The following is a 72,089-nucleotide window of genomic DNA, read 5'->3' on the forward strand; positions in this document are numbered from 1 at the left end:
AGAACTACCCAATTAGCATAGAAGAACATAAAAACATATGACAATTTTTGAGAAAAATCTAAGGTGAAAGGTATAATAAAGTTGACAGCCATTACTCATCTGTCTCCACCACAACACCTTTTGTCTTCTGGGGCACTGCTAGCCCTGCTGGCCTTTTCAGCTGAGTTAGACAGCTGGCCTGGCTTGTGCTGGGCCTCAGCCCTAGTGAGCATTCAGTGGTTCTCTCTGGCTGAGGAGGCCTCACCCCAGCTCTTGCTGTCGTGTAGCCATCTGTGGGTCTGTGCCTTATCTGAGGGAGTTTTCCCTGCAGCCTCTGCTGTGGGCCACCATTTTCTTCACCACAGTGGCTGAAATGGAAAGCCACTCACTCATAACTCAGTTAATTCAGAGTCTTTTCTGTGGCGAATGAATGAATGAACTGTCTTTCAAGGCCAAATGAGTTCCTAAAGGCTTCAGGAAATCTAAACTTAAGAAAGCTAACACCTGAGATATGTGAAGTTAGATTGGAAGGGTTAGGAAGGTGTCTACTGAGTCCAGGAGGAGCTCAGCTGAAGAGTGATAAGAATTAAAAATTTCAACTATTAATGGAGTGCATATTTGCTGTGCCAGCAAGGTTATTTCAGTGGGGTGTATCCTCGATGGGAGCAGGAAAATTAAAGGAGCCTTTGAGTCAAAGTCTCAATATTATTAATGGGTTTAAAAGTCCTTTGGCTTCAAGCACAATTCTTCAGGTATCTAACACCTGGCCTTCTCTGAGACATGTAAGTTTCACTCTATGCCTGTCCTGTCCTTTCTCACCTCCCCTACTTCCCACGGAAATTTCCCTGGGAAGAAAACTGTGAGGTTTTGTGTGTGTGTGTGAGGAAGATTCACCCTGAGCTAACACCTGTGCCAATCTTCCTCCACTTTGTATGTGGGATGCCTCCACAGCATGGCTGATGAGTGGAGTAGGTCCATACTCAGGTTCAAACTTGCGAACCCGGGCCACTGAAGCAGAGCGCACGGAACTTTAACCACTCGGCCACAGGGCTGGTCCCTGAAAACTGTGAGTTTTATGTCTCTTTCCTAGGCAACTAAGTCTTACTCTAACTGGTATCTTACTCTAACTGGTACCTTTACTCCAGCGTGGTGACAAAGATTTGATGGAACACAGGATGCAGAAGAGAAGAAGATCAGAAAACTAGAATCTAAAGTAGGAAGTATATATAACTTATTGCGTTTATTACTTACATTAATTATCAAATGTTCTTCTCCAATGAACTTAATTATTCTAAAAATATCATATTTTTAGGATGCTTTAGATACCCGTTTGTATATATTAAGAAAAGGCACTAAGATTTCTACTCTTGCTTCACAATTAGCGAACTATTAGATGTGAATTAAATACATTTAAAAGGTAAACAACAAACTGAGAAAACAATAGATGTGATGGGGGAAATTGTAACCTTTAATATGTAAAATGCAATTACAAATTAATAATAAAATATGAACCTCAGGAGAAAAAAGTGTTAATGGACATAAGAAAGTGTACTGTTCAGAGTTTGTACTTTAAAACAGAGTTCACTCTAGCTGAGATAAATGGAAATGCATTTATTAGTGTGTTAGTAAATGTACAGAATTTCTGGCTCCAATGCTATTTAACCAGAAGTGATGCAGCCAGCAGTAATGCCCAGCCACAGCAAGAGACTATTCCAATAGAAATAATGCTCTTGCTGCCACCTGCCACTGCCATCAGACACCCAGGAAGCCAGAGATCTGACACTACAACTCCCAAATACTGTTGCATTAGACGAAAACAAACAAGAAGTAAACAAACAAACAAAACCTAAGCACATGACTGTGTTTGACAGAGGACCCCCAATGGTCTGTTTGGGAAATAGATTTTAGTTTGTCAGGCTTTATCTTATGGAAGGCAGACTAAAAGAGAGAAATGAGATAATGTTGAGCGAGCTAATTTGCTGTCACAGTAGACAATTACAGAACAAATACAAATGGCCAAAATATATCAAACAAATTAAACTTGATCACTTATCAAGAAATGTATATGACAACAAAACGTCATTCTTCTTTATGAAATTATCAAAGTATCATCTTACAGAGTGTTTGCCAGAAGAGGTTAGAAGTATGTCCATATACTATTTCTGAAAATATAAATGCATAGGATATTTTTGAAAGAAAATTAATCACTTATGTCAAAATCTAGCCAAACAATTGTTCCTTTAACTAAATAATTTTACTTCTGAGAATCTATAGTAAGGGAATAATAAGAACATAAGAATGTGTCCATAAAGATTTTTCCGTAAATATACACCTTACTTCTGATTCTGTAACAGCATAGAGGTTATATCAAAGTAAATATCCATCTTTAGTGAACTGTTAAATCAAATCTTCTTCTGTATAATGGAATGACCTCCAGGCTAAAAAATACGTGATGCACACATGGGTTTGTTAACATGGAGAGATGTTTATGATACATCAAGTAAAAAAAAAATTCAATTTATATGAGTATGTATTGCGTGATTCTGTTTGTTATGCTAAATTTATGTAGATATGTATACCTATGTGTAATTAGAAAATACGTAAAAATGCTAATAAAGAGTACCTGATATTGAGTACTTCAGTCAACTGTTTTATTTCAGCTTATATTTATTTTCCTAATTTTTCTAAGTGAACAATAAGTACTAATTTTTAAGAGGAAAAAAGGAGGAAAGCACAAAGGACATAGAGTAACATAGCTACCACTGTCCCTTTCCTATACGTCTTTGTCGTGGCATTATCATTGCCCACTCCCCACCACTACTTCTCTTCTAACTAGGATTTCCAGATAAAATGCAAAATTTCCAGTAAAACTTGAATTTCAGGTAAACAATGATTGATATTTTCAGATAGGTACGTTCCAAATATTGCATGGCATCCTGCAATAATTTGCTAAATATAGCAACCCTGCTTCTAGCATTGCATACTTTGATATCTTCTAGAAGTTATGCAACAAGTGACATTTGCCAAAATGATAACAGAATTAAAAACATATATTTATAAAGCATGGAATTCATAAGACACTTTACATCAACTTTCATAGTCTTCTCAGTAACACTGAGCTACATAGAAGCAACAGGAGTTAGCGATTTTCAGTGATGTAGGACTCAATAAGAAGTGGAGCTAAGAGGCAAATCCAGGTTTTTAACCCAACTCTCGCCTGTTACATTAACATGGAGGTCTACAGAGGACTCCGGTTCCACTACTGTCATTTTTGCAATTTCATCACAATAATTCTATGAATTTTAAAATATTTGAATAGGAAAATTCCTGTACTTGTTGCTGCAGTGTTTTTCTTGTGGTAATCATTCAATTATGTACATGATATCTGCTTAAACAGAATATAAGCAGGCTTTTTAAAAAATTTCTAATATTTGAACACCGGTCCGTCTTACTCATTTGCACTCTGAGCCACTCACTCTCGCAGTTTCCTCTGCTTAAAATAAACCTGCCCCCGGCTGAAGCTCCTTTTTTTTTTGTTTTTTTTTTTTGTTTTTAAAGATTTTATTTTTTTCTTTTTCGCCCCAAAGCCCCCGGTACATAGTTGTATGTTCGTTCGTTGTGGGTCCTTCTAGTTGTGGCATGTGGGACGCTGCCTCAGTGTGGTTTGATGAGCAGTGCCATGTCTGCGCCCAGGATTCGAACCAACCAAACACTGGGCCACCTGCAGCGGAGCGTGCGAACTTAACCACTCGGCCACTGGGCCAGCCCCCTGAAGCTCCTTTTAACATTCATGTTAGATGTCACTTTCTCCCGGAACTCTTCTCAGGCATCCCAAGTTCCTTGCCTCTTTTACATACTCACAGATCCTCCTGTAATTGCATAGTACACTAGCTATCACCCTGTATTTTTGTGACCAGTTTGTTAATCTTTATTTTCTGCTAGCCTGTGAGAACTCTCTTCATGCAGGTTCTTGTTTATCTCCTAATTATTATATTCTTAACAACTTGAATGCATCAATAAATAAATTAGTCTACCAATCCATCCATCCATGCATTGATCACTCAATAAAGAAAGAAGTATGGGGTCAGCCCGGTGGCATAGTGGTAAGTTTGTACACTCCACCTCGGCAGCCCGGGATTTGCAGGTTTGGATCACAGGCATGGACCTAGAACCACTGGTCAAGCCACACTGTGGTGGCATCCCACATAAAATAGAGGAAGGCTGGCACAGATGTTAGCTCAGTGACAACATTCCTCAAGCAAAAAGAGGAAGATTTGGCAACAGATGTTAGCTCAGGAGCAATCTTCCTCACACACAGGCAAAAAAGAAGCAAGTATAGGGCTCATGTATAAAGCTCTCTGCTTCTCTAACTTAATCAAGAAATATCTTTTAGAGTGTCTAGTGTGACAACAGCTAATGGATTTCTTTCATACATCAAATCTAAGTGGTATTATCTAAGTGATTTCCTGTAATAAGAAGAATTTGCACAGGTTTACTAAAAAGAAAATGAAAAGGTCATTTAAGATACCAGTCAGCAAGGGAGAATGTTGGCAGAAAGCCATATATTTTAAAATTATTTTTATAATTATATTTCAACTTTTATATTTATGATATAAATATGATTTATAATATTTTTATTTTTGTCTGGTTCTATTGACATAATTGACATATAACATTATATAACAATGTTACATAAAAACATTGTATAAGTTTAAGGTGCACAACATAATGATTTGACATATGTATACAATGCAAAATAATTGCCAAAGTTTAGTTAACATCCATCACCTCACATAGTTAACAATTTTTGTTTTTCCTTGTGATAAGAACTTTTAAGATCCACTCTTAGCAACGTTCAAATATATAGCACAGTATTATTAACGATAGTCATCTTGCTGTACACCACAACCCCAGGACGCATTCACCTTATGACTGTAAGTTTGTACGTTTTGACCACCTTCACCTATTTCCTCCACCCCTCACCCCTGCCTCAGGCAATCACCAATCTGATCTTTCTATGAGTTTGTTTCTTTTTAGATTCCACATATAAGTGAGATCACATAGTATTTGTCTCTTTCTGACTTATTTCATTTAGCATAATGTCCTCAAGGTCCATCCATGTTGTCACAAATGGCAGAATTTCTGTTTTAGGCTGAATAGTATTATTTTCATATGTGTATATATATATAGACATGTATAACACAGACACATTTTCTTTATCCATTCTTTGTTGATGAACACAGATTGTTTCCATGTCTTGGCTATTGTAAATAATGCTGCAATGAACATGGGCTTGCAGATATCTCTTTGAGATAGTAATTTCGTTTCCTTTGGATTTATACCCAGAAGTAAGATTGCTGAATCATATGTAGTTCTATGTTTAATTTTGTGAGGAAATTCCATACTGTTTTCCATAGCTGTACCATTTACATTTCCACCAACAGTGCACAACAGTTTCCTTTTCTTCTCCTCCTGGCCAGCACAAGATGTCTTTTTGATGATAGCCGTTCTAGTTCTTACAGATGTGAGGTTATATCTCATTGTACTTTTGATTTGCATTCTCTAAGGATTAGTGATGTTGAGTATCTTTTCACATACCTGTTGGCCATTTGAATATCTTCTTTGGAAAAATGTCTATTTAGGTCCTTTGTCCATTTTTTAATTGGATTACTTGGTCTTTTGCTATTGAGTTGTGTGTGTTTCTTATATATTTTGGATATTAACCCCTTCTTTGACATGGGTCTTGGCGATAAGTTTTTGGATATGACACCTAAGACACAAGCAACAAAATCAAAAGTAAACAAGTGGGACCGCATCAAACTAAAAAACTTCTGCACAGCAAAAGAAACAATCAACAAAATGAAAAGGCAACCTATGGAATGGGAGGAAACACATTTTTAAATATTGATCTAGAGAAATAGAGCAACTGCAAATACTTGAAAAAATTCCTATCAGTTTGGATATTCATATAAAAATGACCTACAGTGAGTTTGAAGTTACACTTCCCTATAAGAACCAGCATTGCTGAAGTGTATAGTACTGGTTTATTATTGATATTCTGTGAGGGAAATTGATGAGAGTCTAAAGAGGACTTACCAAGTGCTGAGATCACCCTTCAAGTGACCTGCTGCAGAGAGCATAGTGGGCTGATGGCCTCCAGCTGTCACATGTTGTGCCAGGTCACACTTCCTCTGGGTTCCTCAAAGCCAATGACTGAGCATGGCAGAGTTTTTAGAGTCAGACCATTCCTGCTCAATGTGGGCCTCCTCTAACAGTAACTTTTTCTTGGAACTTCTTTTCAGCCTAGCTGAGTCTTTCTGGAAAGGCACCAAAATCTAAAGCTCTTCCTGCCTAATCCCCCTTCCTTCGGGCTTTCCTTTCACGGGGTCAGTCCTATACTGAGGTCTGCAGCCTTTCCCTGATTGCTGCTGCTCACTCTCCCTTCATTCCTTCATAAGGATTTAACCCCAAATAAATCTCCTGCATGTCTCATCCCATTTTGGGGTTTTCCTGAGAACCTGAGCTGACACATTTGTCAAGCTCTAAAGAGTGTTGGATATCTTCCTCTTTTATGTCTGTCTTTCTCCTTTTAGACTCCAAAGAATACTGTTGTTATTGAAAAGGAATGATAATGAGTATGGATGAATAATGCAATTTCATCACTACGTAAAAATACTGCAAAGATGTAATTATTGGGCCTGAATAGATATTTTTATATGGAGAAGTCCATTTTAACATTTAATTCTTGCACACTGCCTTACAATATGTATGGAAACACTGGAAATCTGAAACAGTTCTGGAAAGTTAAAGCAAGTTCAAAGTTTTTAGTGTAGGTAATCATAGTTTCCAAAGCTATGGTGATAGCAATTGACCAGTATACTTAGTCTAAAACTATACAAGATGAGTCCCAAGGACTGAAATTCTGATCTTAAACAGTTTATTTCTAATTTGGATGTTGGTTTCTCAAAAGCGGAAATGGACAATATTGATGATGTGTTTAAAAGGAAAGTACTGTTGAACTGGGCATACTGGTGCAAGGAGGCGTTTCAAGCCGTTGATTGACTCTACTCACATATGTAAGGAAGATAGTGATGGTGCCAAAGACTCTGAGTTGTCTCAAGGATGAATTTAAAAGCTGCAATGCTCAGGGTTTCCAGCTAGTTCTTTTCCAATAAGGGCAATTTAACATTTAAGAATGTGAACAAGAAACTGACAATTCAAAAAGCAACAGACTAAAAAGCACCAAGCTGTAGATAAAAAAGATCAAGGAAAAGAGGATGATGCTTTGAAGAAAGTATGCCATGACAGAAATGCAATGTATGCAACGTCCCAGGTATTTTCATGTTTAATTGATGTTTATGTAAACCAGACCATAATAATTAGCAGTTATTGCATGCTTACCATGTGATAAACAATTTCCTGAGGTTTTACATTCATTTTCCATTTAACTCTTATGGGAGCTCTATAGCAGAGATACTATTTACCCAAATTGCAGATAAGGAAACTGATTATTTAAGAGGTATTTTCCCAAAGGCATAACAACATTAATTAATTGGTGGACCGTGGATTTAAACTCAGGTTTGAATGACCCTACAGCCCAAGCCCTTAGCTACAATACTGTACTGACTTTCAAATGTTCTGAACATCTCTTTTGGATGTCTCAAAAAAAAAAAAATTCCATTATTGTCTTTCTCACCTTGGAAATTCTCTTTTGGAGATCACTATTCATTTAAAAAATATCTATCTATCAAGATATGTGTGTGTGTGTGTACCTCAAGCTGTCCATTGTATAAGAAATGATACTAGAAACAGCATGGAAACAATGAAACCTATTGTCTCAAGATGCTTCAAAGTGATGAGTTAAAACTGGTAACACATATGTATGTTACTAGCCTATTTAATCATTAGCCTTGAAGACAACTAAATTCAAGAAGAGGGGAATCAAGAATAAAGTTCTTGAAAAATAACAATATGCTTGTTTTATAAATATGCACACACACACATCCTAAATTCCCAAAATTATTGTATGAAATTAGTGGACTCTATGCCCTAATTCTACCAATTACCTCAACCATCTCCAGTAAATTTGTTGATCCTTCAGCATAGAGAGGCTTCTATCACCTCTATCCCCAGAGCAAATAATAAATATTTATTGATATAAATTTCAAAAAAATGCTTCTCTTTTATAGGATTCAAAGAAACATCAAGAATATATTTTCCTTAAGTAAAAATTACTCTTACTGCTTAGCTAATTATTTTCTTGCTATCAAGATAGCTCTGTCTTTCCTTAATTTGTAGCCATGGTATCCATTTCACCAATTTATAAATCAGCTTTAAATACCTAATGTGAGTTAACTAAATTTCACATATTCTATTCAGGTAGGTATAGAAGTCAACTATTACATTTGTTTTATATTCAATAATTCCAACATTCATTCCTTTTGATTTTATTTCAGTATTAAGATGGCTTTTTCCCATTCTTATTGTTCTTAAAACAGCTCCTTGATTTATTTTTGCTTTGTGTTCCTAAAAGTTGTTCAGTAGCCTAATTAGATATTCATTTTGACATTCCAGTCCCAGAAGAAATAACATTAACTCCATGCTTATCCATCTGGTTATCAGTTATAGCCTGTGAATTGCTGCTTATAATTTTCCGGGGACATGTGGGCGCCCTTCCACTTAGGCTATTAAAATCCCTTACACTCTAACAACATGCTAATTAATATCCTCTAACGTTTGTGTATGCATAGCAAAACCTCTGCCATGTAGAGGAAATTTCACTTCTTCAATACTCAAATGTAGAAATTTTAGATTAAAAGTTAAGCCAGAAATTCTTTATATAATTACATCTTTCTAAGGAACCAAAACCTTTTATCTTCAATTTTATGAAAATGTTTAATTCACACATCATCTTAAAATTTAATATCCATCATTCTAAAAACTCTGTACTGTGAAGAAGTATCTTTTCCCCCCACATTCAGAAAAGGGTGTATCCTAGCAACCCCATACAATCAGAACCAGTCCTTGGCTGAATTAGGACTCAAAGTGCTGCTAGAAGTAATCATTTGCATGAGAAAGAGACCAATGTCTGTTTTGATTAAGAACAACAGCTCTTTCCTAATATTGGTCAGCCGCAGTCCAAAAATCGGCAGCTGTTTAGAGATGTCTTTGTTTTCATGAAATTTTGCCTGAGGAAGGCAAACATCACATCCCCACAGACAGAGCACACAGGCCACTGAAACTTCAGAAAGGAATCCAAGTGAACACAACCAGGGATCTCACCCGCTATTGCATTAATATGTGTTACTTTATTTTGTTTAAATTTCTTAACTCATTTCGATTTCCTTTCACCTTATAATGTAAGTATTCACTGTTGTTTATTACAAGGACTAAACACTAGATGATGATCTTATAGAGAAGGGTTATCACTTTATCTAATTTGGATCCTTTAAATAAACACGTATTTGCACATTATTTTTTTCCTTATTAAGTGACTACTGTTGTCCTTGCACACAGATTTCACAACAGTCGGTTTCAAATTCCTCCTGTCTCAATCAACATTTTCACACATCACAGTACCAAGTCAAAAGGCTTTGATTATTGTTTTCCATTTTAGGAGAAATTGTTGCATCCTTTCAGAATAAGAAAATATACAAAACTTCAGTAGAATAACTTCCCACTTATTTAATAATCCTTCTTACTGTGGAAATCAGCTACTGGTTTTTTTTTTTCTTTTTTGTCCTTGTGCTTCCAGATCCACGTCACTAAGGAGAAAACAGACCTGCTGTCAAATGGATCCTATAAAGTACATTTGGGACTCTCTAAAAACATGAAAACTATCAGAATCAAGTGAACTGTGATTACTGCTACTATCGAAGCCTCAAAGACCACAGGCTAGCAGGGACAGCCTGACCACCTCTGCATCCCAAATTTAGAAATTGTGTATGTTCCTACGTCTAAGTTATAGCATTTACTGCAAACACCTTCTTTATAATAAATTTATCCCAGAAGATTACAAAGTAAGCAAGCAGACAATAAATACCAAAATAATTAGACTAGTCTGAGAATATTTCTTGGAATTTATGAGATAATAAGTTACCCAATACACAAGTGAAGGATACAGGGTACCAAAAAGGAATGAACAAGCTTGTAGGTTCTTGGGTTATTTATTAAAGCATAAACAGAGATCCTATTCTCAGATTGTATATAATTACTAGGACACACCAAAAAATATATACATCACATTAAAATATTTTTTAAAAGAATTTATTAAAGGAAGATTTTTTAAAAAAATTAGTAAAACTGACTAACAAATTTGTTGATCTTGAAATGTCTCAGAGGCCTTTCTTTTTGATTAATATAAGCCATATAATTAATATTTAATAAAGTTCTAAATCTCTAGAAATATGATTATCTATTTCACATGGTTTTAAGGAGAAATAATTAAAAACAAAATCTCCTCCCAACCCAGAAAACCTCTCCACAAAGGTGGAAGAGAAAGAAAATTTTATTATTCAATAAGCATTAAACCAGAATGTAACATGCCTCACAGGGAATCTGCCAAGATATTGAAAAGACAAAAGAAAAAATCTCACTCTTTTATATAGCCAAGCAAATACAACCCATTATATATATATTTTCATGAATAAACAATAACTAGTCCTCAAGTAAGAGGACATGAAGCACCATTTGTCACAAATAGTTCATCCTTAAATTCACTCAGCAGTGTAGATGCCCATCTGTGTTAGCCAACCTGCTGGATCTGTAATCAAATACACTGGGTTCCTCTCTTGGTGAGTGTGGAGCTGAAAAGCACAACCAAGGTGGAAGTAGGTGAACAGAGGTTTATTACTTGCAGAAACAATGCAGAACACTGAGGATAGCTCCCAAAGCAGTATCTTCCCAAACAAGGGTTTGAGGGGTCCTTTTATTGTCATATCAGAGCACAGTTCATGAATATTCAGTTAAGGAAAAGGTGGGAAATTGGCAGTTTATTGTCTAACAGCCATGTTCTTTTAAAGCACATGTGTAGCATATATACGTTACATGATCTAAAAAACGGCTGCCTTGCCCCTCCCACAGGAGGAGAATTTAAGATGTTAAGAGGACAGGTGACTATAGCAGAGTTAGAGCTGATATAGCTGAAACAGAGTACTTTATCTTGCAAGCAGTCTCTGTAGTTCAGTTCTTCCTGTTTCTCCAGAGCCTTATCAGAAAAACATCTCACAGCCTCCGTTATTGTTAACCAAATCCTCAGTAACCCTTTTTCTACCTATCTTCCTGGCTACCTGGTTACAAATCCAGATGAAAAATAAATTTCTCATATCTTTGTGACATGAGGTTGTTTTGTAAGGTGAGCAAGGCCACCACCTCAGTTCGCTCCTACCCTCCCATAGAAACTGGGAGATGGGGGCACTGCCTGTCGTGATGTTTACAGTTCAAAGAGATTCCAGGACATTGAGAAAGACATTCCTGGACCTTAAAGCTTCCAAGAGGTTTATTTACCTTTTAAAAAGGTTTACTACCTTTCCAAGAGACAGAGAAAAAATTTACAATTATAAGTATTCTCGAATAAATGTTAGAAGACAAGGCAAGGCAGAGGGTCTCCTCCCTTATTTTCAATGGGGAGAATTAAGCTTCTTAATTTTAATTTGTATTTGCCCTTACAATAAACATAATTCCACCCTAAACTAGCAAATCCTTAAAAAATTAGCAACTCTCAATTCACTTTAACATCTCTAGCTATGCACATTTCCAATTTTCTATCACTAACAATTTTACTAGCATTTTCTTTTTAATAATTTTAGTCCTTAACTCCCCAGGTGGTTTCTTACAGTGTGCTTTGAACAAACTGAGGGAACAAGAAATACAGGTAAGAACTAAAAACACAAAAAAAACAGAGCTAAGAATTCCACTCTGTGTTTAAGGAATGTAGACTAAATCTTGCTAGATAATATGGTTATACATCAAGAAGCTAATATCTAATATATCCATTAATAAGACTGCATTTTGACAATTTTGTTTTCCAATTTCTTCAATAAAATACCTTATTTTTCTGGTTATATAAACAATACATATTGTAAAATTGTGAATAGTATATATAAATATCAGGAAGAAAGTATGATTCATCTGATATCTCACATTTGCACTGAGCTATACCGTTATTATTTTGTGGCTCATATTTGATAAATTGCAATTGATTGCTCTGGATTTTTTTGTTTTAGGAAACAATGTGAAGCGCAATAAACACATGGCAAATACATATGTAATATTTAATGTTCCAAAAACGATTCAGTATGTAATTTCTATAGAATATAATTTCATCTTTTGGACTCTAAATCTTGACTGGACATGATAAATGGAGGTGCCTATGTTGTACAAGATAGGTTCTTGTTGACAAGCAATATAAAATGGGTAATTTATGCAAAAGGAAATTTATTGGAAGAATATTTGGGGCATAGAAGTGGCAGGGTAGAGATACTGAATTGACAGAAAACTGTAAGGATCAGGCTTGGGACTCAGCAGAAACAGTGGATGCTTCAGAAAGCAAAGAAAGGCACAGGAAGGAAGAATCAGAGCACAAACCTCCCTGTCTGAAAGCCTGGTGTTGGGGAAGAGGGGAAGGAATAACTTCCAGACATTCACTCTCAGACTTGCATCAATTGCTTGAGATTCAAATTCCTGGGAGAGAGCTCCTGATTAATCTTCCATGATGAAAGACTGCCTGCTCAATTGCCCTCTTAGAAAGTCTACATAGTAAGGAAGAATTATTTGCCCACTAGGAAATGAAGTACAATCAGGAAGGGACAACGGATTCTGTGCGACGAAAACATGTCAAATTACCTTGACGGTGCTCAACAAATATTTGTTCTCAATAAATTTTTGTTCATTCATTAGAAATAATTTATTTAATCATTTTAATAACATTGAACTTTAACATAAATGATATGACACTCAAGTTTTTATTAAATAATTTTAAAAAAACCTTCTAGGTACAAAATGTAAACCATTGTCATGAATCTCAACTGAAGTCTAAAAGTGTCAACACAGACTTTATTTCATATGAGGAACTAGCTCAGAAAGTTTCTCAATTCTTGACTACCTCCTTTCTGCTTTCCTAGTCAGCCATCCTCTATCTTACTCTATTACCAGCTTCCTTAGCTCTCCTGTTAGTTTTGAATCTTGTCTTTTATATATTTCATTTGGAAATCTTTTCAGTAAAGGCCATACTTCACTAATTATTTTTGAGCTTCCAGTCTCTGCTTAGCCCCTAATTCTCAAGGCATAAAAAGTACCTGAATAAAACAATAACAACAACAAAAACTGGTTTGGAAAATAACTGAGGAATATATTTTATATTTGACAAGTTCTCAAACCATGAATCGCTTTTATTTTTTTAAAAAAGGCTGTATTGTACAAGTTCAATACTCCTGGGTTAATGCTCATTTTCTTCTAAAGCCTTTCCCCTCATTGCTTTTCCAAAAGGCGGAGCTAACTGTACAAAGCCTGACCTCTCATCCAAATGCTTACCCCAATTAAGTTTCTCTCTGGAAAAAAATATATGGGAAATGCACTTTCCCTTTGTTCCAGAAAATGTCTGCTTTTCTCCAAAGCACCTGTTTTCCCTGAGCACTCAGGTACAGACAATACCAGTGCCCAGCTAATACTTATATACAAAAATATCATCAGAGTTATCCTGCTTTTTCCTTGATTTTGGAGTCCCCAGATCTGTGCCACCAGCACAGCTGAATTGAGCTCTGAAGACCCATGACTTGGTAACTTCACATGCCCCCTCCTACAAGCACCCCCAGAATTTCTCTCTTGGTGGAATCTCTAATTCCTCAAAGGAATTGCAAAATGTTATTAAATGTTTATTTCTCTCTCTGATTCAGCAGAGAGAGACATCGACCACGTTAAAGCTAGCCTCAGAAGCATCTAGTAAAAATCTTAGCTGATGCAGAGACACTTTTATGGTACAACTAAATGGCTTATTGGGAAGAGGTGATGGGGGAGAGGTTTAATATTAGTCCTAATATCTGTGGAGAAGAGGGGGTTTGGAAATGGCTTTCAGACAGTCATTTTATCTGCTAAACCTTGCCTGGGTCAAAATCAACACAGATACACTTTCAGTTCTATTAGGAATTGACACAGGAGTCAAACATATGGAGATCAAAGTAACAGCTTTATTATTTATACATTTAAGTTGGAGGAGAACACTGTTTGAAACTGGCCTTAAAACAGACTGACTGACATGCTCTCCATAAATCTAGACCTTAGGACATCATATCCAAGAGTGTTCAAAAGACAGACACATCAGACACATTTGCAAAGCTACTCACTGCTTCATACCCACAGGCCCTGGTGTTCTGACCTTGCTACTAAGTGTTGCCTGTGGTTCAGCAACATGGGCATTACTTGGGAGTTTGCTGGAAACGCAGGATTTCAGGCTCCAACCAAGACCTACTGAATCAGAGTCTGCATGTCAGCAAGGTCCCTAGGGGATATGAATACACATTAATTTCAGCAAGTGCTGTTCTAGACTGTGCGAGATGGGCTTCAGTTTCCCATTTATCTCCGGGACTCTCCCTAGACAATTCTGAAGCAGCAGGATGGATCTTGAGAATCTACATTTTTAAAAATCACCCCACATAAGCCTTATTATCTTGGAAGTTTGAGAAAAATAAATCAGTGCTTCTGAAATATTAATGGCATGTGAACGACCTAAGGGTTTTGTTAAAAGTAGGTTCTGATTCAATGGGTCTAGAGTGAGGCCAAGGAATCTGATTTCTAGGAAGCTCCCAGGTGATGATAATGTTGCTGGTCCGCAAACCACATCCTGCATGGCAAGTTTCTAGAAGTTATGCTTCCTTCCCAGCAGCAGGAACACAGCAAACTTTCTACTGACTGTGGGCAGGCAGAGCTCAAGTGAGTTGGGACAAGGTGGAGCCACACGTGCTAAGCAAAATAGCACCTATCAAATAAGCGCCTCACCCTCATTGGTGGATGAGCTTCATCAGGAGGGCTTGGAAGACGACAGAAAACACCTTCTCAATACTGTTATCACTTGAGGACCGGAACAATTTTCTCCTTTTGGAAATACGAAGTCTAGGAGAACAAGGTTCTCTCAACCCATAGGCCCAACAGACCATGGATGTTGCTGGTCTCTCAGAGGAGGAGGTCAACAGTGGGAGAGGCAGTCTGACTGCCACCCTGAGGCTGTCACTCCAGTTCCAACCACTGCTCCTTTCTGGACCCTGGGACTGCCGTTGAGCATTGGCTTTTGCCTCAACATGGTTCTGGAAGGGGCAAGTACAACACCTGAACTAAATCAAACCAACCGTGCCTGAGGGTGAGACCCTACTCCCCAACTATTTCCCACTTTAAATTATACCAAGTGAATTTTCAAACCCAAGCTCACCCAAGATAATTTACTGGGTCCATATATTATCAGAAAAATATAATGATAACACTTGAGAAATACAGTAACAACAATAGCAAAATGTCCCAAATTTCAACAATAGTAACAGCCTACACTTTAATTTCCAGGCAGAAATTGAAATCCAAACATTACCTCACCTTCCCCTCATAAACTAAAGATCAAAGTAAATTCAGAATTATAAAGTTATTGTTAAAACCAAAATCTCTTCCCCCTAAATTCTTGAGCCTCATTCTAGACTCACTAAATCAGAAGCTCTGGGGCCAGAGCCAGAAAATTTGCATTTTGAACAAGGCCCCAGATGATGCTGATGCTCTTGGTCTGGGAACCACAATCTGAGAAACACTACATTAGAGGGGGTCAACAGGGTTTCACCTAGCAAGACCTAAGAGCCTTTTGTTGTTGTTGTTAATGGAAACTGTGCCTTTATTGAGGTAAATCTTTACCAGAACTAAAAGCCTTTCCTTTCTTGGTGGTCTGAATCCTTTCTCAGCGTGTTGCTTTGGTCAAAGTCAGCAGCAAAGCCTTGTTCCTAGCGCTCAAGCTTGCGCTGATTGAAAAATAAATGTGTCACCAGTGAACAACAGACAGTTTCCACTTCTGCAACTGGAAAAAGTTGACACAAATCTATTTAATTAGGCTTGTTAGTTTGTTTCCAAAAATGAATGGTTGGGTCCATTTCTAAAGGTTTTCTAGCTCATGAACCTTGTTTTGGAGTTTAATGATGCTAATAAATCAGACCTCTAATCAGATGAGATTTAAGAGCAAAGAGGAAAAAATAGTTTTAATAATGACAAAGTTGAAATAGAAAATACAACTTGGACCCACAGGAAAACAGTATTTCTAACATTCACACACCCCTTCCCAAATCTACTCAAAGGAGAATCTATTTCACATCTGTTGAGCTCTAAGAGCAGGGACAAAAAAAAAACAGGCTCCTGCCCTGTCTCTTGGATGGCCCTGGACCATTGCCCTAGGATCTCTGGTCACTGCTTAGAGGACAGGAGCAAGAGGAGAAGGCCACTGCCCTGTGCACACTTAGACACAAGGGAGAGACGTCCTCCTTCCCATCATCATCGATCAAATTAGCAAGTTAATCCTTTGCCCTAGAGAAGAATGAGAAAGAAGACTGAGTGAAAGGGTCAAATTATCTTCCGAATAGTTCCTCTCCTATGGAGTATAGCAAAAATTTCTTTATGGAAATAGAAGGAAAGGGTAGAAGAATCCTAACACTTCTTAAGGGCTAAGAGGGGGTTGGCAGAATATGGGCTTTTTAAAATCAGAGCCACAGTTAGTCCCATTGGTTTGATTCTCTTTTAGTGACTCATATATTTTGTTTATAGCTTTAACATTAAAGAAAGGCATAAGATTTATTTATCCAAGTTTTAAAAAAATAATACTTTATATCATAATGATAAAGGAAGAGTCTTGTGTCCATATCCCCCCAAAGCTCAGTTGGTAACAGCAGTGCCTTTCTTCTAGCAATGCCACATGTTAGAGTGGGAGCAGCCATCCCTGAACCAAAAGTGATCCGTTCTTCACTCCTGGACATAACTGGGCCTGGGATTGTTATCTTGTTCAAGCTGGACCAAGTTTGCTCCCCATAAAAATTTGAAATTAAAATTTGACAGTGCCAGCCTTAATCTGGTTATCTTGAATGAGAAGTGCTAATCACCACATTACAACAGAGAAAACTGATCTGCAGTGAGATAAAAGAACAAGGCAGACACACAAAGATGAGTAGAGGTGACAGAAACAGAAGGCATTCCAGATCCTTTGTAATTTTTTCTAAGACTAGGATCCTTGCTCTTCCTTTCCATGAGACACCTCTAAATTTTACTTTAAAAAAGAAGGTTGCTTTGACTTGAAATAATAAGATCCCCAGCTTACTCATGTTTCCCCCTCCACTTCGTCCTGTTTCCTGAGGTTCCCCAGTCACACATGCATCAACACCTGACATCTTTGTGTGATTATGACAATTCTCTCAGTTAACATCCCCTTCTTGCTCTGGGTCCACGGTTTTCTCTCTTTTGAAAATGAAGCAGGGGCAAGCCCCATAGCCTAGTGGTTAAGTTCAGTGCACTCTGCTTTGGTGGCATGGGTTCAGTTCCAGAGGGTGGACCTACACCACTCAATGGTGGCCATGCTGTGGAGATGACCCAGATACAAAATAGAGGAAGACTGGCACCGATGTTAGCTCAGGGCGAATATTCCTCAGCAAAAAAAGAGAGAAGCATATGCCATAATAATGTATTTATTGCTTAAAGAATTTCTTTTTCCCATGGTAATCCTTTTTAAGATAATGAATAATGCAGAATAAATGTTAGAAATACACAATGTTTTATTCTGTGTAATTCAGACAGTCTTAATGATCATATAATATATGACAAGTAGGCCTTGAACTAGAAAATGGGGAAGAGAAAGAGGAATTTCATAAAATCCATAATCCCAAGGAAATCACAATCTGGTTGTGAGGACATGTGGAAGCAAGCAGGCAAACTAACAAGCTTGTTACAATAGAATGAATATGATAAACTTTGAATAGCTGCGTTCATAAAGAAGAGGGAATGCTAAATTCTACTTCGGGAATCAGAGGAGTATATCACAGAAGATGTTAAATTTGAACGGGGGCTTGAAAGAGAGGTAATGGCATAAATACAGTTACAAATCATGAATAGCACATACTCATTAAAGAAATGCTGGCTGCACTTAAGGCTAAAGAGTTGGACTGAGGCCAGCTTATTAAGGTCGCTGCCAAGGTGATGGTTCAGAATCCCTGAGGCATGGAAGACATTTCAAAGGTTTTTAAAGAGAGGACTAATACCACCAGACCAATGTTTTAGAAAAATAACTCTCAGAAGAATGTGAAATGTGATAATATAGATATGCTACTTAAAGCAGGGAATTCATTTAAAAGGCTATCGCAGTAATCTTGATGAGAGAGAAACTTCACCAAGGTTAGAAGGATGAAGGTAGAAGATGGAATCAAGAAATATTTTGGAGGTAGATTTGGGGATTTAATTATAAGACTCAATGACCAGAAAGACACTGATGAGTAGAGAAAGGGAAGACTCAAAAATATACGATGGTAGTCTCATCAGAACAAATAGGATCACATTCTCCCAGATGACGCCATGACATTAGCAGATCTCCCATTTTTAGCAAGAAAGATGAACAGATATAGAGATAGAGATATAGAGATAGAGAATGATACTATACAGATTTAGATCCAAGTACAGACAGGGAGAAAGATAAAGATATACCTGCTATTGCATAGTCATTCTTATAAAGCACTGAACATTTCTAAAAATGTCTTAGGCATCATTTTTCACCAACTGCAGAAACTTCTATCTAAACCTAAGCAATCTACTCCTACAACCAAACTTACATGTACCTGCTCAGAAGCTGAGCTATAAAGTAAGGTGGTAAGTAAAACAAGAATATATATACACAGCAAATATATATATATATACGTCAAATATATTGTCAACAATCTAATGGAAGTACAAGCTTATAACACTTGGATCTCAAAAAATGATGCTATAAAATAAGAGGAAAGAAGACTCGAGTTCCCTAATGAGCAGTTTAACAGGCCTATATTGGTTCTAGTCACCTGTGATTACTGAAATGTTATTTCTGAAATTTCCGTAAAGAAAGAGTCATCTATTTCCTCAGTCTATTTAAGGTAAGTGGAAACATATAGACAAATATACGGGAAATATGTTGTACTATAAATAATAAATGAACAACGGTTCATCAGAGCAAATTTACACTGTTAAAATTTATACTATTAAAATTCCACTGTTAATCTGTGGAATTTATGCTGATTTCCCCTTCATTAAAATTAATGGAGCAAACTCTCTGTTCGATATGGGGGAAAAACACAGAATAAGCCATATTTTCTGAACTGAAAAGTACTAAGCAAGTTTGGTAAGTCTCTCAGAAGTGTAAGAACAGACCTCACGCTCTTCTGTTACTCAGGATTAACTGTGCCAGGTGATTACCTCAAAGCAACATTATAAAAAGGAAAAGTTGCATTTTCATCTTTCTGTCTCGTACAGAGATAAGAAGGCAAAAAATTCTTCTATCTCCATGAATAAATAGTATATCTTCTTCTTGGGTATTTTTTTAAAGAATGGAAAAATCTAATTTGTAACTAATACAGTTATAAAGTATTACGAAACCTTACAAGTACTTTGGTATTCAAAAGAACTGAAGCCGGAACACTGTGTATTTCAGTTGGTTGTTAAAAATGCCTATGGGCATCAGCTATAACTCAGGGATAATAATGCTCTGTAAGAGTTGTTTTGAGGATTAAATAAAAGAAGCATGTAAAAGCCCTTCTTAAACCATAAAACACTTCTCTACTGTAATTCCGAGGCTATTAGTACTACAGAAAATTAAACGGGCAAGTCTTCTAGGAGATGCATGGACCACCCAGGACTGTCAGCCCCAGCGATAATTGCATATGCAACCCTCGAGTTTGGAAAATACTTGATGTGAAGTATGAGAATACAGAGAAATATTTTTCTCATGGGTATAAAATTAAAGAATTTTTCGGTACTTATGAATAAAGGAACATCTAAAGGACAACGGTAACTGTGATTCGGGGTTCCCGCATACCCCTCAAAAATGATGAGTGTGAAGTTTAGAGTTCTATAAATGGGAGTGTACACTTAACATTGAGCTAAATCCAAAATCTAGTAATAACAAGGCACTGTAGCCTATCCATTAAGTGCAAAGGCATTGAAATTAGTCAAGCTGAGTCTAGATCTTGGTTCCAATAAATTCATAAATGCCTGATGTTAGACCAATTACATAATTTCATTGAGACGCTCAAATTTATTGCTATATTCAACTGTATTTATTGAGTGCCTGCTGTGTGAGAGGCTAGAGGGCACAGTCAGGCATCACAGAGCTTACCGTAGTTGAGGGAGATAGCCAGTTGAAGAATCAGTACACCGAAGCTCAATGAATACCAGTAGACGATAAACAGTGGTGCAGTAGGCAAGCATCTAACCTATGCTGGAGAGATAAAAGTCAGGAAATGCTTCCCAGAGCTGAAAATACAGGGTGTAGAAGTTAGCAAAATGGAGATGAGACAGAAGGACACAATGATGCTGGCAGAAGAAACAGCTTTTACAAAAGCCAGAAGGAAAGAGATGGCAGGACATGATAGAAAAACTGGAAAAAAAAAATAAAGGCATCATTTTGGCCGGAGTAAGTCCGTGTGACAACAGAGTAACAAGGGATAAGGTCAGAGGCAGAAAGAGCCACATCATAAAGGACCTTTTGAAACTTTTCCAGGTGTTGGTACTTTATCCTAAGGCAAGAGAGAGGAAATCAGAAAGTTATTCTAAACAAGAGAGTCACACCATCAGGTTTGGGGAAGTTACAGATGATTGCCAAAGGTTGCTGAAATGACAGGCTATGGTATTGGATCTGAATGAAGAACACGAAGACAGAAGGCGGCAAACATTGGGAGAAAATGGAAGATTTAAGAGACTGGAGGATTTGATGGAGTAAAAGCCGAGTGTACAGAGTGAAACTGAGGGAAACAATGGAATGTAAAGGAGGTTGTCTTCAGAGAGTAGTTCCACGAAGACAATACTTTGGCGAAGTCATTTCCAGAGCTCAGAGGCCCTAGGTTGCAGGTTTATATGAGCAAGCAGTTGAAGAGTAGTTGAGGTAGTCCTAGTAAGGCTGCCTGGAGTTACTGGAGCATCCTGTTATGATTTCTCTTGGACCATATTCCCCATGCAGGTGTTCTGGTTTTGTTTTTGTTGGTTGGTTGGCTTTTAGTTCTTTATCATGGCAAGCTCCCAAATTCAGATCTTGGCATAAAGAAGAGAAAGCAGCCACTTAGCCTAATCAAAATAAGCTTTTCTTGTGGACTACCCCACTCATTAGAGTTCTACAGAGTTCTTTGGGGTCAGAATGCTAGTTAACAATAAAGTGCTATTGTTCTCAGTTTCTTTCTTTCCCTTGAGAATTTTTGGAGGAGGAAATGTTTCTGCTGAAAGTAGAATTAGAGTACTCCTGGGCCCCCTGTCCTGATGCCATCATTTTATTTTAAAAGCTCCCCATTCTACAACACTAAACAAGCAACAAAAACAAACACTTGTTAATCAAGTGTTTTTCAGATAATCAAAGCCACCAGTGGACCCAAGGAGTGAAGCCATTAGCAACAAGGAAAGATTCTCTTGAATAAGAATTTGAGATGATGCTAACATCTCAGTGTTTTATTCTGCACGTCATGCAGGTAGCATAATATAGCTAATAGAACAATTTCTTATTGGCTCAATCCAAATCGATCTTAGATTGGAGTACAGGAAAGGCAATATTTAAAGTCAAGTCAAAGAGCCTACTGTATTCTTCATTTCTAAGGGGAAAAAAGATCTAAATGGTAAACACAAATAATTAGATTGAATAAAAGATATAAAGACCATAAAAGTCAACATTATCCACATTTTCAAGGATTAAATATAATAATGAGCAAATCCTAAATTGGGGAATGTTACAAATTAAAGAAAATTTGGAACTTCTGCTAGAAATGGGCAAAGAGCAGAAGTGGCTATAGCCTGTAACTTCTAGTCAAAATGACTCTACCTTATGGCTTTGCTCTTTGATGCGTAACTGCATTTTGCTATGGAGTATCTCAAAGAGTATACACGTCAGAAAGTTATCTGATTTCTTCAGAAATGATCTGTGCTATGTGTTGGAATTAAAGGTCATATATTTTTGTTACGTAGTGTACACCACACAACAAAATAGTTCTCTTTTATAAGGAAATTTTCATCCGATCAACAAGTATTTTGGAGAATATGCACTCTGATAGGTACTGTTCTACAAACTCGCCAACGACGAGGCTATGAATGTGGTAAACTTAGCACTGGTGCAATTTTAAATGCAATACCAGATGAAATTGCGTGTTAGTCTCAGGGAGAAAAAAAAAAACCACCAGACACAGTCTCTACATTGTTCTTAGCCAAATACAGAACCTAAGCAAAGCAGATGCACAAAATTTAAAACAATTAAGGCAAAATCCCAAGGGCTGCATCCAGCATGAACCTGGGCACACAGCAATGGTTATCTACATTTGATTAAAAATGGTGCCAATCAGGATGAATCAAAGCCAATGCAAAATTGCCAACCTCAACTCTCTCCTAAATGTAGAAGGTCATGGCTGTTTATTGTATAATTAGAGAGGTACCATTAATCTTAATAGCTTCTGTTGCTTTTCTCCCTAGACAGCTTATTCAAGAAACTAGGCAGATAGGAGTAAATGACAATGTTAACTTGCTCAGAGAAGTCCGGTCACACAAGGGAAACCAGTGAAATACCTTTGTGTTCTCAGCCCCCTAGAGGGGAATTGAAAAACCCTTTACTCAAGCAAGCTGCTCACCAAGGCAGTACCCAGGCCATGAAGATTAGATTATTGTAACTCCCTGTTGGCTGACTTGCTCCATAAGGCCTTACATAAACTCCAGCTGTGAAGGACAAAGCTGCCAGGTTCCCTCTGAAAAGGGCAAAATTAACCAAAATATATTTCTCCCTATCTGAAATCCCTATGTTAGCTATTGGCTAAAAAATAAAGTAGTGTCCTGATTTTAAATTAGTCTTTTAATTCAGGGGGTAATATCTGGCCCAAGTCCAATGTGCTTTTTACAATCTCTTAGCAATTTATGCTTCCTGGCCAGCTTCCGAACTCTGTCGAAACAAATCTCCTTCATGTCCCAAGACCATTTCAGGGCTTTACGAAACAAGGGAATTTCTATAATCTTTACCATGTGGAGTTCTGCTTTGATTACAATGCATTAGCTTTGGAATATATTAACTTAGATAAAACTTTGTAGCAAGTATTCCTCAGAATAATATGGAATGATGTAACTATTTCTCATTAAATTAGACATTTCCTTTACAGTTTGGGACTTGGAGCTGAAATTAAGGACTTGGGATGTATAGATCAAACATTCTTTTAAAAAGTATCAGCTAGCATGCATGCACATACACATAGGCACAGGTATATTCAAAAATTATTCATATTGCTAAGCTCTGAATGGAATATAAATACATACACACACACACACACTCTTTTGAGTGTGCTCCCTTGTTAAGAAGCAAATCAATCTTACTTTATTGAGTGAAAGCAAAACAAACTAAAAATGGCATGAATCTTTTGGGTATACAAACAACACAACCGAGTGTATGATCTCTATTAATCAAAGCTGAGGATGTAGGTTAAACACCCAGACATATGGAAAGGTCAATGAGAAGTTTCCTTTATTTGCACGGAGAGTTTACTGAGTCTAGTAAAATTCAGAGAATACACCAGAACTAGAGGATTACAGAGACTCTTCAGTGGTACAGTTTCAGTCCAAAATTCTCTCCAGGAGGCCAATACTCCAGAAGAAACTTGAATAGACTTTCCCTAATATTCAGTAATCCTTTCATACTCCAATGTCAGTGGATCCAACAAGAGTTTCTGTCTTAGATTTATGAAACAAATTGAGTAAGTGGTGACTTTGTTGGCATCAACTTATGGCCAAAGACAACGATCTACCATCTGTCCAACACCTATTTTACGTCTGACATTCTGCTAAGCAATTTTTATACATATTATTTATGCTTTATAGAAAACTTACAAGGTACATATTATTATTTTGTAATTTGTTTTCGATAAATCAAGCACATCAATATTCCTCGGTACTATAACAGAGTCCGGAGGTCCCACAACAAAATATTCACAATGTGCAAGAGAAAACCCAAAATTACTCAACACATGAAGAAGCAGGAAAATTGATCCATTCTCAAGAGAAAGAAAATCAATAGAGGCTAATCCCAAGATGACAGCAGATACTGAAGTTGTGAGAGAAAAACTTTAAGCTGGCTATTATAATCATGCCGATTAGGCAAAGGAAATTACACTAATAATGAATGAAAAGTGAGTAAATTTCAGCAGAGAAATGGAAAATATTAAAAAGAACCAAATGTAAATTTAGAACTGAAAAATACATCCCTCCTCCAAAAAATCAGAAAACCCTGAAACACTGGTTGGGCTTAATAGGAGGATAACAGAATGGCAACGACAGAGAAAGAGTCAATGAACTTGATGGTAGATCAGTGGAATTCATCTACCTGAATAAGACATAAAAAAATTGGGGGAGGGGCTGGCCCCGTGGCCAAGTGGTTAAGTTTGCACGCTTCGCTGCAGGCAGCCCAGTGTTTCATTGGTTCGAATCCTGGGCGTGGACATGGCACTGCTCATCAAACCACGCTGAGGCAGCGTCCCACATGCCACAACTAGAAGGACCCACAATGAAGAATATACAACTATGTACCAGGGGGCTTTGGGGAGAAAAAGAAAAAAATAAAATCTTTAAAAGAAAATTGGGGGAAACAAATGGACACAGCCTTATGTTACTATGGCACAAAATCAAAAGGCCTACCATATGTGTAACTGGAAGGTCCAGAAGAAGAGGAGAAAGAGAGAATAGAGCAGAAAAAATATTTGAAGATCTAATAAAGGATTGTTATTCAACACATACGAAGAAATATTGAAAATTAACAGGAAACAAAAACACACAGATTAAAATATGGGCCAAAGACCTTAACAGACACCTCACCAAAGAAGATAGACAGATGGCAAACAAGCATATGAAAAGATGCTCCATATCATATGTCATCAGGGAAATGCCAATTGAAAAAACAATGAGATGCCACGACACACCTGTTACAATGGCCAAAATTCTGAACACTGACAATACCAAATGCTGATGAGGATGTGGAGCAACATAAACTCTCATTCATTTCTGGTGGGAACGCAGAATGGTTCAGCCACTTTGGAAGACAGTTTTTCAGTTTCTTACAAAACTAAACACACTCTTACCAAAGGATCCAGCAATCACGTTCCTCAGTATTTTCCCAAAGGAGTTGTAAAGTTATGTCCACACAAAAACCCGCACGTGACATTTTTAGCAGCCTTACTCATAATTCCCAAAACTTGGGAGTAATCAAGATGTCCTTCAGTAGGTAAAAGGATAAATAAACTATAGTATATCTAACCATTGGGATATTTATTATTCAGCACTACAAAGAAATTGCCTATCAAGTCAAGAAAAGACATAGAGGAACCTAAAATGCATATATGATATTGTGATTTATAAGAAATATATATTTGGTCTTCATCCACAGTTCCTGGCTCACAGCTCCAAAACCCTTGGAATTTCTTAAGTGTTGAGAATACGAAGGTGTCTTTTGTTATGTGACTGAGGCGACTTTTGGAAGCACCTAAGGGTGGGGGCTGGTTACCAGGAGAAGCAGCCATGTGATCAGAGGGTTGGAACTTTCAGTGCCACCCCTGACCTCCACAGAGGAGAGAGAGCTGGCAGGTGAATCAACTGCCAATGGCCAATGATTTAAACAATTATGCCTATGTAATGAAGCCTCCATAAAAACCCAAAAGGATGGAATTTAGAGAGCTTCTAGGTTGGTGACCACGTGGAGGCGCGGGGAAAGTGGTATGCCTGGAGAGGGCATGGAAGCTCTGTGCCCTTTCCTCATACCTTGCCCTATGCATCCCTTCCATCTGGCTGTTCCTGAGTTACATCCTTTTATAATAAACCAGTGATCTACTAAGTAAAATATTTCTCTGAGTTCTGTGAACCACTTTAGCACATTTAATCAAACCCGAGGAGGAGGTCGTGGGAACCTCTGATTTATAACCAGTTGGTCAGAAGTAGGAAACAATCTAGACTTGTGACTGGTGTCTGAAGTCCAAGAAGGGGTCATGGGAACCCCCAACATGTAGCCAGTCAGTCAGAAGCAGAGGTAACAACTTGGGCTTGCGACTGGAGTCTGAAGTGGAGGGGAGGGCAGTCTTGTAGTAGTGAACCCTTAACTTGTGGAATCTGATGCTATCTCCAATTAGATAGTGTCAGAATTGAGTAGAATTGTAGTGCATCCAGCTGGTGTCCTGAGAATTGCTTGTTGATGTAGAGAAACAACCCCTGCTACCACCACATTGGAATTGGTACCAGAAACTATTTAGTATATTACTAAGTGATAGAAGCCAATCTGCAAAGGCTACAAACCATGTGATTTCAACCATATGACATTCTGGAAAAGACAAAACTATGAAAAGACTAAAAAGATCAATGGTTGTCAGGAGTTGGGAAGGTGGGAAGGGATGAACAGGCAGAGCACAGAGGATTTTCAGGGCAGTGAAAATACACTGTATGATACTCTAATGATGCACACATGTCATTATACACTTGTCCAAATCCATAGAATGTACAATACCAAGAGTGAACCCTAAGGTAAACTAGAGACTTTGGGTGATTACCATATGCCAATGTAGGTTCATGAATTATAACAAATGTACCTACTCTGGTGGGGGATGTTGATAATGGGGGAACCTATGAATGTGTGGTGTCAGGGAGCATATGGGAAAATCCTTACTTCCTTTCAATTTTGCTATGAACCCAAAACTGCTCTAAAAACATAAAGTCTTTATAAAAATTGTTAACATGTACTTTTGAGGAAATAATGGCTGAACACTTCTCGAGTCTGGTAAATGACACAAATGTATGGATTCAAAAAGCTGAGCATATCCCATGCAGAATAAATAAAAGTAAGTCAGGGGTTAGCCCTGTGGCATAGTGGTTAAGTTTGGTGTGCTCCACTTGGGTAGTCTAGGTTCATGGGTTCAGATCCCAGGTATGGACTTATACCACTCATCAGCCCTGCTGTGGTGGCAACCCACACATAAAGTTAGCTCAGGGCTAATCTTCCTCAAGCAAAAAAAATAAATAAAAGTAAGTTGGAGACCAATGAAACATTGCATAAAGGGAACAAATATTTGAATGACTACAGATTTCTCAAAAAACACTGAGGACAGCATACAATGGAAAACATCTTAAAAGTGCTGACAAGAAAGAAAAAGATAAATGTAAATCCAAAATTCTATACCCAGCCAAAAAATTATCCTTCAAGAATACAGGCAAATAAAGACATTTCAGATAAAAAAAAAAAAGAAAGAAAAACTGAGAGAATTTGTCACCATTACACTATGCTATTGGAAATGCTACAAAAAAGAAAATATTCTTCCAGCTGAAAATGATAACAGAGAAATTCAGGCCTTCAATACTAATGAAAAGCATTGGAAACCTAAATATCTGAGTAAAAGTGACAATTACCTTCTTAGTCTATTTAAAATACATATATGTGCTCAGATAAAAAATTATAGGATTATTTTATGAGATTTATAATATATGTTGATATAATCCATACACCATTTATAGCATCAGTGGTGATGAAGGAAAGTGGTAAATGGACCTTTATAGTACAAAGTTTCTACATTTTTTGTGAAGTAAAATATTATGAGGTAAATTAATTCTAGAGGTAAAACAGCAACTTTGAAGTTAAAATATTAACTGACTATAGTGCAAAAAATGATAAATTAAATTTTAAAAATTATCAAATATTCCAGAAGAAGGAAGGAAAATTGAATGGAGAAATAAAAACCAGAATATATTAGATATTTTAAATCCCCCTCTCCCAGTTGATAGAACAATGAACACCACCACCACAACAAAAATTAGCAAGGGGACAGCAATCTGAACAACACCATCTATGATTTTGACTTAATTTATATCCAGGGAAGACTATACCCAACAGATGAAGAACACACATTTTTCATGAGCACATGGTACACCCACCAAGGTAGACAATATGTTGGACCATTAAACAAATCTGAATAAATTTTAAAGTATTGAAATTATTTTTGAATCACAAGATTAAATTAAAAATCAGTAATGAGATAACTAAGCAAATCAACATGGGAAAAATTTAAAATAGTCTCAATTATTAACATGTCAAGAAAGAATTCTCAAAAGAAATTATAAAATATTTAGAACTAAAGGATAATAACAATACAACAGTTGCACATTTTGAGATAAAGTTAAAACAATGCCTGAAGACAAAATTATATCTATAGGTCTAGGTCTCAAAATTAACGACCTAAAGTTCCATCTCAACAACGAAGTAGAAAAGGAATAAAAAATAATAATAGCAAGAAGAAGTTGAGAATGAGGGGGGAGGAATTAAGAAACGAAAGAGCTGAAATTAATGAAACAGAAAACAGTAGAGAGAGCTGGTGCCTTGAGAATATTTGCAAAAACAATTAACCTCTAGAGGCATCAAGATAAAAATTGAGAGCATGAACCACCATATCAAATCCTAGAAACACTGAAATCACGAGAGAATATTATGAACAATTTTATGCCAAGAAATTTGACAACTTCAAAGAAGTGAGAAAAAAAATTATTGAAATACAATATATTAAAATTGATCCAAGACAATACAAAAACCTAAATAACTGTATCTCTATTTCAAACACTAAATCTTTCATATGAACACGCCTACCAGAAAATTTCAGGCCCACATGAGTTCACTGGTGAGTTCTATTAAAATTCAAAGAAAAAAAATGAAACTTACAAAATTCCTTCAGAAAATAGAGAAGGTGGAAATACTCCCCAACGTATTTTGTGAGCCCAATATCTCCTTTAGATCAAGCTCAAACAAAAGCATCACAAGAAAAGACCACTTCAGACTAATATAGCCACCAAAATCTTACTATATATGCTACTAAGAGTCACAAAACCCTTAATAAAATCTAGCAAATCAAATCCAACAACATATAAAAAGTTAATAAATCATGACTGAGTGGGGTTTTTCTAGGAATGAAAGATTGGCTCAATGCCAGAAAACCAATCAGAGTAATTCACCATATGTATTAGTTTTCTATTGTTCCATAAACAACTACAACAATTTAGCACCTTCAAACAATGTCCATTTATTGGTTCACATTTCTGTATGTCAGCAGTCCAGGAATGGTTTAGCACTAGTACAATTTCTAACACATAGTACCAAACCCTCAGTCAATATTTACTAAATGAATGAATGAATGTACAACGATCGTACTATAACTAAGGTAAAGACTTCAGGAATTATATTTATTAATGTATCATATGTAGAATAATCTCAAGGAGATTTTAACAAACATTAGTGGGTGGGTGTTTCCAGTTCTTTTGTTCCCCCCCTTTTTTGACTTTTTATTATGGAAAAAAATTAAACATGCTTAAAAATAGAGAGACTGGTATAAGGAACAACCATGTACTCATTAACTGGATAATTGGATTTAACAAATGTCAGCAATTTTGCCATATTAGCTTCATTTTATATATATATATATATATAAATTGTACAGATATACAATTTTTTGCAGAAATATTCTAAAGTAAATTCTAAACATCATGAGAGAATTCACCTATATGTACTTCAAAATGCAACTCTGAAGAATGAGGACATTTCCTACATAACCCTAAAACCATTATCAAAACTAACAGATCAACAATAATTCCTTATGAACAATTTCTTCTTCAATTTTACCCAACATATTTCATATCCAGTTTGTTCAAGTGAGAAACTATCTCATTTCCCTAATAACTAATGATGTTGAGGATCTTTTCTTGTATTTATCGGCCATTTGTATATCTTCTTTGGAGAAATATCTATTCAAATTCTTTGCCTATTTTTAAATTAGGTTATTTGTCTTTTTATTATTGAGTGGTTAGAGTTCTGTATACATTCAGGATACAAGTCTCTTAACAGATATATGATTTGCAAATATTTTTCCACGTTCTGTGGCTTGTCTTTTCCCATTCTTTCTTTTTGGCCATCTTCATTTTATTTCACCTTAAGGTACAGTGCTTTGACTAATGCCCTGTAAAGATGCTGACTGGTATTATCTTCTGTATCCCAACTTGACCAGGCATCTCAGCATCTGTTTTTGCTATAGAATAATTTTACTTCAAATGACACCCCCAAATTTTCACATTTATTTCATTAAAGGAAAACACAGACAACATTTTAGTTTCACTTCATTTATGAAGTCAGAAAAGGTTTTGACATCTTATCTGACGACATATTATCCTTAGTAATTGGATGGTTAATTTCAAATAGTTATATTCTCCTCTTCATTAAAAGTTAGATGATGGGGCCAGCCTGATGGTCTGATGGTGTAGTGGTTAACTTCACATGCTCTGCTTGGGTGGCCCGGGTTTCATGGGTTCAGATCCCAGACATGGACCTACACACCAATCATCAAGCCATGCTGGGGCAGCATCCCACATAAAATAGAGGAAGATTGGCACAGATCTTAGCTCAGCAACAATCTTCCTCAAGCAAAAAGAGGAAGATTGTGAGGCCAATCTTCCTCACAAAAAAAGTTAGATGAAATTCTGCTGTGAAGTCTTAAATGTAAATCCCTAATCCCCTTTTAATCTCTTATTTAGAAACCAGTCTGTTCAAATTTTCCCTGTTTTTATTTTATCTTCAAACTTCTTGTCACAGATTTGCATTATTCTTTTAATCTCTTCTGGGTTTTTGGTTGTGCTCCTGTCTCATTCCAGATCTTACATATTTTTGCTCCCTCTCATTTTTTGTTTAATTGGATCTTATCTAGCTTATTGATTTTTTAAAAGAGTCATCTTTTGGATTTATTTACCCTTTCTATTATGTTTTGACTTTTTTGGATATTTTTATTGATATAATTGACATGTAACATTATATTAGTTTCAGATGTACGTGATTTATGTATATATTGCAAAATGATTACCACAATAAGTCTAGTTAACATCCATCACCGCAAATAGTTACAAATTCCTTTTTTTTCCCTTGTGATGAGAACTTTTAACATCTGCTCTCTTAGCAACTTTCAAAAATACAATACAGGGCAGAGGATCTTAATAGACATTTTCCCAAAGAAGACATACAGATGGCCAATAGGCACACGAGAAGATGCTCAACATCACTAATCATCAAGAAAAGAAGTCAAAACCACAATGAGGTATCACCTCATATATGTTAGAATAGCTATAGTCAAAAAGACAAGGGATAAGTGTTGGTGAGGATGTGGAGAAAAGAGAACCCTTGTGCACCGTTGCTGGGAATGTAAATTGGCGCAGCCACTATGGAATATAGTATGCAGGTTTCTCAAAAAATTAAAAATAGAACTACTTACCATATGACCCAGCCATCCCACTGCTGGGTATTTATCCGAAGAAAATGAAATCACTATCCCAAAGAGATATCTGCACCCCCGTGTTCACTGCAGCATAATTTACAATGGCGAAGACACAGAAGCAACCTAGAGGTCCATCAACGGATGAATGGTGTTCAACAGAGAACATTTCCTGACAGAGACTTGAGTGAAGGGGCCAGCTCCCCCAGTGCAGTGCTGGTAGTTGGGCTGGCTCAGAAAGACCAATGTCCTGAGGCTGTTCTCCAGGGGGCCGGCTAGAGGAACAGGCAGTGATGGTCTCCCAGGGATGAATTCTAGATGCCTCACAGCTGCTGGGAGGAACAATGCGGCATGGTCAGGTTGCTATGGCCTCAGGTGTTAGTGGAGGGAAGATTGGGGCCCCTGGGATCCTCACCGGAAGGCCAAGTTGCTGCCCTGGAATCTTTGGCTTCGGGAACGCTGGAGATTTGAGGCCCGGGCATGCACAGTGCCTCCCCCTGTTCTGGCCAGGTGGGCTCGCCCCTGCACAGCTTGTGGATCAGAGCCTGGGGCGAGAAGCTCCCCCACTGTGACTGTAAGTGGGGCAGGCGAGGCGTTGACAGGATTGGGGTTTGCTTGATAGGTAGCATGAGCCAGACTCTTTATGGACGAGTCTGAGATGAGCGACTACCGGCACCTGGAGCACCAGGTGTTTCTCATTCCAGGACTCCAGTCCCACCCCCGCAGAACTCCAGCTACATCGAGCTTCCTCTGGGTAGAGTGGACACGCAGCAGCGCTTCGGGCCTGATTTTGCCTTCTCTGAGCTGTCCCTGACTCTCAGGGCATCCCGACCCATCTGCTCCCTGCCCCTCCATCAAGACCTGCTCTTACTCCCTGCACATACCAGAAGTCATGTAGTGGGGGGACAACACAACCAACTTTTTTAAGTCTCAAAAGGATGTCAATTGAAACCTGTTATAGACGAAATGCACTTCCTAGAAGTCAATTGGCCAACATGCAGAGCTGGAGAGAACAGATTGTGAAAATAGGTAAGTCCAGCTGAAAAATATCTTACATACTCAATTAGATCCAGCTGTTCTGCATTTGTGGCTTTCAAATGGTCATCATCCACAGTGGAATAGATGTGTCCCTCCTTGCTAAGAAAATCCACAGCTTGCTTGATTGATGCTACAGTCATGTGCTGGAGCTGGTTCTCGAGATCCTGAAAGTTCAATCCTTCAGGTCTTGGGCACACAGTAATCAAATTCAGCACCTGGTTTTGGGCCACAGTGAGGCCATTTGCTGGCATTAAGCTATCCCCACCAGAGTTCCCTGCTTCACTCCTTCCTGGATTGCTGATAGGGATTGGGGCGGGGGGGGGGTGGTCTGTCTGTTTAGGGCCTCAAAGTCTGAAATCAGGTGTTGGGCAGGCTAAGTTCTCATCTGGAGGTTCTGGGGAAGAATCTGCTTCCAAGCTCATTAAGATTGTTGGCAGAATTCAGTTCCTTCTGGTTGTAGGAGTGAGACCCCCTTTTCCTTGCTGGCTGTCAGCCTTGGGCCGCTCTCCACGGCTAGAGACTGCCCACATTCCTTACTACACCACGCCCACCTTCTTCCACACCAGCATTGAGTATTTCTCTCTTGTCAAATGCCGTTCTCACTTTGAATTGCTCTGACTTCCTCTGTGTCTGACTTCTAGACCTAGGTTTAAAGGGCTTATTTGATTAGGTCAGACCCACCCCGATAATCTCCCTGTTTTAATGTCAGTTGATTTGCAGTCTTAATTACATCTGCAGAATCCCTTCCTGGCAAGACCTAAATTAGTGTTTAATTAAATAATTGGTAGAAGCTGTGCACACACCAGGGGCTTGGCAATGTGGGAGCCATCTTACAGTTCTACCTGACACACGAGTTAATAGACTAAGTAGGCCATTTCAATAGGCATAGAAACACATTTCAACTCAACACCAATTCACAATTAATATAAGAATTCAATTTCAATTCAAAATCCATTCACAGTTAAAAGCTCTCAGCAAATGATGGAATCAAAGGAAACCTGCTCTGTCTGATAAAGGGCATCTACAAAAACCCTATAGTTAACATCATCCTTAATGGTGAAAAACTGATCTCTGTCTTCCTAAAATCAAGAACAAGGAAGGATCTCTAATCTCATGATTTCTATTAATGTTCACAGGAGGCCCTAAAGATTACAGTGAGGCAGAATCAAGGAAAGAAGGAGAAAGGGAAGAAAGAAAGGAAGTAAGAAAAGTAAAAGTATCTTCATTTTTAGATGACATGATTATGATTTATTTAAAAAGAGAAAAAAGAAATCTACCAAACAATTACTGGAAGTAATAACTTAGCAAGGTCACAAATTAAAAATGTAATACATATAAAAATGTTTACTTTTATAATTGGTAGCAAATAATTGGGAAATGTAATTTTAAGAGAGCCCATATATAATAGCCTGAAAGAAAGAGAAAATATATTAGTCTCATTGCACATATTAGATCCCTAGAAAATTAGGAAAAAGCATTCTTATTCTTGGGATCTCATGAGCAAAGGAATCTCTGAAAATCTGTTACACCTAAAACACTATTTACTATTCACATTTTGGGGAAGCTAATAAAAGGTGGCGTCTTGATACAAACTGTTTTCCTAGTCTCTCTTAGAGGAAGCTATGTTTCTGTGCTAGTTTCTTTATATCTTGGTTTCTATTTACCCTTTTTAAGCATTTTCAGCATAGTATGACCATGAAAAAATGTATAAGTCAGTAATAACGAGTAAACTAGTAACAAGAAAGCTAGGAGGGGACAAAGTTAGATCCAGACAAATCATTGGTTTCCATTCTCAACTTTCCTATCTACAAATTGAGTTCTAGTGACACTAGGCCCTGGGCCCCGAGACAGAGCTGTAGGCCATGGTAGAACTTAAAACTTGGTGAAACTTCACAGGCCACTATTTTGCAACCTAAATTACCATGTTTGGGCAGACAAAAGACAATCCTTGAGCCCACCAATGGCAGACATTTAGCCTCTGAAGTGACCATCAATCAATTCTATAAGGTGAGAATGGAAATCAACTGATATAGCTTAACCCTTGCTTCTGTGGTCTTGTACATCTTGGAGTTGTGTCATAAGTATCTACTGATACTTATAAAAATAGTTCTTTCTGATATTGGCATAAGCATTATTAGTCTCATGACAAGGAAAACCAAGGGGAAAAGTTAGTCTAATGCTATAAAAAAAAATTATGAAGCCTTTCATGATGACAGTCCTGCCAAGGTTGATGTGTGTGTGTGTGTGTTCATTCAATATCCTGATGACTTGGAATCTATTTACTCCCTAGCACGTGTATTAAAGTTGACATGACCTTCAAAATAGAAATTTTTCCAATATACTAGTAGCCTTTGAATCGCTCCCCACAAGATTAAAAGAAAAAACACAGAAAGAAAACTGGCCCTAAGCATGCAATTCAAGTTGCTTTTGGTTTTGTTTTTATTGTTCCTTGGCTATTTAACTTAGAGAATCAATGTTCTTTTATGCTTGAATGAATAATTATATTATGGAAATAATTAAAGTCAGGGAGAAATTGCCATCCAATGTACAGAATTTTACATGAAATAAAAATTGTCAGGGACACCACACTTTGAATGTTGAAACACACCAGAACATCTGTAAAGATTATGCTAATGCACATAAAGATTACAAACTGATAATATCATACATGACAAGAGTATCCTAAACTGAGGATAGGAAGAATAAGAACTTAATTAAAATGTATTAAACACCTACTGAGTTTCAGGAATTGTGCTAAGTTTCCCATTATATTATATTTTAACAAAGTGTTTTACTTTTAATTGCAACATACCTATACATGTGGTGAATTGACTTTATTAGCAAATTTATATAAGTTATGTTCGGTGTGATGAATTTCTTTCTTGAATACCTAGTTGTGCCACCTAGTGCCATTTCAATATCTTTAGGGAAAAGAGACTCTGATATGTATTGAGGAAAGCATGTAAACATCAGAGGAATATATATGGGACAATCTTCTCTGGGGGGCGAGGGGGCGGTGATGAGACTTTGGTAGAAGGAGAGAACAGATAAATCTCTTTATTTTGTAAATCATGCATTTATTCAACAAATATTTATTGACTACTTACTGTGCACTCAGTTCCATTTTAGTGCTGCAGATAATAGCAGTGAATAAGACAATGTCTAAGATTTCTAGCTGGTTCTCATCCTTGAAGAAGAACATAGAAGGATCTGAAGTATAAAACCTAACTAGAGCTAAAAAGGGCTCATTTGGCTACAGTATGACCTGTCACGTATATCAGGAATCTGCCATTAATACTGTGGTAATTTTATTTGATCAAGGAGAATGAGAGAAGAGAAAGAGATTAGCTAGAGCAGAAGGAAAGAATCCTAAATACGAATTCCCATATGGACAGAGTTCTATGCCTTTGAATAAGTCGTTCATTTTGCTGAACTTCTTTTTCATGTGTAATGTGGGAAAAATAATATTAACTCATTCACCTTCCTAATAAGAGCACCCAGAGACTTAGTACATAGTTCTGGATTCAGTGGAATAAAATCAAAATGATGATCGGAAAGGTTATGAGACCCAGAGGCAAGAATTACTCACAAAATGGCTGTATTTAGCCAAGTTTTATAATTTCATATTCCCAAAATATAAACATTTAAGATCCCATGCCTTTATGTAACAATAAATGGAAACCTGTGGTATAAAAAGTTATTTTGAAAAGAACTGCTACTATTTATTTGTATCTAGAAACTATTTTAAATATATTGCAAAGAAAATTTGTGATGATGATTTTTAAAGAGCTACATTTCTATGTACTCAAAATGAAATGTAATTGTGAATACATAAGCAGTGAATTTAATCATTATGTGTTTGCTTAAAAATATGACTTTCCTCAAGAGGCCAGTGAAATTATCTAGAGATCTGAATAAGGGTATATATTATGCACATTATTCAACCTGACTAATGTCATTCTATAGAGACCTACTTTTTGCTTTGTGTTCATTTTGACATGAAAAACAAGTATCAAAATATCAGCTATAACTTACATAATATCACCTTGAAATTATCTCTAGAATTACTTCATTTAACAAATATGTCTTGAGGCTTGCCCGGTGACCCAGCGGTTACGTGTGCACGTTCTGCTTCAGTGGCCTAGGGTTCGCTGGTTTGGATCCCAGGTGCAGACATGGCACCGTTTGGCAAGCCATGCTGTGGTAGGCGTCCCACATATAAAGTGGAGGAAGATGGGCACGGATGTTAGCTCAGCGCCAGTCTTCCTCAGCAAAATGAGGATTGGCGGTGGATGTTAGCTCAGTGCTAATCTTCCTCAAAATAAGTAAATAAATAAATAAAAATTAACAGAAAACAAACAAATATGTTCTTGACCACTGGTCTTACAGTGTTGTTACAAGGATCAAATGAGGAAATATCTGTAAAAATGCTATATAAATACTAATGTGCATTCTGAATGGTAGTTATTGAATTATTATCACTTCCATGACCTCTGCTAGGTGCTTGGGCAAAAGTTTTAAGACGTCCTCTCATCATTAGGATTATATGTGTACTATATTTTCAGGTAGTTGGAAATGAACTATATCTTTTGCAGCTTCTCTAACTATTCTTCTGCCTACCTCCTCATACTTAATAAAAGTGGACCACAATTGTTATCAATGAAAACGTACTAAAAGAATTGATTAATAAATAACTTTATGACTTGTTATTGGATCACAATTGTGTCCTATTCTATAAAGTACTATAGATTTGAAACATTAGATGTCATATATGGCATTAAAAGAGATTTCTAGAACTTTAAGTTATATTTAGGTACAGAATTCTCATCAGGTTTAGTTGTATTCACCACTAAGTGAAGTGGTTTATGAAGCAGCTTTCCTTCAGGACTGTTTTCTCATGAATCTCGTGGTGATACGGGTTACATGACTGTAGGTGGAGCATGGATTACAATAGAAACCATCATTTATCATTTCTCACATTTGTCACATTTATCATTTAAAAGCAAAATATGAATTATTTGAAATTTTTTCAGTAGTTTTATATTATAAGGTGGATATATTTATAGAACTTATCTATATACAAGTTGATCAACTAGTCAAATCACCATTATTTGACTGTGAAGAAATAATCTATGGTAAATGCTTACAATAGGACTTTGAATACTTTAATTGGTAATAATGAACAAAAGATCAATCAAAATTTCCAGAATAAATCATATAAGGAAATCTTCATAACTTTGGATATGCAAAGATATTTTAGGACACAAAAGGATTAACTAAAAAAATGATAGGGGCTGGGCCCGTGGCCCAGTGGTTAAGTTCACATGCTCTGCTTTGGTGGCCCAGGGTTTGCTGGTTCAGATCCTGAGCACAGACCTACACACTGCTCATTGGGCCATGCTGTGGCAGCATCCCACATAGAGGAACTAGAAGGACTTACAACTAAGATATACAACTATGTATTGGGGCTTGAGGAGAAAAAAAAAAGAGGAAGATTGGCAACAGATGTTAGCTCAGGGCCAGTCTTTCTCATCAAAAGATAAATAAATAAATAAACAAAACCTAAAAATTACCTAATACATCATGTTAGTTTTCTATTCTGCATAAAAATTACCACAAATTTAGTATCTTAAAACAACACACATTTATCATTTCACAGTTTCTGTGAGGCAGGAGTCTGGGCACAGTTTAGTTGGGTTCTCTGCAAGGCTTTAATCACAGTGCCTGCCAGGCTGCATTCTCATATAGAGGCTCAACTAGAGAAAGGCGCTCTTCCAAGCTTCCTCATGTTGATGGCTGAATTCATTTCCTTGTGGTTATAGAACTGAGGGCCACAACTTCTTGCTGGCTGTTGGCTGCTCTCAGTTCTTAGACACTGCCCACAGCTCCTTGCCATGCCACGTGGGCCTGCTAACAGGCTTCAAAAGAGGCTTCAAAACAGGCTTCTTCAAAGCCAGCAAAGGAGAAAGTCTTTAGAGCAAGTCAAGTTTACTAGCACGATGGAGTTCTCCATGATGTAATGTAATCAAAGGAGTGAAGTCCCATCACCATTGCCATGTTCTGGTAGTAGGAAGTCGTAGTTTCTGCCCATACCCAAGGGCAGGGGATTAAATGAGGAAGGATCCTAAAAGTGACTATCAAGTCTTCTCTACTTTAAACATACTGTGTGATGGCATGCTTTAATATGTTTCTATTGGCTAAGGCAATGGTAAACACTTCATAAGTGGTAGTTATTACCTGGTTTTATGCATCGCTTAATGAGAGGGATACATTCTGAGAAATGCATCCTTAGTTGATTTCATCGTTGTGTGAATATCACAGAGAATACTTACACAAACCTAGCTGGTATAGCCTACTATACCCCTAGGCTATATGCTCCTAATCTTATGGGACCGTTGTTATAGACGTGGTCCATCATGGACCAAAACGTCATTATGCAGCACATGACTATCTGTAAATATATTCTCTCTCTCTCTCTCAATATGTAACAGAGTTTATAATGCTTTATCACAAAGTTTATTCAGTGGTATGTTGGTACATGTTTAAGTGGCACTCGAGGAAAGAAAAGCCTTGATGTGTAGAATTACCAATTTCCACGGTATAAATGCTCCCACTTTGCCCAAGTCTAAGCTTCCATCATATCACTAAATGTGGTGTTGAGAAAGCTTTACATAAACTGCTCTCACAGGAAGGTATGAGCTGGCTCCTGCTCACTGGAATCATTGTAAGAAATAAATGAAATATTGATTACATTTAATATAGTATCTGTCATATAATAAGCAATTAATAAATGGTCTTCTTCCTATGATTGCTAATGATGAGATGATTGGAATGGTGATGACAACGATGATGATGGTGATGAGATAACTTGAAACTCACTGACAAATGGGGAAAAAAACAAAAAGATCTTGAAAAACTGTTATTTCACCTGCAAAGCAAATACAAAACAATCCTCAAAAAAGCATGCACCAATGTTGAGAGTGCACAATCTGTATTGTAAAGGTTTATGAACATCATCATGGAAAATGTATTTCAAGAAAGTGTTTCTTTCTGGGTCAATTCATCTCCCTCACTCTTCCTATTTTCTGTCTACTCTTGTGCATGTTCAGAGATGGCCCCTCTGCAGGGTCAGAAGGCAGGTGGAGTTGTGTTTTGATGTACTTGTTAAGTGTGAATGGGAGTGTGGATTCAGAGGTAAAACCATGGAATCTGTTATGACAGGGAAAAGATGGAGGATGAGGGTTAAACATTCAAGGAAGAGACAAACCAGTACATTCACTGATTACGTTTGATCTCTCTCATCTCCCTTTTCTAACATTCTCATACTCTTTAAAATAATTTGGTTTTTGGTATTTTAAAAGTGATAAGATAATTTAGATTGAAAATTTGTCTAAATAAATATCTGTTCCACTAAACTGATAGATATGTAACTAGTTAGTAAAATTTCAGGAGAATCATATCTAATTTGAAAATGACCATAAGGTATGCAAAAAAAACAGGAAATAAAGAAAACCTGAATAATTTGGGAAGAAACAATCTTATTCCTTTCTAAAATGGAAGCATTTGGGACTTAGGAAACAATGCCTCAAACCTACCTTTCAACAATTATGTACAATTTAGCTCTATGTTTGAATTTTTTTAGGGCTAACGCTATCATCGAAGAGTAAATTTTAATGTTATTAACTTCCATTGTATTGTGAAAATTGATCAAGAATAAGACTGCAGAGTTCAGGCCTTGAGAAAGTTCAGAGCATCGTATTGTTTTCTGGTGGCTCTAGGTATCAGGGGATAGAAAATGGGGTTTTGGCCTGACTATCATGAGTATTCCCACTTTTAATTTAATGAGGAGATTAATCAGAGTCAGAAAATTAGATGGTCTTTGGACTCCTCTGGAGAAAACTGAGAGTGAGCTGGTAGTCCTGTAGTAGAAAGCCAGGAGGATCAACAAGGCAGAGAAGAGGCTTCCATCATCATTGTCATCATCATTTATTGAGCAATTACTATGTGCCAGGTAGTTTATATGGATTATTTCATTTAACGCTCATGACAACCCTTGGTAAACATATAATTATTATCTCCATTTTAGGGAGTTTAAGTAATTTGCTGAAAGTTGCAGAGCCCTCTAAGTGATTGAGCTAGGATTTCATCTGCAGCCTTTTGACTCCAGTGGCTAGGCCATTAATCTTAGCCTATGGTCATGAGCTACAATTGTAGAGCTCACTAATCCCCCACTCCTCATGCCCGGAAAACACCTGCATTCCTATCCCTCCAATGAGCCAAACCAGGACTAGTCCTTGGGACCATAGCTCCTCCAAGAAGCCCTAATGGATCATTAGCAGAAGGCAGATGAGCAGTGGCCAGCAATGGAGATCTCCAGCAAAGTTGTGGCAGGCAGAGATGATCTCAAGTGGAGGACAGAAGAATTATTTCCTAAAACACATATGAGGCAGTAGCATTAGAAAGCCAGAAGCTCTCTAATCAGAAGGAGCCGTATTTCCAGAGGGGAAAAGAGTTTTGTTCAATTATTAGATATATGGGCAAAGTCTAATCTGAGACTGTGAAAGACAAGCATGTTTTAGCACATTTAATGCAGACTTTTAATCAGGCCTTATGTTATCAAATGTTTTCATGGAACACTGTTACACTATGTAATATCTTCAATTATGTACATAAAGGTAAATATATAATCTTAATCCCATAATGACAAATATACTTACTAAAAGTAATTTTAAATTCCCAGTTACATTCTCAATAAAGTTCTCACTTATAACGTCAGTATTCAAAATTCCCAGATATATATATAAAAGCAACTCCCAGAAATCTTTTACAGGAAGCTGAAATTCACAGCAATTTTTAAAATTCTAGTAATTGGCGCCACAATAACAACAGGAAGTAGATGCTGTTATTGGCCCCATTTTGCAGATAAGGAACCGAGGCAGAGTAAAGGTCCAAGTTTGCACAGCTAATATGAAGCTTCACCAGGATCTGAACACCAAATGTGGGCTCTTACTATGCCCTGTTGATAATTCCTGTTGTGCCCTAAAGAAAAGGAACCAAGGTACTTACCTAATATTTACACTCTTCCTTTTCTACTCTCCAGCCCCAGAATCATGGGTGCAGACTTGTAGCATTGGATCAGAGATTCTGACTTTGCCATACTGAGAGATTGCCATCAGCCAAACTAGAGGAAAACAAAGCTGGACTTCCGCACTCTCATATCTTAGTGCTTCTCCTCAACATCCGGGAACCTCGGCACGTCTGCAGTTGATTTTGAAAATTGCACTAAGTAAGATGAAATTTCTTGTAACCCAGAGCAGGTAGGAGACTTAAAGAGACAAGAATGAAGAATTATTCTTGAAACTGATTATATAAAGACTGAGCATTACCATACATAAGAAGGAGACAGAGAGACAAGGAAGGAAGGAGGAATGGAAGGAAGGAAAGTTTTGTGGAGAAAAGTAATTCATTGATGCACTTAATTAGATGTAGTCCTTCTTGATTCAGGACTATCTGAATGATTATCAGATATTATATTTTACACTATTATTTTATATTATATTATATAATCATTATTATTATATTTTGTTTGGATACATTTTCCATGAAGAATTAAGTAATTAATAGGAAGGACACTGGCCTCATCCCCTAGAGTGTGGTGATTTCACAAGAAAGTACAGTATTTAGGGGCTAGCCCAGTGGTGTAGTGGTTAAGTTTGCATGCTCTGCTACAGTGGCCCAGGGTTCACTGGTTCAGATCCTGGGCGTGGACCCATATACCACTCATCAAGCCATGCTGTGGTGGTGTCCCACATACAAAATAGAGGAAGATTGGCACAGATGTTAGCTCAGCAGCAATCTTCCTCAAGCAAAAAGAGGAAGATTGGCAACAGATGTTAGCTCAGGGCCAATCTTCCTCACCAAAAAAAAGGAAAGTGTGGTATTTAGACCTACAACTCTCATAACCTCCTTGGAATATTCAACCCAAGACTTTCACAGATAAGTTAATGTGAAAGTATGAAGTAATTATCCAAATAATGTTCTCATTTTATAAATTCAGGGTTAAAAAAAATGCATTTTATACTTTTTCCAGAAAGAAAAAAAACACTAGTTTTGCCTTATCTCTGATGAAATGGCTTAAGTGGGTAGAAAAATGTAGTTCCATTTTGAACATAATAAACAAATCCCCAAACTAATTTTGCACATTAATATGCATATATGGATATATGGTAATCAAATCAGATGTTGCCAATACATAATTATTAGGCTTAATTTAAAACCTTAATTTAGCTCTTGTATGGAAACTAATCCACAAGGAGTAAATTATTTATTATTTAATAAATAAATTATTTATTACATAACTAAAAGAAGTTTTTGTATCAAATTCACTTTAATTTCTACAAATCTTATTTCAATATCTAATGTTAAGATGCCTATATATAAAGTTTATTATTACAAGTTGTACAAATTGTAGCATAAATATATATGTGCATGTGCGTCATTTATTATATCATAAAGAACATACGAATGACAGTTCCAAATGTTTCAATAGCCTGGTCACCTTACATTTTCATTTAAAATAGAAATAAGCAGAATTTTATTTGCAATATACTTATTGTGTGTTTGTGCTTGGATGGAGAATGTGTATGCAGACCTCGAGTCATATTTCCCCCTGACCCACTAATATAGATATGCCATTCATAATTATACATATTTCTAGTTATAGATTGGAGAAACACATTGACTATGGTTATTATGTTCTCCATACCTAGCAAACCTTCTGTATATCTCATCTCCTGCTAGTTAATTCTTTCTGTGCCAAGAGGAGGAAATTTTGTGTGTGTGTGTCTACCAAATTGTTCAAATATAACTAACAGGATGAAGTACCCCTGCTCCTTAATGGTAGAGTTCGCATCAGGAATTTACTTTGAAAATTAGCAAGCATACTGGAAAGGTCATTCAAGTGATTATTAAGAAAAAAAGGTAATAATAGTAATAATGCTCCTTGGGATTTTATGTAGGACAAAGTAAAAGAGCTTTTACCCAGGTTGAAAATGCAGCTCTAATCTCCTTCTTCCTGTTTGACAGTCCCGGTTGATAGAAAACAGAACGTGGGATATCGACACTTGAGTGGAAAACAAAGCCTATAGGTCATTATATTATATATATTTTTAAATAAGTGTAAGTTTCAAATAATGAATTAATCGTTCATTATGACAACTGACTCATGGGTTATGACAAGAGAAATGAGCAAATTATCTTTGAGAAAGGTACATAAACTTTCTCATATCTAGTACTAAGTAAACTTCACTTCAAAGAATATATTTCTGTGGACTGTGATATAATCTTTAAGATTTACAGGACTAGGCTTTTCTTAAAACCAATTTGGTTTTAAAACCAAACCCAAATTCTTTTTTACTATTTTTCGGGTTATTTTTTTAAAGATTGGCACTTGCGCTAACATCTGTTGCCAATTTGTTTTTTTCCTTTTTTTTAATTCTTCTCCCTAAAGCCCCCCAGTACATAGTTGTATATCCTAGTTGTGGGTCCTCCTGGCTCTGTTACGTGGGACGCCACCTCAGCATGGCCTGATGAGCGGTGCTAGGTCTGTGCCCAGGATCCGAACCAGCAAAGCCCTGGGCCACAAAGCAGAGTGCAGGATCCCAACCACTCAGCCATGGAGCTGGCCCCTCTTTTCCTTCTTGACTAGGAAACCTGACCCCACATTTCAGAAGAATGCCATCTTTCAGGTGATGCATCTTACCTTTCTTTTACCATTGAACTTTACAGTGTTGCTCTCAGATGCACTTGCTATAACTGAGGAAAAAAAGAGCAAAAGACACAATTTTCACGCTATTAAATGTATGAAGAAGGGAAATGAAACCATATTTCAACATACAGAGGATAGCAGTTTATAAAAATTAGAAATTAAATACATGCAAGTTTTATAATTTAAAAAAGACTTTAATTTCTATTACACCTGGGATGGGTAAGGTATGGACCACTTCCCATTTTTGTAAATAAAAGTTTTTTGTAACATAACCATGCTCTTCATTTCTGTATTATCTATGGCTATAACAGCAAAGTCGAGTAGTTGTGACAGAAGCTATATGGCCTGCAAGCCTAAAATATTTACTATTGGATACTTGATAGAAAAAAAATTTACTCCTGTTTCACTTGAATTTTATGTTGTTGAAGTCAAATGGATTACAAAGAAAATACAAACAAATGTTAGAGGAATAACGTTTTAAGAACTTTGAGTTTATATTTGGCTTGTGTTCTGAAACTTCCTCTAGTTTTCCTAATATTTTCAACTAAATTCAAAATATTGATTCTATTAAACTCAAAACAATTTAGGTCTCATATGTGTATATATCCATATATACATATATACGTGTGTGTAAGTGTATATGTACATGTATGTGTGTGTGTGTGAGTGTATGTTGTGTGTGTATATAGCTCACCCCGTCTTTGTGCAATATGCTTTTAATATTAATCAAAAAGGCAGTTAACTTCTTCAATATTTGAATCACCAAATACCTGTTTGCTCCTTCCAGTGGCAGGTATTGATTGATAAAACCCCATCTCTCTCCAGAAATACAGCTATGCTTTATTGATATTTGGATCATAATCTAAAGCTCATCATTCTGGTTTGGCATTTCCCTAATAACAAGCTTTCTCAATTTGTCTCTACACGGATTTTTTCCTCCAGGATTGTTTGAGTCCTGAAGGGAGTGTGTGTGTGTATGTGTGTATTTGTAAAAACAGGGCTGTGTTTTAAAGAATGTACATATAATACTCAGCTATTAATATAAATTTATATCAATATATTTACAAATATATTAATGTATAAATTGAAAAGAAATGCAAGTTAAAAATTAGAAGGAATTTTTTTCGGTTTTAAAGTCTACTTTTTCCTTTTTTCTGTGTGTGAGGAAGATTGCCCTGAGTTAACATCTGTTGCCAGTCTTCCTCCTTTTCCTTGAGGAAGATTGTTGCTGCACTGACATCTGTGCCAATCTTCCTCTATTTTAGTGTGATGCCACCCCAGCATGGCGTGAGGAGCGTTGCACACGAACTTAACCGTTCTACCACTGGGCCAGTGCTTTAAAGTTCACTTTTTGAGAGGGCCTAAGTTTCCCAGGCCATCAGTAGGATTTGAAAATTTTCTTGCAAATCTATGGAAAGCAAAAGGTTAAAAGAAAAGTCCGTACCAGCTTATGAGAATGTACTTCTCTGATGATATTAGAAAAATATACTATGGCAATGCTTTTCAAATATTTTCTTACTATAACCTATAGTAAGAAATATGTTTTATTTTAAAACCAAGTACACATACACAGATACACAAATTGTTCTCATAAAGCAGAAACAGAGGGTCAAGAAACAATATTTACCCTTATCTTGAGTGATATACTTTGTTCTATTCTGTTCCATTTGATGCTGTTTTTGATGCAATTGCCAAACATTACATTGACAACGAGTCACTAACAGGTCATAATCTGCAATTTGAAGAATACTGCACTAAGAGATATTATTAAGGACCTAAAGATTTTCACATAAAGGATTGGGCAATGGGGTACACAAGAAAGATAACTGAATTTGAAATCAAAAGATCTTGAATAATATTGCAGTTCTACTGTGTAGACTTTATGAGCTACTCTAAGTCGAGCAATTTCAGAGCCTTGGTTTTTCATCTACAAAAACAGAAAATAAGATTCTGTCTATCCCATCGAATATGGCATTTATGAAAATAAACAGTGATAATGAATGTGGAAGCATTTTGTAAATTGTAATGTAACAAAAATTACAGTTTATTTGAATGTTTAAATAGCTAGAAATAGACCAGACCATTATACTAAGTTTTTAGAGACTCATGGGTCTTTTTACAGTAATTTTAATTTTTCAACTTTATTTTTACAGCAAAGAAGATATTCTGCAGCAACTAGGGGGAAAGAGTGGTTCCTTAAGTCAATGCACATGGGAGCCTGCTGTCCAGAGACCGTGCTGTCTTCAGGCGATGCAGGACAGTTTTCCCGTCTCTATTAGTCTGCTGGGGCTGTCCTAACAAAATGCCACAGACTTGGTAGATTAAACAGCCATTAAAAAAAAAGAGGGGCCAGCCCTGTGGTGCAGCGGTTAAGTTTGCAGGTTTCCCTTTGGCAGCCCGGGGTTCACCGGTTCAGACCCCAGGTGTGGACATGGCACCGCTTGTCAAGCCATGCTATGGCAGGTGTCCCACATATAAAGTAGAGGAAGATGGGCACAGATGTTAGCTCAGGGCCAGTCTTCCTCAGCAAAATGAGGAGGATTGGCGGCAGATGTTAGCTCAGGGCTAAGCTTCCTCAAAAAAAGAGAAATTAATTTTTTTACAATTCAGGAGCCTAGAATTTTGAGATCAAGGTGTTGACAGGGTTGGTTTCTTCTGTGGTTTTTTCTCTCTCCTTGGCTGGTAGATGGCTGCCTTCACCCTGTGTCTTCACATGGTCTTCTTTCTGTGCATATCTGTGTCCTAATCTCCTCCTTTTATAAGGACACCAGTAATGTTGGGTTAGGACCCATCCTAATGACCTTATTTTAATTTAATTACCTCTAAAGACCCTACTTCCAAATACAGTCATTCTGAAGTACTGGGGGTTAGGATATCAACATATAAATTTTGGGAAAACACAACTCAGCCCATAACACAATATAATTTCCCTTATTTGTTAGTTATGCTTTGCCACTTAATACTAAGGAAAACATGCTATTTATTTCTGCATAGTGTTTTCTGTATAATCGAAAATAATTCATTAATTTTTTTCAATGATTTAAAATGGAATCATTTCTATATTACCAAAATGGCCATATCTCATTGGTAATTTATCAAATTATATTTATATTCAATAAGATCAATTATTATTTAACAAAAATTCTTTTTTAATGTTTTCTCTTAAGAAAAAGGAAACATTGTAAAAAAATTAAAAACAGCGCATAACAACTTGATTAATTCCGAACTGGAATATGGAGGCAGTATTTGTTTCTTTGGAGATAGAGATTTTTAAACAGAAATTAACATATTCAAAAAGTGAAATAAGAATGCCGAGAGAAGATATTAATATATTCACATATTTAGAAGTAAATAAAAGCTTTGATTGCTATTAAATTTTGTTTCGAGTTGCTTAGGTCCCCTCCAAAGGAAGTAGAAACTCATTTTTTCTTTTTTCACCGCAGCCTGAGACTAATAAAAATTCATTTTAATTAGCAAGAATACATTACTGTATTTTCAGTTACAGATGCAAATGCATTCCCACAGTTTGAAGCTGTATGAAAACTTTATATTCTTCTTTAAATTTTTCTTAGTTATATAAAACTCCTTTATTCACAGTGAACATGACTATATTTCTTTAATGAGATTGAGCAGATGGGAATTCTGTCAACCTTTCTGGAAATGGTGAAAAATCATATCCCCTTATATTAAGAAAAAGTTATCATTACAGAAGTAGTAAATGCCCGAAAAAAAGGTGGTACAGATATCAGGGATTTTTCAAAAGATTCTCAGCGGAATAATAGGTCCCTTCTTGGAGAAGAGGAGGATGGCGTGCAGTAAACTAGCCTCACTTAAACAACACTGCCATCTTTTGACTATCCAAGTAGGTCTTAGTATAAGAGATGTCCAGACCACATTTGCCCAGAAATCCTTGGAAGGGGCTGGAGGAGGAACCATGAAGCAAAAATCTAGACCCACTCTTGTCAGGCCAATTGGTTCAGGAGTCTGCATCCACCTCTCTGCTGAGGATGAAAGAAAATCTCTAATAATAAGCAATAAATGTAAAGAAAAAGTCTTTGGTCACTGTGGATAGTATATAATAGTGAGAATTTTACCATGCCTAGATGTGAAGTCATTTAGCAAATACTTATGTACTCACTCATTCAACTGTTTTGAGTATACTGTATATCTTGCATGTAATATACTTGGAGTGGAAATACAACATGAACAGGACAGACTTTCTGTTGTTGCCTCTGCCCCGCCGTAGTTCACATTCTACGAGGGAGAGGCATACAGTAAATAATATAAATGTGTGTAAGCAAATTCTAGTAAGTGTTTCTAGTGTAAATAATGGATGCTCTGACAGTGACCTAATTTACATAGAATCATCACAAAAGTCTTTTTCAAGTAGGGTGACCAGTAATTTATCATCCCAACTTTGTCACATTTAAAAGTGATTACACTATGACCACAGATGTAAACCAAGTTTGTTCCAGGTAAACCAGAATGTCACCCAATCTCTGAGGCTAGTTTCATTTGAGCTGAAATCAAAAGGAGTAAAAGAAATGAAGAGTGCAGAAAAGCAGAGATAAGAGTATTCTAAGTGGTAGAACAGCACCTGAAGTGGGGAAGAGCGTTCCCTGTTAGGGGAACTAGAGAATGAAAAATGGCCAATGTGGCTGGCCAATAATGACTTACAGCAAAGGTTGGCAAACCTCAGACCAAATCTCATTTATGCTTTTATAGTTTTATTAGGACACAACTGTAGCCATTTGTTTACTACTATCTATGGCTCTTTGACGCTGCACAGCTGAGTGAAAAGACGTGGAAAAGATTACCAGACCTGCATCTGTCTTCAGAGCTGAGCTGTCACTGCTATCATCATCCACCACATCAAACAGAGAAACTGCCACCTTTAGCCATCTAGACTCGCCCAGGAGGTGTCTGAACTGGACATAGGCCTTGGACAACAATTCAGACAGCTCACCGCTCCTCTGAAGGGGCCAGCTTTCATCTTCATTGAAAGCCGAATGAAGGAAGCCCATTCCTTCTTCATTCCCAGAGACCATTTCTACTCCTGCCAGATGTCTGCCAGGGCCCTGAAGTACCTAACAGCCCAATCCAGTCATTTCACCTTTGAATCAGTTATTGTGGCCCAGATTCCAGATCTCTTCTGAATTTGCAGCATCTTCTCAGTTACAGGCCTGCTGGTCATCAAAATAACTCCTACACTCTGCTCAACTCCTCAGTACTACCTGGACAAAAGTCTACTTCTTATTTTCAATAAATGTCAGACGCTGTTAAAAAAGAGTAGTTGACTAGTTACAGGCGACACCGTATGACCCATAAAGGCTGAAATATTTGCTATCTGACCATTTACAGAAAAAGTTTCCTAATCCCTGATCTAGGGAAAGATTAGCATGAAATGCAGTTGGAGTGGTAGGTGCCTGCTATTAAGACAGAAATCTCTCCGAGTGCTCAAAGCAATCATTATTTCAGGGCTCCAATTCGACTACCCATAATTATAGAATGATAGAAGCAGAAGTACCTCAAGAGACAAATCTGCCATCATTATATAAATGGATTATGCAGGTTGATGGGACATTTTCCACATCATTCACCATTTGCTTTTTCCATTAGTAATTTCCTTAGATGAAATAGAATCTCTCCTTTAAAATAGACCTGTAGTTATTTCAGCTAAACAATAAGGGACATTTTGATAGCTTACAATGCCCTCAGCTGTGGAATATAGGAAAGAAAAACAATACATGAATGATTTCTACCCATTTATAATCTGTCTGCAGGATGGGAATAGGAAAGAGTGACATATGAAAAGAAAAAAGGGAATACAAAGATCCCATATAATCATGTGCCAATATAACCCATATCTTATGAAGAAGGAAACATAATTTATGAATAATGACTGTGAGATACCAAAGCTGTGGGGCTGTGTAATGGGGTTGCACAGGAAGTGACTTGACACAATGCAATCTGAAAGCACTCTTACCTTTAAGGATTTTTTTCTTTAATATTTCTTCCTTGACCACAGGAATGGGGGACGGGGATAATGGAACACAAAGGAAGAGAATACATAAGGTAAATATTAGAGAGACAGATGGCTTTATCTAAAAGCCATTCCTACTTTGGAGAGCATAGTGAGGGAAAGGAAAATCAGATACTCAATCCTGGAAGAAAACTTCGAAAACTTTTAGCTGCAAATGCTGAACACTTTCTGCAACTATGAATTATGGACCTAATCAATAAAGGAGACCACAGTTGTGGTAGTTCAGTGTGAAACAAGAACCACATGGACTCCACAACTGAGGATGAATGCAGCACAAGAAGAAGAAATTCAGACCAAAACTGAGTAATTTACCTTTGAGCCCTACTAAGCAAAGGTTCGGATCAAGTTTTAACTCTGCTATATACCTTTGGTGAAAAAGAATGGAGATTCCTATCCATGCCAAGGGTACGCTATCAAGTTAATATATCACAAAAATAACATAGTTCTTATTACAAAACTTGATTTCAGTAATTTTCAACCAAAGGCTTTCTTGTTTCATAAAGTCTTGAGTTATAGATAGATATCTTCAGAGGGTAGAAAATTCTGTTGTCTAGGTTCAGGTAGCACCATTACACAATGCTCTTAAATAAGGCTCATTTTTATCTGGATTTATATGAATTAAATTTCCTGACACACTCTCTTACTCTAGGTCCCTGGAGAATCTGTTCTGTGAGATAGGAGTTCCTCCTTGATAGATATTTAGACCAATTTTGTATTTAAAATATTTGTGTTATTAAAATATTCTTCTCTAGGATTAAATGCCAGGAAACTCTTAGCAATTGTTAATATCTAACCTAAACTGACTTCCGGAGATGACTTTATCTCGTCTTCTAGGATAGTGGTCTTTACTCAGGCCACACAGGTGCCACCAGTGATTAGATTTTCCATAGGAAATAGCAATACATTGCCAGCTGTGTTAGATGACTGTAGGAAGTTAGCTACGTAGTATTGCTGCCTCTGTATCCATTTTGTGTGGCCCTGCAGGGGCCTTGAACTGACAATAGCCCCTGCCCTGAGCACATGTCCCAGGTAACAGCCAGCAGAGTCACAAGTAAATGTAAGCTCCCGATATGACTCTCCCAACGACCTATGTGATAAGCATTCTTCCTTGCCTCCCAGGGCCTTCTCCTCCTGGGTCTCTTAGATAAGACCCCCATGAATCTTACCAAAACCCAGCTTTTTTCGGTTTGAATTGCCCAATCCCACACTAGCCCAGGAACGTCAAAGCATTCCACCCTTGGACTCTAATAAAGGCATGTGTCCCAGGTCCTGCCAAGCTCTCTCTGCCTGCATCCCACCTTGACCTCCCCATGTGGTGTACCTCCTCCATGACTTGTGAGTGATGAATTTCTCTCTTTTGCTTTCCCTTAATGTTCAGTCTTTGCTGAATCATGATTCATCATCCTGACACCCCAGGGCTCTACTTAATAAATGTTAATTTAACAAAAAATTACAACGTCTATCTCCAGAAACCTAGTACTGATCTGCTATTAAAAATATATATATATATATTATATGTTGCTAAAAAATACTCACTTTTAGTATTTTTGTTTTATTTGTCTTCAGAGGCACCCATAATTTGGTGTTGCTTTGATTATTTGTATATATTTTGTATACTGGGGAGAGGTGGACTTTGAGAGATAGATAAACTTTGAGAGAGAAACTCAAAGCAATTGTTCACAGATTATATCTAGATTTAAATTGTTTTCGTTTCTTTGGACAGGAAGAATTACCTTTCACCCTCCTAAAGACTGTGTGTACTTCTGCTATTGCTTTTGCTTAGCAATTTTTTTCCACCTACTATGTCCATAGAATCTAAGATGAATCCTCGGGAATGGGGCCGTTTTGAATATTTGGGAGAAAGATTTAGATTGTGAAATAGGGTCCATATCCTGAACTGGTAAAATAAACTCCATTGACACCCTTAAATATATTTCAGTCTCGTTGAACTAAAACACAATACAAATAGAGAAAATGCATCCTCTGTTACTAGGAGTTTTCAAGAAAAACTATTAGCTTATTTAGTTGTAGTTTGCTGGGGTCATTGCAATGAGCTAGAATCCTTCTCACTTTTTCTAAATGCCTTGTAATACTGACCTTTATTTCATAAAGAACATTTTTTTTTTTTAAGGATAAACAATTTGGCTAAATGTTACAGTAGAGTTTGATATATTTTTAGAGTTTTATTAATTTTATTAAGAAAAATGAAAAATACAACATAAACACAGAGTATATTTTATTAGTGGACTTCACATCCATAAATTAAAAAATACAAGAACGAGTGAAATTTCTGTCTAAAGGAGAAATAAAGATTTGATTTTAAAGGTTAGATTTGTGCAAATCCATCTCACCAATTTTTTTTAAATTTTGTAATATTAGTAAATTTGTTTCTTCAACCAATTTATCAACATCTATGAAGAGCCCACTAAGTAGTAAGACCTATATATATGTATATAGCATTATCTCTGCCCTCAAAAAGCTTACAATCTTTTGGTGGAAATAAACAATTAAGAAAAAACAACCCGGACCAGCATGGTGGCACAGCAGTTAAGTTCGCACATTCCACTTTGGCAGCCCGGGGTTCGCCAGTTTGGGTCCTGGGTGCAGACCTACACACCGCGTGACAAGCCATGCATGTCCCACATATAAAGTGGAAGATGATGGGCACCGATGTTAGCTCAGGGCCAGTCTTCCTCAGCACAAAGAGGAGGATTGGTGGCCGATGTTAGCTCAGGGCTAATCCTCCTCCAAAAAATAGAAAAAACAACCAATACATGACATAAATAATAAGTTTCAAGTGAATTGGAATAAGTCCATGAAAAATTTGGAACCAAATGATAGGTATTTCCTTAAGGCACGGTATCATTTAAATATTTATTATAAAGCCCATTTAGGCTTCTGGTTTTTGGTATTTACACTGGCTATGCCATTTTTCTATACAAATAGAAAAATTTTATAAAATCTTTCCAAGATTTCCAAGAAAATCTACCAATTCTACTCCACTGGAAGTTGACTACAAGAGACCTGATGAGAGCAAGGCCCATTTAGCAGCACTGTTACTTTACCAGGTCTGACTTTGTTTAATTCCCAGGAAGCTGTGGGGTAGTTTGTTAATGGATGCATTTTGTAAATAGAATTTTCAAAAGAATGTTCACAGTTGGGCCTCCTGTTGTTTTCTATTGGTTTGAAAGGGGGCATTCACAGCTGCAGAAAGCAGTTTGCAATTATCAAATTGGCTTTTTCTACAATGTAAGATAACACTAACACATGCAATTTCTGGCACTTTCACAAGCACAACACGCCAACCGTTTGCGTTTTCGCATTAGGTGTGAACATTTCCTCTCTGGCTAATTGACCTTATCTAAGGTACAGAGGAGGAAAGTTGAAGAGTTAGAGAAAAACCCGTTTTCAAAATCAAACCACTGAACCTGAACCAGATTAAGGGCATCTGAATTAAACTGCCTGATGGGTAGGTTTGCTCCTCCCTGCACGCTGGTTTCTGCTTTTCAAATATCCCTCTAACAGAAGCATCAGAGGGACTGGAATGCTGCCAAATCCAGACATACTCAGGCAGATACACTTGACTAAATCCAGACAAGAGATAGAGGATTCTGTAGGATCTTACAATGAAATTACATCCAAATAACGCCACACAAGACCATCGTGATTAACATTGTGACAGTGAATGGAAAATGACTAGGATAGCTGAGCATTTATTTCCAAATGTATCTCAGTATTTGAATGTCATTATATTGACAATTTAAAAAAAATAGCATAAGGAAAAACAGTGCAGATGACTGATCTCAGAGTTTATATTGTCACAAGTAATGACACATGGTACTGGGTCTCAAATTGAGTCTTAATCACACACAAACCACCACTCTGGGAACAAATATGAAAGCTGATCAAAAATCTCTTGAATGACAGCACAGCAAAGTAGATGTTCGTGTTTTAATTACAATTAATAGAGTGTGTCAAATGGATAGTTCTTATGGCTTATGAAGATTAGTTCCTCATAGAGAAAAAATGGCTTTAATAGTTTGATAAGAAGAACATTTCTACTGGGCACACATCATTAACTTGACTTTATCTCTTCCGTAAGATATTTATTAAGCTACAAGTAAATATATTTATTAAGCTTCAAGGAAAGTTTGCATTTTTGTAATTTTCAAAATGGAAAGTGCAAAAGAAAAAGCTGACATTTATCTTGTACGATGCTAATAGCTTAAGCTAGGGCCCATTTTTAAACATAAATTAATCCTAGCCTAAACCCCAATAATGATTCTGCATTGCTGTTGCTTATGGCACGGCAGATCCTTGTCCTTTGTAGGTTTAATATTTACTATTTCAATGATATGCTACTGGTGATGATTATCTATGACACAGATTAACCTATTATTTTTTTCAAGTGTAAATTTGAATCGTGTGTGCTAAAAAGCTGAGTGTTTGAGGAAGTCACTTAACTAGGGCATGTACTCATTCCCTGCACATTTACATCTGGTATTCTACACACAATAGTTCTATTGTAGTGATAAAAAGAACTTTCTTAGGTTAAATAGGCATTGAGTTAACTTGTTACCTATATGAAATACCTGATTCTCATCCCGAGTATCATTAAAATGAAACCACTCGCCTGAAATAACATGTCTATTTTCATGAAGTTGAGGATTAGATAGAATATCCAGAATATATCCAGACATATGTCATGCATCCATTACATATTCTAAATAGAATAGATGTTTGAATTTGTTAATAACACTATCCATAATCTTTGCAAATGGCTAAATTTATGCACGTCACAAGAGCATAAAATTTCCAGCATTGCAAAAAACCCACCCAACCCGTGTAAGAACAGGAAATTACATACACGAAAAACAGTGGAGAACTGGTTGAGATACAAATATTGAGGGATTCAGCTGGGTTCACACACTACCGAAGACAGGGCTAGGTTTACTACACAAATCAGACAATTTTTTTTTTCTTTTTCTGCTTTATCTCCTCAAAAGCCCCCTGTACACAGTTGGATATCTTAGTTGCAGGTCCTTCTAGATGTGGGATGTGGGATGCCGCCTCAACGTGGCCTGACGAGCAGTGCCATGTCCGCGCCTAGGATCCGAACCCTGGGCCGCTGCAGCGGAGCGCGCAAACTTAACCACTCAGCCGGGGAGCCGGCCCCCCAAATCAGACAATTTTAACACTAAAATTCCAATCGAAAATTACTGCTCCTGTTTTGCAATGGATCACAAACAGCTGGTACTGTAAATCCTAAGTCTATAAATGCCAAGAAACTATTTTAGTAACAGGTAATACTGAACATGAGCTATTTAAACCCCGGAACAAGTTCTGATTCAATTTAGGATGGATGAATCCACAAGAAAACATCCTGTCTACCCTAACAGCAATAAGAACAAAAAAACAGAAAAAAAACTACAAAATAGTAACGTTATAAGCCCATCTGAGAACTGAAGTGATGGGTGAAGTAAATTCCAAAGGATGAAAGCCTTTTAAGGAAAGAAGGGACGCATGAACTATTTTACCTTCACAGAGCGCAAGAGTAAGAATAAACCAGCATAAGAAGAAAGTAAAAGAAAACAGCTGAAACAGTCATGCTTTCTTAAAGACAAAGAGATGATCAGGATGCAAGTTTAGAATATCCCGGACAAGGTGACTCTGTTGTTCTTCACTCTGAGCCTCCATCATGTGCTTATGAGAAAGATTGAGGAGAGCAGAGGAGGAGTCCACATAGAGATCCCCCTCATGGTGCACAGCGCGAATCCATACTAACTTCTTGAACTTTTTCTTGTGTGGATCAAAAGCTGTATGCCACTGTGTAAGGGGCAGGAACACCTCACTTCTACTCCAGCAAAGGTAAACTCTAGAATCAAAAATTGTCTGACCCTGGGAAAGGGTCAGGAAACCTCCCCTTCTCCTACCACAAGCCTTGCCACAAAGGACAAACACCAGAAATCTTCTGCTTAAAGAGAGAAACTCCGTGCCACCAGTCCCAGGCAAAGGGACACTGCTGCTGATGGAGGTGTAGAGCAAATTGGTGTGCCCTGTGAAAGAGGTTGGCTTCTGTTGCTGGAGGGGCAGGAAACTCCTAATCAAGAATCTCGCAGATATAAAGCAAAGTGTGACTGTTATGGAGGAGCACGGGATGCTGGGAAAGACCCATCATTATGACCCAGGTAGAGAGGACCCGCCTAAGACAAGGCTGATCATAAAATCTTAGAGACATCCCTTATTCCCACTACATGCCTCATACCTACTAACAAACAACAGCTGTATACCGTTGGAGGAAGGGAAATAGCATGGAAAGATCCCCTCTAGTGCATTTGTGCAGGGTCTGCTGAAAGCTGAGCATGGAGAAGGAATGTAAAGAAAATCTCACCAAGACCCTACATTCCACACTACACAAAAGGTAGCAGCAGCTCACTGTTGGGAATTGAAACCTGGGATGCACTAAAGGTAACTACAGCCACAGCAAAATCAAACCCAGCTCAACTACTGTCTCGTTTGACTCAACTCCCCAGAGTAATAGCCCCACAAAAGAAGACTCATGCACCTTTCTAGTCATAGGTGCTATTTGCTTCAGTCTCTACTATTCTTTTATACATGATTCCAGAATTCAATAAAAATGTATCACACACACACATACACAAATATAGCAGGGGAATGAAATGAATCTCTGTCAAGTGATAAAGCGGACAACAGAACCAGACACAGAGGTGACTTAAATATTGGAACTATCAGACTTTAATTCACGAATATGTTAAAGGATCTAGTGGAAAAGTACAACATGCATGAATAGTCATCACAGAATTTCAGCAGAAAGATGGAAGCTGTAAAAGATGCCAAAATTGAAAACCGAGAGTTAAAAAGTATGATGTCAGAGATGGAGAATTCTTTATCAGTAGGTAGGACACAGCAGAAGACAGAATCAGTGAACTTAAAAATAGGTCAATAGAAATTATCCAAATTGAAATAAGCAGAGGAAAAAATGAATAGAAAACAACAGCAACAAAAAATGGAAACGTGTATCCAAGAGTTGTGGAACAATAGCGAAGGATCTAAACCCTGGGCAGAGATTGCTAGTTTTCCTTGAGTATCTCTTCTTCCCTTCTGACACGATTGTAGAAATTATAGTGAGACATATGGATACTTGGACAAACACTGAATTACCAGCCGACTTTGTATCTTGCAGTAACCATGCACCAAATTAAGGTCAGTGGGATTTGAGAAGAGGTTGTATGTGTGATTTTTAGGACGTGCTCTTAAAGGAAGGGGAAAGCTCTTCTTTTCTTCTCTTTACCCTACTTGCTGTCTGAATGGTATTACAGGGAAGATTATAAAGCAACAGTTTTAGCAAAATCTTGGGTCCTTGGCATCTTGGACTTATTATCTCAGCCCCTGGACTAATTATTCTGTCTATTATCTGAGAGATAAATAGACATATATTTTTCAAGCTATTGTCATCTGTGGTGGTATTATAACAGCCAAATATATATATTTTACTGAATATAAACTTACAGCTAGTGAAAACTGAGTGAAACTTGGAGTTTCTTTATAATTTCTGGATATAAACCTAACACAATAATGTCACTTCTCACAGATAATCATCAGAAAATACCAAAAGAATGGCAGGACGTATTATTAATCTTCAGAAATCTTTTCAAATTTAGACAAATGCAAGCTAACTAGTGTAAAAATGTTTTAACAGCAAAATTTTGGATTTCCAAGCAGCATTCGTAGAAAGATCAGAAATGACTTATGTAGCAGAAATATATTGGCCCCTCCAAACATATAATGAAGTTAGGGGGAAGGTTACTTTTCAGAATTTTACACATTCTAAAACCACAATTTGAGTACTATGGTAAATATCATGATTAGACACAGAAAAATGATGCATCTATACAATACTAGACAGAAACACAGAAGTGAATAACATATCCAAATACCAAGTTTGGCAACATATAAATTCCATCAAAAAGTTGGTTCTCTGAAGTAATGACTAATTCTAAAATAATTTGTCTGTGCATATTTTCAGTGTGAAAAAAATCTGAGTTTGTCTAAAATTATGTAAAGCTACCCTGAAACACAAAAGCTATCAAATGATTATATTCTTAAGTTTATTTTCAATATAGATTTAAACTATTCTATCAAACTGCCAATAAAACTAATAATCTAATTTTAAATTTTAACCCTATTTTCTTCATTCAGCCATCCACTCACTCAGAAAAAAATTGACTGTTTACAATATGCAAAGCTCTATATTGTGCAAGACACAACATAGTGTATTTCAAAATGTTCTGACCAAGCTGATTGGGTTGATTTAAATATGAATATAGTACATATTTAAAATAGCTATATAACAGAAATAAAAATAAAAACTGTTTGGCACTGGTAAAGAAATCAGTAGCATTTCTTCTCTGGCTAGATTCCATGAGCAAAGGTATCATCAATGGGCAAAATTGCATTTTCATAGAAACTAAGAATTGGAAAGGATGTTGGAATGGAAAGGTCACCAACCATAAAGACTTAGAGTGTAACAGTGCTTTTGTAAGAGAAACAAATATGTTATAAGACATAGAAAGAAGACTTATTTGGGTATTGGGAAATCTGAGTTTTATTTCTTGGTTTTCCATTACTTCTTCCTGATCTTAGAAAAATTACTTTGCCTTAGATTTCTCATTTATGAGAGGAATAATAATCTCTGTTTTCTTCCACTTCCTTCATAACATAAAGTTATATTCTGTGTACATAGGCATCTGACACACGTGCTTAAACCTCTGCTCTAGACCATCTGGGGGTCCCCAACCTCCCTATATTTTCACCAGGTAAGTTGTGACTATCAGTCAACTACTCTTTAAGTTTTTATGCCATGAGGGGTGTTGAAAACATGCTCCTTTGGAATACAAATAATAAGGATCCAAGAGGCAGCTGGCCAGGGTTAGGGGGAATATAAAAACACTGCACAGAGTAAGGCTAGTGGGAGACTACAGTCCTTACTACTTCCTGGTCCTAATCAAGTGGCCTTACCAGACTCTGAGAGCCCACAAGTTGTTCCTCACACACAAGCTCTAGTAACTTTAAACAGCTATGGTTATAGAAGGTCACAATCAAAACATGACTATTGATGGAATTATGAACATCCTAACTTTTTCTTGGGGCATTCTCATAATGTTTATGGATGCCACTCTAGGGACATTCAAGTTAGTAAACTGAGGAGCCAACCTCTATGAAGTGGGAATAATGGTCCCTGCTGTTCTTGTAGACACAAAGGATTTTGTTTCGAGACCCTTAAGTCTTTTCTATATAAAGGCACACTCCTCAAGAGGAAGGAAGTTAGCTTATTTTATTACTCTGCTTTCAGAGACATAGCAACATAGGTGCATAAGGATTTGGTAACCTGTCAAAGATAGGCCAGCATCAGAGTTGGGAGTAAAAAAATCCGAATTCTGTTATCATAGATATATTGTATTATTCCAAAATAATGTTGCATAAACCAATGTCATATGACTGTAAAATCCCGGAGTGGAAACATTTATTTTTGAGAAACGTAAAACCTGGAAAAGGTTGGCAAATTCCTTTGTGAAATCACATTCCTTGGAAATTACAAGAACAATGTTGATGACTTGAATATTTCAAGAGATTTCTCTATTTTTTAATATATATGAATTTATATCCCACTTCATTCCATGAAGGATTTGAGGTGTCATACAGAACTAAAATCATATAATAAAAAGGAAAGGGGGACAGCCCCAGTGGCCTAGTGGTTAAGTTCAGCATGCTCTGCTTTGGCGGCCTGGGTTCGGTTCCCAGGTGTGGACCTACACTGCTCTGCTACATGCCATGCTGTGCTGGTGGCCCACATAGTGAAAAATAGAGGAGGATTGGCATGGATGTTAGCTCAGGGGAAATCTTCCTCAGATAAAAAAAGGGTTGGGATGGGAGGAGAAGAAAGCACAAATAAATTAAAGGAAAATGGTAGCCAAATAGCAAAATAAAATAGAAGAAAGTACGTGGTAACAACATGTCCCCATAAAGGTTGTTGAAAAAGCACAAAGGCAACCATAAACAATTACAAAATTACTTCTCCCACAATATAAACATATAATATTTGCTTAAGAGAAGCACAACTTTACCTAACATTGAGAGTTGAAAATGTTTCCCCTGTTTTCACACAAAGCCTATTCATTGATTGATGAAATGGAAGAAATTCTTAGACAAAATACAATATCCAGCATCTTGTGACAGTTTCCTATAGGCCATAAGAGCAGAATTCACTTTACTAAATTTACTTTAGAAAATGGCTACAAGTCCTGCATGGGGTCAGTGTATGGGTATGATGGGAAGTGGAAGCGATAGTGGTAGGTAAATGATGTCCTCTAAATACATAGCTCTAAAGCTCTGTGATGGCTTTAGTTTCATGCAAAAACAAACTTTTCTATTTATCTAGAATGAATTTTGAGGTTCCAAGATGAGCTTTAAAGGGGGTACAGAAATTCTAAATTGGAAGACATATTTGGTATGTTTGCACATTTTTTTGGAAGGAAAATTCATGACTTCCATTATATTCTCAAGGATCCTTGACCCCAAAAGGTCAGTTGCCACTGATGTAGAAAAGGAAGTTGGTGAACTATTTATCTCACAGTTAGTATTTCCCTTGGAGTATTTCTTTAAACTTATTTTTTAAACTCAGGTTGTGATGTGTTTGGGACAACAAACTAGTGGTGGTGTTACACATATTGGCAGGAGCCTGAAGTACAGGTGTTGTGTTGCTAATTATAAGCAAAATTATAACTTTTAAAATATTCTGAAAAAAGAAAAATAAAACCTGAGTAGAAGATTGAAGACATGAAGGATAGTTAGGAAAATTAAGAGGATTAAATCTTAAACTGTTGACATAGACCTGAGTTCTTAAATTATTTGTGCCTGAGAATGCAGTTAAATGGGGAAAATGATATACCTATCTTATGGGTGGTTTTGAGAATTAAACAGCTATTATATATAAAGTACTATTAATATGTTTACTGTTGTTACTACTGCTACTACCATTACTATTATGAATTGAGCATCTATGTGAAAAAACTGAATAACCATAGGGAAGTCTGAGATATTCCCATTAAAATACTTTTATTTGGGGCCAGCCTGGTGGCATAGCAGTTGAGTTCACACACTCCGCTTCTGCGGCCAGGGGTTCGTTGGTTTGGGTCATCTATGCAGACCTGTGCACGGCTTATCAAGCTGTGCTGTGGCAGGTGTCCCACATATAAAATAGAGGAAGATGGGCAGAGATGTTAGGTCAGGGCCAATCTTTCTCAGCAAACCCTCCCCCCCAAAAAACCTTTATTTACCATTCAACAAATGAATAAAATAATTCTCCATCATATTGTACACCTGCTATGTATTTGGTCTAGCATATGATTTGTATCTGGAGATTTTTCTGCGTACTAAATCACTCCAACTTCAGTGGTTTAAAACCAGAGCCATTTATATTGCCACCAAGTCTACACGTTGACCAGGTGGTCCTTCTGATCTCAGCCAGGCTTGGCTGATCTGGGCTGGACTTGCTCGTGTGTCTGAGGCCGGTAGTAGTTAGCTGAGGCTGGCTTATCTAAGACGGCCTCACTCAAATGTCTTCCGATTGCCAAGTTGTTGACTGGGCCAAGGTTAACTGGACCATATGTAGTCCGCCACCCAAATGGTTAGCTTTTTCATACTGTGGCTCAGGAAGTTTCTAAAAGGGATAATACAAACACGCAAACCTTCCTGAGATCTAAACTTAGAATGGGCACAATGCCACTCACACCATGTTTAATGGGGCAAATCAAGTCACAAGCCTGGACCAAGTTCAAAGAGTAAAGGAATAAACCACACCTCTTCATGCGAGGAGCTTCAAAGTCACCTTGCAAGAGGGATGGGAATAGAGAGAGGAGTGAAAACGTCTGGCTCTTTTTGAACTGCACTGCATTATTAAGTAAGAAATAAAAAATTCTCTGCAATGTCCATAGGAAAATTTGAATAAACCACCTAAGAAAAATTTAAAGTGTTGTGACGACATATTTAATATAAATTAGATGTAAAATGTTCTCCTATGTGAATAAGTAAAATATAAATAGAATTAATCTGCTATTTAGGGTTAGCAAAAATGCTTTGGTTTTAGTGTAAGAGATATCTGTCGTCTTGGGGAGATGGAAGTGCATTTTGGTTTCAGGATCAAATATCTGTTCACCTATGACCAAAGCATATAAAAGAATATTTATATTGTGTTTTGCCATTGGAGAGACTAATTCATATGGCTAATCCTAAAGGATTTTTGGGGAACTAATGTAGACATTAAGAGCAAAGATTGAAATCAGACTGTTTAAATTCAAATCCTGCTCCTCTTATTAGCTTTGTGACCTTTAGCAGATTACATAATCTTTCTTAATCTCCTTCTTTATGGATAAAGTAGGGATGATAGAAATACCTGTCTCATAGAGATTTTATCTAAAACGAATTACACAAACAAGATAAGCCTCTTGCATATAGCACAAGTCACATAGTAAATTACTCAAGAAATGTTGGCTATTTTTATTGTAAATATTAAACTCGAATGTAAAATAAAAGGGCCCAAAACACACTGTGAAATATTATTTGAAATTCATTATTTATCATAATAAAATTCCTACTGACCTCAATTCTAAGGTAGTATTAAAATTCATGTTCTAAAGGAGTTAAGGAACCAGCTTATGGTGTGCTTAGCCTGCGAAAACCTCCTATCTACGAAGTCAAAGGACAAGAAACAACAAATAAAATCATAAGTTACATAGGATAGTAAAACTGTAGTAGTGAAAGCAGACTTCCTATAAAGAGCTTGGAAGTGTTCACTGCCATTTTTACAACACGAAAAAGCTGTAAAACATGAAAATCAATGACTTTTCTTGGACCTATCAGAGATTTGAGTTCAGAGCAAGTTGCCATGCCAAAATCTGGAGAGTCAGGCAAATCCAGAGAGACAGCAGAGATGGGTTGACCTGGAGCAGAGGCCGCTTGAGCCAAAAAATGATAGAAAAGCTTACACGGTTACTTTGGTGAATTGCTAGGGGCTGAGTTGGATTAGTATAAAAATGAGAAACATCTACGGGCCACACTCTTAGGTGGGGCCTCACACTCATAGGCTTTCTCTCCAGAAACTCCACCAGGTTTGAGCAGTGAAAATCCTAGGAAGACCACCACAAGACTCTGACAGGAGGACTAGATGAGCAATCCTTGTGAAATATTCCCAGCACCTTCTCCTATAAAAGGCCTACTTTCCCCTGGAAAGAGCACTTTGCCAGAGTCTTATCCAACCTGAGGGAAGGGAATTCCACTCCAGCATCCGTTAGCCACTTAAAGCCAGTAGGAGTGGAGGATGTTATACAGTGAAGGCCGCAGTCCATAGACACAGGCCCATTAAAGACTGAGATTTAACTGGAAGGTAATAGAACTCTCCCACTCCCTCACACTTGACCATCACACCAACAGGGCTCCAATAGAATAGTAGTGGATCACAGCTGAGGCACATACAAACACTTCTCTGAGGAAGAAACTTAGAAAGCCCAAAATGAAGATGGGAAACAAAAACAAGGACATTAGAGGCACATGAAGCCTGTGGCACTTATAGCTATAGAAAATACTAAGCAAAGCCGAACTTCTAGCCAGATTGACATAAATTCTCACAGAAGAGGCCTATTTATCTCTAGTACATTCTACCGTGCTCAACTTTCAACAAAAAATTATAAGACACATCAAAGGCAAGAAAAACAATCTGAACAGACAAAGTAATCATCAGAACCTGACTCAGATAGATGCAGATATCAGAATTAACAGACAGGGAATTCAAAATAACTAAGACTAGTATGCTAAACGCTCTAATAGAAAACTTGGACAACCTGCACGAATAGATGGCTGTGTAAGCAGAGAGAAGGAAATTCCAAGAAAGAATCAAAACGAGATGCTATAAATAAACAGCACCATAACCGAAAGAACATCTTTGATTGGCTTATGTGTAGATTCAACAAAGCTGAAGAAAGAATCAGTGAACTTGAAGATGAGTTAATAGAAACCTTCCAAACTGAAAGTCAAAGAGAAAAAAATGGAAAAAACAATCCAACATCTGTGAGAAAATTTCAAGAGTGTAATGTGTGGTTAATTGGAACACCAGAAGGAGAAGAAAGAGAACAGAGCAGAAGATATATTTGAAATAACAATGGCTGAAAACTCTTCAAAATTAGTGACAGGTACCAAACCACAGATCCAGGAGGCTCAGAGAACAATAAACAGAATAAATACCAAAAACTGCACCTAGCTGTATCGTTGTCAAACTCCGGTAAACTAAAGACAAAAAGAACATATTGAAAGAAGCCAGAAGAAACACCTTACCTGCAGAGGAAAAGGAGAACAATTATAGTGGACTTCTCATAGAAACCACACTGCAAGAAGAGAGTGGAGTAAATTACTTAAAATGTCAACAGAAAAAAAATGCAAATCTAGTATTCTATATTCAGTGAAATTATGCTAAAGTAAAGGCGACATAAAGACTTTCTCATACAAATAAAATGGAACATATTCGCTACCAGCAGATCTGCCTTGCAAGACATATTAAGAATTTTTTTTCAGGCAGAAAGAAAATAATATAGGTCAGAAACTTGTGACTACATAAAGAAATGAAGATTATCAGAGTAGAAATAAAGGAAGATTAAAAAAATTATTTTTCTTATTTTTAATTGACCAAAAAAGATATCTGTTTGTTTAAAGTAATAACAGTAACAATGCATTTGGTGACTATAGCATATGGATAATTAAAATGAGTGAGAGCAATGTCACAAGAGGTTGGAGGGAAAAATTATAAGGGACATGCAATACACATGAAGTGGAAAAGTGCTATTTGACAGTATGCTTGAATTAGTTAAAAATGTCTATTAAAAACTCCAGGGGCTGGCCTGGTGGCATAGTGGTTAAGTTTGCACGCTGTGCTTCAGTGACCTGGAGATCACAGGTCTGGATCCCAGGCATGGACTTACACACTGCTCATCAAGCCATGCTGTGGCAGTGTCCCACATACAAAATAGAGGAAGGTTGGCACAGATGTTAGCACAGCTGCAATCTTCCTCATGCAAAAAGAGGAAGATTGGCAACAGATGTTAGCTCAGGGCCAATCTTCCTCACCAAAAACATAACAAACCTGTAAGCAAACAATTAAAACAATTTTCCAAAGAAATATAATTGACACACTAAGATAGGAGACAAAATGAAGTCATATAGAATATTCAACTAAAACCAAAGAAAACAGTAAAAGAAGCACTGGTAACAAATAGAAAAGTTACAAACATGGTAGATATTAATCCAAAGATATCAATAATTCCTTTAAATGTGAATGGTCTACATATATAATTAAAAGACAGAGATTGTCAGAGTGGCTAAAACAAAGATTATATAAAAAAAGACTCAACCATATGTTAGCTACAAGAAAATCACTTTAAAAATAAAGGCTCAGATATGTTAAAAGTAAAGGAGTGTAGAAAAAGATACCATGAAACGCTAATCAAAAGAAATATGGAGTTTCTATATTAATTTTAGACAAAGAAGACTTCAAAAGAAAGAAAATTATCAGACATAAAGACAGGTACAACATGATGATGAATGGGTTAATTCTCTAAGAAGACAATTCTAAACATGTGTGCATCTAAAAGTCAGAATGTGTGAGGCAAAAACTGACAGAACAGAAAGGAGAAATGGAAAAACACACCATTAGAATTGAAGAATTCAACTCTGTATCAGCAAATGAAGATCGAGCAGGCAGAAAATCAGTAAGGATACAGTTCATCCAAAGAGCACTATCAATCAACTTGATCTAATTGACATTTATGGACTATTCCATCCAACAGCGGCAGAGTTTGCATGCCTCTCAAACTTGCATTGAACTTTCACCATGATAACTGACATTCTGATCCATAAATCATACCTTAACAAATTTAACAGAATATAAATCTCACAAAGTATCTTCTGAGACCACATGGAATTTAAACAGAAACCAATTAAATTAAACTAGAACTAATGGAACAGTAGGGAAAAACCCCCAAGTATTTGGAAATAAAACAACACACTTCTAAAAGTCATGTTGGCCAAAGATGAAAATATATTTTGAAATAAGTGAACATAAAATATAAAATGAACATAAAAATGTAGCTCTGTGGAATGTGTGGGATGCTTCTCTTTTAAGCAGTGTTTAAAGGCAAATTTATAGAATTAAGTGCATATACTAGAAAAGAAGAAAGATCTAAAATCAATAACCTAAACTTTCCCTTTATATTATTAGATCAAGAAGAGCAATTTAAGTCTAAAGGAGTCAGAATAAAAGATATAATAAAAATTAGAGCAGAAATCAATGAAATTGGAAAGAAGAAAGCATTAAAGAAAATCAACAAAACCAAAAATTGGGTTTTTTAAAAAAAGACCAATAAAATTGATAAACCTCTAGCCAGGCTAACCAAGAAAGAAAAATAGAGAAGACACAAATTACCAACATCAGAAATGAGAGAGGTCATCACTGCTGAACCCACGGACATTAAAAGGACAATAGAGGACTACTATAAATAACTCTATTCCTACAGTCTTAATAATTTAATGAAATGGACCAACTCCTTGAAAAACACAAAGCACTGAAACTGACACTGGGAGAAACAGATAACTCAAATAGCCCTATATCTATTAAAGAAATTGAATCAATAAGTAATAACCTTCAAAAAAAGATGTCATTAGGCCCAAATGTTTTCACCACTGATTTCTACAAATTTTATAGAAGAAATTTAAAAAGACAAAAATCAATGAACTATCAAGTCACAGAGAGACATGGATGCATCCTAAATGCATATTACTAAGTGAAAGAAGCTGGTCTAAAAAGGATCTACACTGTATCATTTCCAATTACATGACATTATAGAAGAGGCAAAACTATAGAATAGTAAAAAAGATCAGTGGTTTCTAGGAGACCGAGGGGAGTGGAGGAAGGGTTAAACTCTAGTTGATAAAGTTGCTTTCCGTTAGGGTATAGGTTAACAATTCTGATACTATTATATAATGTATACTGGAATTGAAGATTTAAGTGAATGTTTATTGGATGTTAGGAGTTGGATTTCTCACTGTTAGAATGGGAGTTTACAAATAAGCAAGGAGAGGAGGTGAGAATGCTCCCTGCGGTACTGCAATAGAGTAGAACACATCAGTATGGACTCATGGTTAGCTTAACATAAATAGGAAGGGTTACATATATAAATATTTACAGATATGTGTATACCTACAGGTTAGTGTTTGCATATACATTTTTTTCCTGTCAACTGAGAGGGCTTAGAAGCAATAAGACTTGGTAACAAGTGTCCAGATCTTGGTTTCTAATACCATTCTCCAATAAAAGGAACCAGAGCTCCTTGGAAAAATAGATAATTCTAGGAGTAACTGTATCATATTTCCCCAAAGCAGGAAGTATCCAAATGAGCCTGGAGCATCTTGTAGTATCAGAAGGTGAGGAATTATTGATGGGGGCGCAGATGATCAAGGGATGCAGAAACCAACTGAGAGGGCTTCCAATGGCCAAAACTGGAGTAATTCGAGCAAAAAAATAAAATAGTGCTGGGTGACAAATCAAAGTATTAAATAAATATCCATGAGTCTATATTGATGTAAATAAATTATTGAATTATTAAATAAATTGGGGGGAAGAGACAAATCTCCTATTAGAAGAACTCCCAATGAATTATCTAAGTATCCTTCACTAAATGAGGAAAATGTACATCCCTGCTTCTAAAATACGAGCTGTGCATAGTGACTTCCTTCCAAAGAGTACAGTATGAAAGGGGATAAAAATGTGTCGCTTTACTATAGTGAAACCTGAAAAACAGTACTTCAGCCAGGGGATCAAAGTCAACATCAACAGTTATAAATCGTGTGGATAGCGTATACCACGAATATGATGTGATGAAAAGAGTACTTTACCACTGTGATCTTCCTCCTCAGAACCTATAACACCAGTCTAATTATGAGAAAAACACCAAATTCCAGTACTTCTTAGGAAAGAAAATAGAAAATAGGGGATAAAAGAAAATCTGAACAAATTATGTTCTTTAGTTAATAATATATTAATATGTACCATATTGAGTTGTCAATACTAGGGAAATAGGCATGGGATATATGAGAACTCTATGTACTATCTTTAAAATAATTCTGTAAATATAAAATGTTCTCAAATAAAATGTTTACATTAAAAAATAGCCATAGCAGTGACCAAATTAGATCAACCTTACTTAAAACCTGCCTGCTTCTCAGGTAGAATCTTAGACTGCTGGGTCTATAATTTAGGCAGATTGTCCTTCTGAAAAATCAGATGAAGTACCTTATGAAGCCATGCAAATGATATCAAATTTATATGATGTTATTTCTGTGTCATGTCTAAGTGCCCAGAACAGACTGAGCAAGGGAGAGAGGAGTAGGAGTTGAGGACCAAGGGAAAAAAGCCCAGGGCAAGATTGTGCAGGGCCTTATGGAGTTGCATTATATTTGGTTTTGATTCATTATGAAATGCACTTATTATGAAATGCAAAGCCATTAAAAGAGGAATGACTTAAGCACTCTCATTTGACTTAAAGAAAAAAACACAAAAAACTACTCCATGTTCTGTATTAGGAATACATGAAAGAGGCCAAGGACAGATGTAAAAAGGCCATTTACAGAAATAAAGAAATTTTAGTGACTTGATCACTAAAAGTGGATAAAGGTGGTCAGATTTTGGGTATATTTTCAATATAGGGTCAGTAGGATTAGCAACTAGAAATACTGAATTGTCATTAACTAAGCTGGAACACACTGTGAGTTCATACAATGGAATACAATTCAGCCATAAAAAGGAGTAAAGTACTGATACTATGTGGATGAACTTTCAAAACATTATGCTAAATGAAAGAAGCCAGAAACAAAAGGCCACATATTGTGTAATCACATTTATATGAAATGTCCTGAATAGGAAAAACCATTGAGACAACAGTAGATTAGTGGTTACCAAGGGCAAGGGCAAGGGCAAGGGGCAAGTGAGGAGTGACTGTTAAAGAGTTTAGAGTTTCTTTTGGGCGTGATAAAAATACTCTAAAATTAGATAGTGATGATAGAGTTGTCAAAAGTGTCAACTGACACTTTTATTAAGTGATCCTGGTGTCAAAAGTTTAGTTTTGGATATAAATTTGATATGCAGATAATAAATAAGGGAGTCGAGGATATAAGTTGAGATATCAAGAAGGCAGTTGAATATCTGATTCTTAAACTTAGATTTTGGCCTGAACTAGAGTTATAAAATTGGGAGTGATCAGTGTATACATGGTATTTAAAATCTTGACACTGGATGAAATCATCAAGGGAGTAAATGGGAATAGAAAAGAGAAATGGTCTAATGACTGAGCCCTTGCACATGTTAAAATGTCAGGAAGAAGAAACAGAACTAGCAAAAGAGAATGAGAGAAAGCACCTAGTGAAGTGTCCTAGAAATCAAGTGAGGATAAAATGATCAACCATGTCAAATACTGCAGAAGTTTCAAGTAATATGAGATCTGAGAATTCCTAATTAGATATAGGAACTTTGTTAGAGGTTACTGACAAAGTTGATCAGAATAGTTTCAGTGAAGATGTGAGAAAAAAATTCTGGTTAGAGTGGTTCAAGAAACAATGCTAGAAGAGGAAGTAGAGAAGATTTCTAGGAGACTCTTTAAAGGAATTAGTATCTTAAAGGAAAAAATATAAGGGAAAGAGAATATTCAAGAGGTATTTGTATTTTATTTTGTCGATGCTGTTGCTGTAGACAGCAGAACAAAACAGCACTTGTATAGCAATGGGAGACAGCCAATAGAAAGGGAAAAAAATGAAGTTGCAGGATAGAAAAGACAAAAATGCTGGAGCGACATCCTTGAATGGACTGGATGGATGGGATATCATGCACAATGGAGAGCTGGCCTTAGGGAGGAACATGAAGAGCTCACCCATAGTGATAGGAGGCAGGGCAGAGTCAATGGGCATAGATGCGTAAATGTAGTGAGAGTAGTGAGAGTAGATGAAAGGTATCTTCTAACTGTCTCTATTTTTTCCATAACATAAAGATCAAGCTCATCAGTGGAAAGTGAGGATGGTGGAGTGGTTTTAGATGTCTGTATGAGAGAAGAAAGTAAGAAATCATCTCATTTAAGAGTGAGAGATTGACTAGGGAAATATAGCACAATAGTCAGGCCTTACCTTGATCATGAATCTAAAATGAAACCAATCATCATGTATCTGTGTGTATGTGTTGTTTTTGTCAGCCATGTTCAGTTGCTTGAGTACACGCACAGGGTAGGAGAAGACTTTATTTTAACTAAGATTGGTGGTTTAGTAAAGAGGAGATCATGAAGTAAGGTTGTTGAGGATGTGAGCAAGGGGGGGAATTATAATAATTATAAGTCATGGAGTTTATGCTGATGAAAAAAGAGGACCTACATTGGGGCGACTAGAGCTAATGAACTGGAAAGATAGAACAAGGTGGTTGAGAATGGGATACTTGACAATGGGATTATAAAGGGGGTACAGTTATGGCTAATGACAAGGTCTAGAACATGGCATGAAAGTGAGTGGCTGAGGAAGAGGGGACGGCAGGATCATAGAAGCAGAGAAGGTCAAGAACAGGAAGATAGGGTGTTGGAAGGACGACCTACAGTGATTTTGAAATCTTCAAGAATGATGACCTAGGTAGTGTTAGCAAGAGTAACACTGAGTCATGAGCGAAAATCTTAAGAAATGAAGAGGAGTGACTAAAAATGGAGAGAGAGACAGGTAAGGGTAAGCAGATGACTTGTAACAAGGCAAGAGAGTAGTAAAGTTTGATGACATAAGCCTCATGCAAATGACTTTTAGGGATAAAGGAGAGAGAATCATTGCAAATTGCCAAAGGGAAGAACCTTCCCTTGCAGGTACAGAGGTAAAAGAGAGGCAGACAACAGCATCCGTTACTTAAGAGTGACACGAGAAAGCAGCGTCCTCAGAGGAGAGAGTTTTCGAGAGCAGAGCAAGAAGCCGAGGGAATTTCACAGAAGAGAACGATATGGAGACTCCCTTCCAAAGGCACAGTGAGAGTGTTTCAGGACATTGCCCAGAGCTCCGCAGAGATCAGAGTCTGTTGGATGAGGATAACATGGTGGACTATACAAGTAAGAATAATGGGCATGGTAAGGCTGGTCCTGAACATCATCGGGCTGAGAATAGGCCTGAGCTGCCAGGGTGCATGTGCTGGGGCATTGCATCTCATGCGTGTGCAGAATATTAGAGGTTCCTGTTATTGTTGTTGTTATTTTTAATAACTGACCTTTTTAATCATCCATGCAATATCAAGAATATTACTAGAGTCTGAGCTATACAGAATTTAGCCAAAATTGTTCCAAGATTACAAATCTGGAAAAACGTCTTCTGTTAATGAGGATCTGGGCTTCTGTGATATTTGGCAGAGTCCTATCACAGCCTATAATATTCTGGAATCTGCTTTAAAAAAATAAAGTGTATTTTTACTGCTATCATCCCTAAGTTAAAAAGGCGGCGATCAAAAAGATGAAAAATATTTATTTTCAGATCTGATACCTGCTGCTTCCAATTTAGATTTTGGGTAAACTATCGGACCTGAAACAGCCAATTGCAAATGCAGGGTGTTCTAACCTCC

General features: G+C 36.9%; 1 long non-coding RNA gene across 1 annotated transcript; it reads right to left on the reverse strand.

Annotated features, from left to right (window-relative positions):
* Positions 1-33,762: 33,762 nt before the first annotated feature.
* LOC139073359 (uncharacterized) lies at positions 33,763-44,351 on the reverse strand. The gene is made up of 3 exons (XR_011522012.1): positions 44,299-44,351; positions 41,604-41,795; positions 33,763-40,967 (listed from the first exon to the last, which is right to left on the reverse strand). It is a non-coding gene; the product is annotated as an uncharacterized lncRNA (long non-coding RNA).
* Between the last annotated feature and the right edge of the window lie 27,738 nt (positions 44,352-72,089).

Source organism: Equus przewalskii, chromosome 9 (assembly GCF_037783145.1).
Source record: "Equus przewalskii isolate Varuska chromosome 9, EquPr2, whole genome shotgun sequence".
Classification (NCBI taxonomy): Eukaryota; Metazoa; Chordata; class Mammalia; order Perissodactyla; family Equidae; genus Equus; species Equus przewalskii.